This window comes from Apodemus sylvaticus, chromosome 19 (assembly GCF_947179515.1).
Source record: "Apodemus sylvaticus chromosome 19, mApoSyl1.1, whole genome shotgun sequence".
Classification (NCBI taxonomy): Eukaryota; Metazoa; Chordata; class Mammalia; order Rodentia; family Muridae; genus Apodemus; species Apodemus sylvaticus.
In genome coordinates, this window is record NC_067490.1 from 59,614,762 (window position 1) to 59,686,850 (window position 72,089).

General features: G+C 37.5%; 2 protein-coding genes and 2 pseudogenes across 2 annotated transcripts; 1 reads left to right on the top strand and 3 right to left on the bottom strand.

Annotated features, from left to right (window-relative positions):
- Window positions 1–20,599: 20,599 nt before the first annotated feature.
- On the bottom strand, window positions 20,600–21,659 carry LOC127669354 (src kinase-associated phosphoprotein 2-like; annotated as a pseudogene).
- A 3,982-nt stretch (window positions 21,660–25,641) lies between these two features.
- On the bottom strand, window positions 25,642–26,577 carry LOC127669373 (olfactory receptor 2B11-like). The gene has a single exon (XM_052163181.1). It carries the CDS (start codon window positions 26,575–26,577, stop codon window positions 25,642–25,644), a length of 936 nt encoding a protein of 311 aa, XP_052019141.1.
- Window positions 26,578–46,653: 20,076 nt separating this feature from the next.
- Window positions 46,654–47,616, top strand: LOC127669307 (olfactory receptor 2H2-like). Its single transcript, XM_052163137.1, has one exon. The coding sequence runs from the start codon at window positions 46,654–46,656 to the stop codon at window positions 47,614–47,616; it is 963 nt and encodes a 320-aa protein (XP_052019097.1).
- A 2,261-nt stretch (window positions 47,617–49,877) lies between these two features.
- Window positions 49,878–56,769, bottom strand: LOC127669308 (tyrosine-protein phosphatase non-receptor type 2-like; annotated as a pseudogene).
- Between the last annotated feature and the right edge of the window lie 15,320 nt (window positions 56,770–72,089).

The following is a 72,089-nucleotide window of genomic DNA, read 5'->3' on the forward strand; positions in this document are numbered from 1 at the left end:
GTTAAACCAGCCAATCTATGAGCATGGGAGATCTTTCCATCTTCTGAGATCTTCTTTGATTTCTTTCTTAAGAGACTTGAAGTTCTTGTCAAACAGATCTTTCACTTGTTTAGTTAGAGTTACACCAAGGTATTTTATATTATTTGTGACTATTGTGAAGGGTGTTGTTTCTCTAATTTCTTTCTCAGTGTGTTTTTCCTTTGAGTAGAGGAAGGCTACTGATTTGTTTGAGTTAATTTTATATCCAGCCACTTTGCTGAAGTTGTTTATCATGTTTTGGAATTCTCTGGTGGAATTTTGGGGGTCACATTATTATATTATGGTATCTGCACATAATGATATTCTTACTTCTTCCTTTCCAATTTTTATCCCTTTGACCTCCTTTTGTTGTCTAATTGCTCTAGCTAGGACTTTGAGTACTATATTGAACAGGTACAGAGAGAGTGGAGGGCCTTGTCTAATCCTTGATTTCAGAGGGGTTTCTTTCTGTTTCTTTCCATTTAATTTGAGGTTGGCTACTGGTTTGCTGTATATTGCTTTTACTATGTTTAGATATGAGCCTTGAATTCTGATCTTTCAAAGACGTTTATCGTGAAGGGGTGTTGCATTTTGTTCAATGATTTTTCAGCATCTAATGAGATGATCATGTGGTCTTTTTTCTTTTAGTTTGTTTATGTATTGGATTATGTTGATGGTTTTCCTTATATTGAACCATCCCTGCATCCCAAGTCTACTTGATCATGATGGATGATCGTTTTGATGTGTTCTTGGATTTGGTTTACAAGAATTTTATTGAGTATATTTCCATCGATATTCATAAGTGATATTGGTCTGACATTCTCCTTTGTAGAATCTTTGTGTGGGTTAGGTATCTGAGTAATTGTGGCTTCCTAGAACAAATTTGGTAGTGTTCCTTATGTTTCTATTTTGTGGAATAGTTTGAAGAGTATTGGTGTTACTCCTTTTTCGAAAGTCTGATAGAATCCTCCACTAAACCCATCTGGTCCTGGGCTTTTCTTGGTTGGGAGAGTATTGATGACTGCTTCCATTTCATTAGGGGTTATTGATATATTTAGATGGTTTATCAGATTCTGATCTAACTTTGGTACCTGGTATCTGTCTAGGAAATTGTCTAGTTCATCCAGATTTTTCAGTTTTTCTGAATAAAGGCTTTTGTAGTAGGATCTGATGATTTTTTTTTTTTTTATTTCCTTGGTTTCTGTTATTATGCCTCCCTTTTCCTTTCTGATTTTGTTTATTTGGGTACTGTCTCTGTGCCCCCTGGTTAGTCTGTCTAAATGTTTATCTATTTTCTCAAATAACCAGCTCATGGTTTGGTTGATTCTTTGTATAGTTCTCTTTGTTTCTACTTGGTTGATTTCAACCCTGATTTTAATTATTTCCTGCCATCTACTCCTCTTGGGTTTTGTTTCAGATGTGCTGTCAAGCTGCTAGTGTATGCTCTCTCTGGTTTCTTTTGGAGGCACTCAGAGCTATGAGTTTTCCTCTTAGGACTGCTTTCCTTGTCTCCCATAGGTTTGGGTAGGCTGTGGTTTCATTCTCATTAAATTATAAAAAGTCTTTTTTTTTAATTCGATATACTTTATTTACATTTCAAATGATTTCCCCTTTTCTAGCCCCCCCACTCCCCAAAAGTCCCGTAAGCCCCCTTCTCTTCCCCTGTCCTCCCACCCACCCCTTCCCACTTCCCCGTTCTGGTTTTGCTGAATACTGTTTCACTGAGTCTTTCCAGAACCAGGGGCCACTCCTCCTTTCTTCTTGTACCTCATTTGATGTGTGGATTATGTTTTGGGTATTCCAGTTTTCTAGGTTAATATCCACTTATTAGTGAGTGCATACCATGATTCACCTTTTGAGTCTGGGTTACCTCACTGAGTATGATATTCTCTAGCTCCATCCATTTGCCTAAGAATTTCATGAATTCATTGTTTCTAATGGCTGAATAGTACTCCATTGTGTAGATATACCACATTTTTTGCATCCACTCTTCTGTTGAGGGATACCTGGGTTCTTTCCAGCATCTGGCAATTATAAATAGGGCTGCTATGAACATAGTAGAACATGTATCCTTATTACATGGTGGGGAGTCTTCTGGGTATATGCCCAGGAGTGGTATAGCAGGATCTTCTAGAAGTGAGGTGCCCAGTTTTCGAAGGAACCGCCAGACTGCTTTCCAGAGTGGTTGTACCAATTTGCAACCCCACCAGCAGTGGAGGAGTGTTCCTCTTTCTCCACACCCTCTCCAATACCTGCTGTCTCCTGACTTTTTAATCTTAGCCATTCTGACTGGTGTAAGATGAAATCTTAGGGTTGTTTTGATTTGCATTTCCCTAATGACTAATGAAGTTGAGCATTTTTTAAGATGCTTCTCCGCCATCCGAAGTTCTTCAGGTGAGAATTCTTTGTTTAACTCTGTACCCCATTTTTTAATAGGGTTGTTTGGTTTTCTGGAGTCTAACTTCTTGAGTTCTTTATATATATTGGATATTAGCCCTCTATCTGATGTAGGATTGGTGAAGATCTTTTCCCAATTTGTTGGTTGCCGATTTGTCCTCTTGATGGTGTCCTTTGCCTTACAGAAACTTTGTAATTTTATGAGGTCCCATTTGTCAATTCTTGCTCTTAGAGCATACGCTATTGGTGTTCTGTTCAGAAACTTTCTCCCTGTACCGATGTCCTCAAGGGTCTTCCCCAGTTTCTTTTCTATTAGCTTCAGAGTGTCTGGCTTTATGTGGAGGTCCTTGATCCATTTGGATTTGAGCTTAGTACAAGGAGACAAGGATGGATCAATTCGCATTCTTCTGCATGCTGACCTCCAGTTGAACCAGCACCATTTGTTGAAAAGGCTATCTTTTTTCCATTGGATGTTTTCAGCCTCTTTGTCGAGGATCAAGTGGCCATAGGTGTGTGGGTTCATTTCTGGATCTTCAATCCTGTTCCATTGATCCTCCTGCCTGTCACTGTACCAATACCATGCAGTTTTTAACACTATTGCTCTGTAGTATTGCTTGAGGTCAGGGATACTGATTCCCCCAGATTTTCTTTTGTTGCTGAGAATAGTTTTAGCTATCCTGGGTTTTTTGTTATTCCAGATGAATTTGATAATTGCTCTTTCTAACTCTGTGAAGAATTGAGTTGGGATTTTGATGGGTATTGCATTGAATCTGTATAGTGCTTTAAGCAAAATGGCCATTTTAACTGTATTGATTCTACCGATCCATGAGCATGGGAGGTTTTCCCATTTTTTGAGGTCTTCTTCCATTTCCTTCTAGTGTTGTTCAGCTTCCATGTGTATGTGGGCTTCCTATTGTTTTTTTATGTTATTGAAGATCAACTTTAATCTATGATGATCTGATGGGATGCATTGGATTATTTCAATCTTCTTGTATTTGTTGAGGCCTGCTTTGTGATGTATTATATGGTCAATTTTGGAGAAGGCACCATGAGTTGCTGAGAAAAAGGTATATTCTTTTGTTTTAGATTAAAATGTTCTATAGATAACCTGTTAAATCTATTTGGTTCATAGCTTCTGTTAGTTTCACTGTTTCTCTGTTAAGGTTCTGTTTTCTATGATTTGTCCATTGATGAGAGCTGGGTGTTGAAGTCTCCCACTACTATTGTGTGAGATACAATGTGTGCTTTGAGCTTTAGCAAAGTTTCTTTTATGAATGTGAGTGTCCTTGCATTTGGAGCATAGATTTTCTGGATTGAGAGTTCCTCTTGTTATATTTTTCCTCTGATGAGTATGAAGTATCTTTCCTTATCCTTTTTGATGACTTTAGGTTAAAAGTCAATTTTATTCGATATTAGAATGGCTACCACAGATTGTTTCTTGGGATCATTTGCTTGGAAAATTGTATTCCAGCCTTTTACTTTGAGGTAGTGTTTGTTTTTGTCACTGAGGTGGGTTTCTTATATGCAGCAAAATGTTGGGTCCTGTTTAAGTATCCAGTCCATTAGCCTATGTCTTTTTATTCGGGAATTGAGTCCATTGATATTAAGAGATATTAAGGAAAAGTAATTGTTGCTTCCTGGTATTATTGTTGTTGAAGGTGGAGCTATGTTTATATGACTGTCTTCTTATTGGGTTGTTAATGGATAATTACTTTCCCGCTTTATCTAGAGTGTAGTTTCCCTCCTCAAGTTGGAGTTTTCCATTTATTATCTTTGAAGGGCTGGATTTGTGGAAAGATATTGTGTAAATTTGGTTTTTTCATGCATTATCTTCATTTCACCATCTATGGTAACTGAAAGTTTTGCTGGGTATAGTAACCTGGGCTGGCATTTGTGTTCTCTTAGGGTCTGTATGACATCTGCCCAGGATCTTCCAGCTTTCATAGTCTTTGGTAAAAAGTCTTGTGTAATTCTGGTAGGTCTGCCTTTATATGTTATTCAACCTTTTTCCCTTACTGCTTTTAGTATTCATTCTTTGATTTGTGCATTTAATATTTTGATGATTATGTAAATTTCTTTTCTTGGCCATTCTATTTGGAGTTCTGTAGGTTTCTTTTATGTCCATGAGTATCTCTTTCTTTAGGTTAGGGAAGTTTTCTTCTGTAATTTTGTTGAAAATATTTACGGGCCATTTAAGTTGGGAGTCTTCCTTCTCTTCTATCCCTATTATTCTTAGGTTTGGTCTTCTCATTTTGTCCTGGATTTCCTGGATGTTTGGGGTCAGAAGCTTTTCACATTTTGCATTTTCTTTCACTGTTTTGTATTCTATAGTGACTTCTGCAGCTGAGATTCTCTTTGCTATTTCTTGTATTCTGTTGGCGATGCTTGCATCTATGACTCCTAATTTCTTTCCTAGGTTTTCTATTTCCAGGGCTGTCTCCCTTTGTGATTTATTTATTGTCTCAGCTTTCATTTTTGGATCCTGGATGGTTTTGTTCAATTCCTGCATCTGTTTGGTTGTGTATTCAATGTAATTCTTTAAGGGATTTTTTGTGTTTCCTCTTTAAGGGCTTCTACCTGTTTACATGTGTTCTCCTGTATTTCTTTAAGTGAGTTATTTATGTCCTTATTAAAGTCCCCTATTGGCATCATGAGATGCAATTTTAAATGTGTATTGAGCATTTTGTGGCTGTGTTGCTATCCTAGTTCACAAAAAGCCTTTCCTCATTTAAAACGATGGCCAGTTCAGACTCCTTATCCTCCATTAATAGAAGTTTTTGCAAAGGTAACCCTCATAGGTTCCAGGAAGTTTCCTTTGCCATAGGTTTCCAGCATGCCCTTTAAACACTGCCTATTCTGGTCATCTTTCCTTGTACTTTTCTTTGTTCTTCCCTCACCCATTTGATCCCTCCCATTCCCATCCCTACCCACCACAAGTCCACCCACAAAGTGCATTTTATTTCTCTTTCCACTAAGAGCCAAGCACATTTCCCCACCCCCAAACCTGTCTTGTTACATAGAATTTCTGAATCTGTGGATTATATGTTGATTATTTTTAATTTAACAGTTAATATCCACTTTAAGTGAGTATTTATTGTATTTGTCTTTCTGGGTCTGTGTTCTCTCACTTAGGACAAATATTTTTCTAGTTTTAACTCATTGTCTACATATATTATTTTTTCTAATTCCTGAATAATCCTTCATTTTGTAAATATACCATATTTTCTTTATCCATTCCTGGGTTGAGAAACACATAGGTTGTTTTCAGTTTTTGTCTATTATGAATAAAGCCTCTCTGAACAAGTTTGAACCTGTCCTGGTGACTGAATGGAACATCTTTTGGTATATATGCCTAAGACTGGTATACATGGATCTTGAAGTATGCAAATTCCCAATTTTCTGAGAAATTGCCTTGTTGACTTCCATATCCATGAGTTTTGCATTACCATCAGCAATGGAGGAGTATTCCTTTTGCTTGACAATCTTCATCAATATGAAGTGTCATTTGTGTGTCATAGTCCTGAAAGAAGCTCTTCCATTTACTGAGGTCCCATTTATTAATTGTTAATTTTAGTGCCTGAGCTATTGGTGTTCTTTCCAGAAATTTGTGTGTTGTACCAATGCATTTAGGGTTATTCCTTAGTTTCTCTATTCTTGCATTCAGTGTGTCCTGTTTTATGTTGAGGTCTTTCATACACTTGGACTTTAGTTTCATGCAGGGTGCTAAATATGAGTTCATTTGCAGTCTTCTCCATGCTTATGTTCAGTTAGACCAGCACTATTTGTTAAAGGTGCTTTCTTTTTTCCATTGTGTATTTCTGGCTTCTTTATAAAATATTACAAAAGTTAATAAAAATAAATAAATCAGGCATCCATCGATGTGTGAATTTATGTTTGATCTTCAATTTAATATGACTGATGAGAATGTCTTCTTACATGACAACATGGTGCACTTTTTATTTTAATATCTTTGTAGTACATCTTGGTATCAGACACAGTGACACCTCTGGATGTTCTTTCATTGTTCAGGATTATTTTTCCTATCTTGAGCTTTTATGTTTTGCCACATGAAATAGAGTATTGCCCTTTCAAGGTCTCTAAATAATTGTTTTGAAATTTTGTAGTGACAATTTGGAATTTCGGTTTCTTTAAAAAACAGAAATATTAAAAGAATTTTTTTTGTTTTGTATTGTTTTGTTGTTTTTTTGTCAATCCCAGTCATAGGCATAGGGATTTGGGGGTGCTTCAGACTCACCAACACATCAGATAGTGATTTGCGTAGTACTCTAGCAAAGGCATGGTTTTGCCAGCTGTAGATTGTTTTTGTGAATGTGTGAGGTTTGGAATTCTCTGAAATTTTTTGAGGGTCTATAAATACTAGGGCTCCAAAAGGTAAGTGTGGGATATTGTTTGTCATTTAGGGTGCTTTTTTTTTTTTTTTTTTTTTTTTACTAGCTATGATCAAAGAAGAAACAAATGAGAAATTAGAGTCAGGATTTTTCCTAATAATTCTCTCCCATATATTCCTAGTTACTCTCTTTTCTAGTGTTAGGGATAAAATCATGAGTGATAAAAGGTAGTGATAAGAAGAACCAACAAAATAGCAAAACTAGAAAGAAGTGGTGCATGAAACATGAGGATAAAAGTGGGGAACTTGATTTCAAAAACCATATAGAAAATGGCAGGGATTGGAAGAATGGATTCTTTTTCAAGTTGCCAGTAGAAAATGTATTGTGGCTGTAACACCTGGGATACTCCAAGCTTTGCTCAAAGAGGAGAATTTCTATTTTTTCTTTCTTTCCCCCCCCCTATATTTTGTTATGAAAAATGTTGTAAGAATGGTTGAGCAGTTGGAAAAATTGCAGGTAGAAATGGGGGTGCTTAAGAAACAAACAAAATGGCTGAAACAGGAAAACTAAAGTGGTCACTCTACTCTCTTCTGAAAGGGTTGCAGAGTCGGCTGTGCAACTTGATCGTTTCCACGTGGAGATAGAAGTACTTGAGAGGCAAGGAGCACTGGGAAAGGTGGAACAAAATGTGTCAGCAGCAGCAACTGGGCAAGAGAATGGGGGTTTGCCACAGGAGGAAAGAAGGAACAAAACTGGCCAGGAGGGAGGTTGGGTTAGAGAAAAGCATAAAAATTGGAAACACAGAGTGATAAACATCTGTTTCAAGAAAGGGGGTTAATTGTGAATCAGTGTCCCACCAGAATTAGAGGAGGGGAAGCCTGGTGTTGTGAGATCATCATCAGCTTTTCTAGTAGTCATATAGCATATGCCTGGTAATGGTGTGGAATAAAATTATGACAAGACAAGGGAGTGTCCTATAGAAATAATAGATCTAAGGCAGTTTAAAGAAGTCATTTGGGTTGCACTAGCCTTATCTGAAATAAATTATAAATAACTGGACTACTCAAAATAGAATTATTTCCCAAGACTGGGGATACTATTGGCTGGTCCCCATTTGCAATAGGTAATAAGGTGGAGGGAACAAGCCACAAATATTGAACAGTAAAGTAGATTGAAGGGAATGAATCTAAGAAAAGACCAGTTGCTAGGTGAATGGTGGTACTCTGATAAATAGAACAGATTCAATTTGTAGATGCTACCATAGAATAATTTCACGTAGGGACTTTAAGATCTTGGGGCAAAGTTGAGGAAGCCAGGAAAATAGTCCACCTCATTTACAAAGATTATATAAGGCTCTAGAGAAGTCATTACTAAAATTTTACAAAGATTAGCCTCAGCTGTGAACAAAGCCAAATTAGATCCTCACACAAGTCAAGTGTTGTTAGAGACCTTGGTGTTTGAAAATTCAAATACCGAAAGACAAAAGTTGTTAGATCATTATAGCTGCAGGCATGTCAGTGGATGTGTGAATAAGGGATATGACCAATATTGGTTCTAACATGTACCATGCTAATGTAATAGGTTAAGCTTTGCGGGTTTCCTTGCTTTTGGAGTTTGGTGTGTGATATACTATATGAGGGCACGGGGAGTAGAGATGTAGAACAGGAGATTCAGAAGTCCAATAAATACATATAGTGAATGACCACATACAGATACCTTGTCAGTAGGTGCATCAATTTTATTGAGGATAATTAAAGGCTTATAAAGTTTTGGGGGACTGAAGACAGGGACATCTAGAAAGGGCAAAAGTCATTACTTTGGGGTTTCAGCTATGTGGCATACCTCATTTGCATAGGGAAGCTAATTTCTTGAATCAGGTGCTGGCTGAATAGGTTTTTAGAGAAGGAAGAAAATCCTATAAACTAGTTGAGTCTATATGACATTCCTCAGGTAGAGGTGAGTATGGGGCCTTAGAATATCCCAGACAAGGTCAGTGAAGGAGAAACTCTATTAAGGAACTGAGTTCTCTATTATGTGAAGAGCCCCAGAAAGCTATCCAGGAAATCATAGACTTTGACTTTAATTAACAGAGTTTCCCCTCAAAGCTATATTTAAAAGTATCTGATGTCAAAATGTCTAGTGCTTTAATTGCAGGAAATAAAGTAATTTGCAACAGGACTGTAACCAACCCACCAAAGGTCTCAGATCTCAACATACCTGGTGCTTTAACTGTGGAAAATGTGATTATTGGCAACAAAATTGTGAACAATCCATTTGTAAGGGCAATGGTTTTTCTAATACAAACCAAAATGAAGGCCTAGGTTTCCAGGGTTGTACAGGTGATGAGGCAGGGTTGCCAGTTGGCAAATGGATGAAAGTCCAAAAGAAGACATTTAAGGTAAACTCTTCTGTCAGGAAATGGCCTTGGGTGCCTGGCTCAGGGCAATGCAGCAAAAATTATGAGCTATTGCTGCCAAGGAGTTACGTGCAAACCAAAAAGCCTCCATTTGGCATTCATGATTTAATACATGTTACTGCAAGCAGCAGAACTCTTGACTTGGCCACAGGTAAACACCTCTTTCAATTGCCAAAAATTCAATATCTGATTGTTAAAAAACATATCTGATTGTTTATGATCTTTTGCCCTCCAGTACTAGAAAGATGATCCTGGAAGGAGTGGATTGACTTTGCAAGGATGCATTGCGCACCCAGGAAGTATAGGTGAAGATTTCAGAGGAGAAATTAAAATTATAACCTATGTAAAAAGAGAGTTGCAATTTAATGCAGGTGATATGTTTTCTCAATTTTTACCGTTTTCTAACCTCAAGGGTAAAACTACTTATGAATAGAGAATATGGTGCTTGGAAGTACTAGAAACTGTGTGTTCTGACAAACCATTGTTAATGATCAGAGGCCAAAATTAAAATTGCAAGTAAATGGTATTGAAATAGAAGATTTGGTGGATATGGGAGCTGATCTGTCAGCAAATTTAAGAGCAGTGAATAGAGTAATCCAACCAGTGGGTCTGTTACAGCCTAGAATTTCTTTACCTTCTTCATTACTTAAGGAATGGCCTATGATCATAATTTTATTACTCTTCATTTGCATTAGCAAGATAAGGAAAGGTTTGCTTTCACAGAACCTACTCACAGTAGTGCTCAATCCATAAAAAGATATCAGTGAGGCATTTTAGAGTGGGAGTATATTCTGGCAGTTGTTTGAAATGAAGCAGATTTAATGCCTTACACAAAGCTATTATGCTTACTGTATACAAAGTTTTATATTCTGAAACAAATGGTATTATCTTTATTTGCTAGATTTTCTTAGTCATTTTTGAGGACTTTCACAGTTGCTGCTAGTATTTTGATAGTGTTCCACCAGTATTTAGTTTTTACATCATTATAGTGTATAGTTTCTGATCTCACTAGACAATCCTAATTCCACTACATTTTTTTTGGCTCCAACATTACACTTAGCTTGACTAGCCTACTTTTAACATATGATTGTTGGAGGTTACCAATGTTACTTGTACAATGCTGTCACCATATTACATCCATATGGATTTTGGTGTATATCACATTGCATTCAATCAGCTGTGATTATGCTTAGAAATAATATAGCAACTAGATGCAGTGTGGACCTTTTCCATTAACAGTAAGTCAGTGGCTTAAATGTGATTATGGTCCTGCAAAGTGACACTTTGTAAAATATCTAAATATTTTTTGGTGTTGTAACTGAATCATTTTTTTTTAATTTATAAAGCCAGAAATGAACCCCACACCTATGGCCACTTGATCCTCGACAAAGGGGCTGAAAACATCCAATGGAAAAAAGATAGCCTTTTCAACAAATGGTGCTGGTTCAACTGGAGGTCAGCATGCAGAAGAATGGGAATTGATCCATCCTTGTCTCCTTGTACTAAGCTCAAATCCAAATGGATCAGGACCTCCACATAAAGCCAGATACTCTGAAGCTAATAGAAAAGAAACTGGGGAAGACCCTTGAGGACATCGGTACAGGGAGAAAGTTTATTAACAGAACACCAATAGCATATGCTCTAAGATCAAGAATTGACAAATGGGACCTCATAAAATTACAAAGTTTCTGTAAGGCAAAGGATCGGCAAGCAACAAATTGGGAAAAGATCTTCACCAATCCTATATCAGATAGAGGGCTAATATCCAATATATATAAACAACTCAAGAAGTTAGACTCCAGAAAACGAAACAACCCTATTAAAAAATGGGGTACAGAGTCAAACAAAGAATTCTCACCTGAAGAATTTCGGATGGCGGAGAAACATCTTAAAAAATGCTCAACTTCATTAGTTATTAGGGAAATGCAAATCAAAACAACCCTGAGATTTCATCTTACACCTGTCAGAATGGCTAAGATTAAAAATTCAGGAGACAGCAGGTGTTGGCGAGGATGTGGAGAAAGAGGAACACTCCTCCACTGCTAGTGGGGTTGCAAATTGGTACAACCACTCAGGAAATCAGTCTGGCGGTTCCTCCAAAAACTGGGCACCTCACTTCCAGAAGATCCTGCTATACCACTCCTGGGCATATACCCAGAGGATTCCCCACCATGTAATAAGGATACATGCTTTACTATGTTCATAGCAGCCCTATTTATAATTGCCAGATGCTGGAAAGAACCCAGGTATCCCTCAACAGAAGAGTGGATGCAAAAAGTGTGGTATATCTACACAATGGAGTACTATTCAGCCATTAGAAACAATGAATTCATGAAATTTTTAGGCAAATAGATGGAGCTGGATAACATCATACTAAGTGAGGTAACCCAGACTCAAAAGATGAATCATGGTATGCACTCACTAATAAGTGGATATTAACCTAGAAAACTGGAATACCCAAAACATAATCCACACATCAAATGAGGTACAATAAGAACGGAGGAGTGGCCCCTTGTTCTGGAAAGACTCAGTGAAGCAGTATAGAACAAAATCAGAACAGGGAAGTGGGAAGGGTTGGGTGGGAAAACAGGGGGAGGGAAGGGGACTGATGGAACTTTCGGGGAGTGGGGGTCCAGAAAAGGGGAAATCATTTGAAATGTAAATAAATATATCAATAAATTTTAAAAAAGTTGGAAGTGATGAAATGCTGTTCTTTTTCATTGTCAACAGTGGTTTGTCATTTCTTATATGTTACTAATGCTTATGGAACCCTCCCAAAATAATATTATTAGAAAGGAAAAAAAAAGATATCAGTGGAACATTCTGCCACAGGGAATGTTAAACAGTCCAAATGTGTGTGAGTATTTTGTGCAAAAATCACTACATATAATTTACATGGTATTTCCTCAATCCATTATTTGTCATTACATGGATGATATTTTGTGGACAGATTCTGACACAGATATTTTAGAAAAAAAATGTTTAAGGAAACACAAAGAATTTTTCCATGCTGGGGGCTACAGATTGCTCCTGAAAAAATGACAGGGATAAGGTTTTATGAACTGTTGGGTTTTAAAATAAGTCAACAAAAAATTCAACCACTAAAGCAACAGATCATAAGAGACCAGTTGCAAAGTCTTCATGATTACTATTTTCAAAAATTAATGGGAGATATTAATTTCCAATGACCCATGATTAATTACTCAAGAGTTAAGTACTTTGTTTCAAATGCTGCAAGGAGTTTCAGACTTAGGCAATCTAGGGCCACTAACTATTAGTGGCTTTTTAGTTGGTGTCTTACTCAGCTAGTGCCCAAATAATTGAGATTGGAACATTATATTTATTTAACATACTTTAAAGTGATAACAATTGAGCAGTATTTCTCAATTTTAATACTCTTAAACAATGTGGCTACCTCCCAGTCCAAATTCCCAAGATACTTGCTTTTTTTAAACATTAGATATATTCTTTATTTACATTTCAAATGTCCCATTTATTGCTTCCCCCCACTCCACACTGAAGATACTTGCTTTTTATGGCTTTCTGTTCTCCTGTATTCTCTTCCATTGGCTAAATCCCCATTTCCTCTCTCCTTCAGCTTCTCTTCTGGGTGGCAGGAAGTCCAGCCCCATTCTCTTTCCCTGCTCAGTCATTGGGTATTAAACTTTCTTTATTGACACATCAGGAAACAATTAAGTAGCTGGTTTTTACACAAGATTGAGAGTGGAGAATCTCTGAATAAGTACTGCATCCAGATATATGTGTACACAAAATCAAGGTTTAAATTGTCACACCGTGCACAATAACATCATGTTTACAGCTAAAACTATGAGTAGAGAAATAGTAAACTTTAGTAAAAAAGAGACTGCAAGATGCATATGTAGATCACATACATCCCAAACTTAATTGTATTTTGCTTATTTTGCCTTAAACTTGTTCTCTTCTTGGTAAGAAATATAGTGTTATGGTATGGATTTTCTTAGTACAGAAAGTAAAAAAAATTAAAGATTTACATAGAAAAAAGTTTCTGATTTCACCATAAAAGTTGGAATAAAATTACATCAATTGGTAGGAACAGACCTGGAAGAAAAGGTACTAAATGTAATAGTTTATCCTGAGATAATGCGACTATGGGTAATCCATGAAGATTGGCCAAGAATTAAATCATTCAGGTCAAGAAAGTGATGATATAGCTTATATTTTCACTCATATTTAGTTCTTTCATATGCACCATATTTAATTATTCACAAATTATTCCAATATCATAATTTTATAAGCCATCAATTTGTTTTAATGAAGTGTAGCTGATTTCATGATAAAAGATAAATTATCCCTGTTAGTACTAGAATGGTCTTAGATATCTCATGTTACGGTGTTGTATATTTTGAACATCCTTATGTAAAATTTATATATTTGTAACAATTCATATTGTAGAAATAAATAAGCAAGTTCTCTTTCAATCAAAATTACAAATTGCTAAGCCTCTTAATCCTTAAAAGGACATTCCATCTAGCTACAAGTATATTAATATAATATTTCTAGGCTGTCATTATATATTTCATTTTTCCTATTTAATTGATCAAGATATTTAAAATAAAAGTTGAAGAAAATAATGTTTTCATCTTTAATTATACTCTTTTGGGTATTTAATGATAAGTTCTTCAATTCCTCATATAGAATACTTGCATAGATATGATTAAGAAATAAAACAGGGTATTTAAAAATAACAAACACATAAATAAAGTCTATAAACTAAAAGAATACTTTATAAAAAGTAGTTCCTATTTATCAGTGTGTAGTCAGCTCTCCCACAAGAATTGGATTTGTTTCACAAGTCACAAATTAGAAAACAATTGATGAATGATTACTATGTAATTTTCATGACAATTAGCTTGGAAGGACATACTTGTATTATAAATTAAATAATTGTATTAGCACTTAATAAAGTAACTATTTGTAAATGAAACAGCACCATGAATTTTTGCATTTTTTTTCAAATCAGAGCAGAAAGGAGAGGTTACTGAGGAAGAAGTACATGGAGCTGTGAAGGCGGGGGCTAATGTGGACACCAGAATGATGGCAATGTTTCCAATCATGGCTGTGGGGTATGTTACCAGAAGAATAATAAAGAGAGGAAGTTCCAGCCAAGGACAGTCTGAAAAAATAAGTAGAATAAACTCTTCTGGATGACTTTTATTGATCAATGACATTCTCTGCAATCTGACTCTCCTATAGTAAAGAAGTATCAAGAAAGTTAGTTTTATAGGAATAGCAAAGTCTCGTGATTCATTCGTTATAACTGTAGAAACCAGGGTGGTCATTCCATATTTGAAATGTCATGTGAGATGGTTAGGAGACAACTCAGTCCATATAGAGCTCTGTACCAAAGCAAGAGGACCTGGATTTTATCTTCAGTAATAAGGTAATAATATTGGCAAGGGAAACAATAATCTATAACCTATAATTCTGTAATCTCAGTTCTAGTTGAGAGAAAACTGGTTATTTTTATGGACCCTACTGATGCAGTACTGTAGCTTAATTGATGAGCTCCGTATTTTGTGGGAGGCACAGTCTCCAAACATAAAGTAGAAATCAAATATAGAAAAAATTGGCAAGGACTCTGGATTTTGTATGCACAACACACCCACACAATAGAAACATGTATGAATATCCCATTCATACACATTCATATTCCTCCATGCACAAAAATTAGTGTGACAACTGGGAATTTCACTTATACTTCTAATACAAAATTTGAAAGGAATTTCAAATTATCTGACTGTGCATGTGGCATAATGTTTAGGAGGTAATTTTAAGAGCAGTGATGAACTCATTCCTGGAACATCATAGAAACATTTCCAGGAATCAGTCAGGAAGTTGGAAGAAATAGCTCTGAAATCTTAGTATGGAATATTGGTTGGTCCATTTTTATGTTCTCAGCTGAAAGATCAAATCTTCTGCATGTGTAGTGAATACATTTGAGATATATACAAACCTCCTTTATGTACTTGAGTTTGAGCAAGTAGTAAAAACACCGTTGACATTTTTCTTCATATTTGTACAGTTGTAAAAAAATCCCCTATTTATAAGCCAAATGAGTTAAGCCTCAATTATAGTGTTGTTCTTCTCTGTCATGTATGTGCTTTATTGTATAACTATTTAGTGGAAATTTTGATATCCAATAATTTGTGATAAATTATTATTAACTCATTTATCTTCTAGATGTATTTATTTGTCATCTGAGTTTAAGGCTCTCTTTTATTATAAAAACTGGGTCAAAAATCACAGACACATTGCATTTTTGTTATTCACATTGATATTGTAAGCATTTTTACCTCCAAGTATAATATTTTTACCATAGACTAAAGCTTTAGGTGAAACACATGAACAAGATTAATCTTATTTTAAACATGTTTTTATACAATCAAATGTCTAAATATTAATACTTTCAGGTAATCAACAACTGAGAAATATATTGCTTATAGAAACTTAAGAGTTCTTTTGGTTTCAGTGAGAGTATGAGAAAAAAAATAGTTAAATTTTAAAGTCTAGTTGTTCCTAAAGTCACTGAAATAGATATAGCCAAGGTTTGTGAAAGGCTTTTTGAAGTGGAGCTGTCTTTCCTGTGCACTAATTAGATACTGCAGCCCACACTTTCCCCCTTTCCTAGGACTGCATGTCTGTCAATAGAGGTGTCTCATCACTTACCTTATTTTGATAAATCCCCTTTATTTGATTAAAAATAGTTATAAGGGAAGATAGTTCAGTTTTTCCTTTTCAGAGGACAGAGAGATCCTAGTATAAAGGTGACAGTTTAAGATTTGTTTCAGAACTCTCAGGTTTTTAGTTCATACAAAGAATCTAAAAGGAGGGAAAGCTCAAGTTAGGAAAATAGTAATAGAGAATATCAAGAAGGCTTTTATATATTTGCTACTCCCGAGAGTCCTGTGCATTGTTTTCATAGACATCTTATTTACCCTTGTCCTCTGTGACTAGACAAACTTCCCAGGGAAATAATTCTCTGAGGACTTGCTTCTCAAGCACAGTTAATTACCTGTTATGCTGAGGATAGAAGACAATCTTTGCTGCAGTGGGAAGCATTTATAAAAATTGATCCCATTTCCCAACCCAATGAACACCCATTAAAAAGAATACATTTAAAGATGAGTTAGTTTGAATCAGTTATCCTGAGGAATTTAAATGAGAATTGTTGTGTATGTTACCTTATTCAAGCATACTATATAAGATTTTTAATTACCTTTATTATAAGAAAGAAAGGTAATTAAAACCACAAGAATAATAAACATAATATGCAATGAATTCATTCACACTATATATACATGATCTACCAATACCAAGAAAAATTCTAAATATTTAGTATTTTATCAAATTAAAAGAAAATGATAAGAAAACAATCTGCTTGCCACTTCTTGAATAGTAACTACTGTGTATTCTTACATTCTTTTGTTTTAACTAGCCCACATAGACCATGCAACAGTTTTAGAATTCTGCCTCCATGAGTTCATGCATAATCAAAGTATCTAACAACAATGACTGTACTCACTCTGTCCTGGCCAAAACATTATGAGTCCTGTGACATTTGGAATATTTTAATATGCATAACAATTTTTTAATAATTAGTCCAAATGTACATTATTTGAGAAATAAATTAAACACTTTGAATAATAGGTACAAGGAGAAGACCAACTTCTACTTTGTCTACCTATTTCATGGTCCTTCCCTTAAAGGAATTCACTGATATCTTAGTGACTCCTTTTTCACTGCACATGTGTTGTGTGTTCTGTGCTCCTTTCCTCTAGCACTCAATCCACTGGATTTTTAATATATCTGTATCACACAATGTTAATTCCAGAACAAGCATAATCTGCCTTCTTGTTGAGCATTGATGGAGGAGACCTTCAGAGAAATAGTGGACAGTGAATTTACAGCTGGTTTGGTGTGTTGCCCAAGCAAAAACTGTGGTAGCAAATGTTCACAGATTCTGCAGTAGTGGTTATGCCCATGCATTACTTTCTACAAGCTTCTATAGTTATTCTCATTTCCCCAGAATACATTGGATTGCACACACTTTCCTTTGTTACTTCAGTCTGAGTCTTACTGTCCCCTCTCTCTCCTTTACTCCCTCCTTCTATCTCTCCCCTTTACCTTTCTTTCCTTCCCTCTGTGTATGTTGCATATGTGTACATATATATGTGCCAGTATGAACTTGAGTCTCTTTTTATCTGTCTTTTTACCTTGACACATGGTCTGTCTTATGATCCTAGGGTTCATTGCCACACAGCACCCTGACATATACACTTGCACACACAAAGATTTAAGGACAACAATCCCCCCCAACACACACACACACCCTGATCCTCCTATTGTCAACTGACCCCTGGCACTGAAATATCAAGCCTAGGAAACCACATCCAATTTTTATATGGACAACGCAGATTCAATGTAGGTCCTTTGCTTTCACAGCAAGTACTCTTCCCCAACAAGCCACGTTCCCAGGACCAAATTAAAGTTTATTATGAAAAGAAGTATACCACTAAGTAAAGATGATCTCTTAAAATATACTAAAATTGGAGAAACAATACAAACATTAATTTATTGCAAAGGCTAGAAATCCATATATCCACACAGTATTGTTAGTACATTTGGACTGTGAGTTTTAATCTAGCCTACAATTAATTGTTACATGTTATTTTACTACTTTATTTTCACTCTATATGTGTGGACATATGTATGTTCTTATGAATCAAATTATGAGGCATAGTCTACTTCTTGCTATAAAGAATAATAAATAATTTTAATATACTGCTACAGTTTTAAAATAAAATAAGTTATGAAATCAGAACATTTGAATACAATTCAATAATAAAATAATATTATATTGCTTAAACATGCCCAAATACTCAGAGAAATCCTCAGACATATTTCTTAGAAAATTTATCAGCTTAATATTTATAACTTTACTTTCTTATGCACAATGTCTAGTGTGGGTTACATTTTTACACAAAATACAATATTTTGTTAGTTATAAATATGTTTTAAATATGTACCTTGTTGTTGTAGATTTGGTTTATTGCTTGTATTATGTTAGTTGGGTTCCCAAAATTATACAAGGCTCCCACACATAAGAAGCAGAGGGTCCCTGCTCCCAATGTGTTGTGATTAGTAAATAAAGTTGCTGGCAGACAATGGTTGAGCAAGGAGACAGAGGCAGAACTTTGGGGTTTGTGGGCAAGGGGACCAAGAGAAGAAGCAGGATCTCCATGCTCTAAAAGGAATAAGATGCAGGTTTGAGAACTGAAGAAGACAGAGTACCAATCATGTAAAAATTTGGGGAAGAATAATCCCAGATGAATCCCACCCCTGCATTTAGTCTAGGGTAGCAAAGATGGAATACATATTTTAGTAGGTGGTAATGAAGGAGTATGGGAGGTATTAACAACGTGGAAGTTTGGGAGTGGCCCAGACATTGAGCTGTTTAAGGAATATTTAAATATAAGGCCGTGTGTGTGTGTGTGTGTGTGTGTGTGTGTGTGTGTATGGTTTTCATTTGCGAATCCAGCACATTGGGGCAGGTAGCAAGGAATTTTGCCTTGGATGATGCTGGGGAGATTAGAACAGATTGATCATCTACAGCAAGAGATAGTAAAAAAAAAAAAAAAGGTCTTCAGATTATAGCCAAGTGCAAACAATAAGAATCATAATTAAAATTTCTTGCTTTCTATTTTGTTAAATTACTTAGATAATTTTATTATATTTCAAAGGTCTTTAGGATGACATTGAAGTCATCATTTTAACTCAGTGTTCTTAAGACTGAATTACATTGATGTACCACATGCCTTCCTTCTTCACTCTTTTAACAAAGGCTGTGTCTTCTGGGTTATCACAGAGGTTGCAGTAAAATAATTGTACATGATCTTTCTGGCATTCAATTTAATATTCTGCCAAGACAATTAAAGTAACTGATATTATTTCATTCCATATAGATTTTATGGTATCACAATTTTAATAATATTTTTCTGAAATATATTAAAATTTGATCCAGCATTGCTATGGAGCAATTTAATTGTTAAGTCATAGGAGTGTTTACATGACCATAAACTTTCCTATGTCCAGATTTGTAAGATGATTCCCACTACAAAATGTATTTCATGGTTAATTTTAGACATATCCTGCTGACTTAGAATAAGGTATTGGTGATGATGTTGCTGTTTTCTTATGCAGAAACTATAACATAGCTATTTCTCTGGAGTTTGTAATAAAATCAGGAGAGATTTGAATACTTTATCATCTTGCTCAAAATTTGCCTTAGATAAAAGCTTTGCCTGATTTATAGGAAAGTACAGATTTAATTACTCTAAAATCTTGTAAGATACAACAGTCTTAGCCAGTTTAGAAGCAGGCAGTTCAACTTGGGTGGGAGGTAGTTGTAGTTGTCAATGTGTGCCGGTGTGTGTGTGGAGGGTGTGTGTCTGCATCACATATAAGTTCCTGTAGAGCCCAAAGGAGGGTATCAGATCTTTAAGAATTATATTTATAGGCAGTTGTGTGTCTACCAGATGTGGCCATTTCAGTGTCTTGTTTCCCTTCTAGAGTCTGGGATTTATCATAAAATGTTTGATGAGACTCTGTGAAGTTTTGATGGTTGATTAGCTGCTTGGGTCATTAGTTGGATTTTGTTTCAGTATCTTGAGTCTATCCATGAAGCCATTAAATATGAAAGTTGATAGCCTCTCTAAATGCTATGTAAAACCTCTTATTTTCATAGCATTCCTAATGTAAATGCTTCTCAAAGTATGTTTTCTATACTAATACTATCATGATTATTATCATAATCACCACCTTAACCTTGCTACAGTTTATAATTCTTGAACTTCAGTTATATGGAATCAGAATCTCTGGGACTGATTTGCCAATGTATGTTTTTATAAGAAATTTGAGAACCACGGATGGGTTGCTTAATTTATCACACCATTTACATTTTCTTTCTTTCTTTTTTTTTCAGAAGTCCTTATTATTGACTCAAAATGTACAAAGTCTATGAAATTATATGCAGCACTCTAAAAATAACTTATACTTAGGGACTAAGAGAAACAGCAACCCTCACTGGCAGCTTCAATGACTAAGATTCACGTACAATCACAATGAATTTTCCCATACAAACCAAATGGGTAAATTAAAACTAATTATTATTTGAAAAGCAACAGGTCTTATCTCTACTGCTGTATCTAATGTAACCCATCACTACTTGCTTAATCTGACATCAGAGTGCTTTAGTGAGTGACTACATAGACTGACAGCTGAGGCAGGAATTCATCCAAAGGAGGGTGGCTCTGGGCAGGCATTCAGGCGTACCGAGTTCCAAGGCACTTGCAGATGGACATAAGACTTCTCCAGCATCTCAAATATCATATATTTCCATTAAGTAGGCTTTAGGCACCAAGCCAATGGCTCCCTTCATCTCTCCTACCCACCAGCCATATCTATTGTATTCCATGCTAAGAATGTAGATCGCATCGCCACACTTCAGAAAGAGCTCCAGTACAGTCCCACAAACCCTGGTAAAATTAGCATAATCAGTACTTTTATCTCCTGAGGGGTGATGCATGCTGTCCCACCTCCCCTTTCCTTGCTCGGTTGTCTTCACTGAAGCAGTGTCCTCTTCCTCCTCTGGAAGTTCCTCATAAATTTCAACATCTATTGGTTGGTTCTTTTGTGGGCTGCTGACCGGATCAGGATGATCAACGTCATCATATAATTCTCTTCTTTCGTCATCATCCTCAGGAATAACATCGGATCCCATGTCTTGTAAGATAAATTTCAGCTGCTGGACCCATTCCTCAGCATCTTTGGGAGAGGCTGCTGGGATACGTTTGGGATACGTTTATCGGGAGCACAAATTTCAAAACAGCAATCTTTCCATCCTTCCTAAGGGTGTTGTTCATTTTGTTGTCATAGCCATCTATTGCAAATTCACCTTTCTGCTGTTTGTCTTTATCACTCCCGTAATAGTAGAATACTGTTTTGCTGAGAGCACACCACTGCTTCTGCCATTCAAACCCCAGAAAGCTGTGATCTTTTCTGCGTTTTTCCAGGTAGCCAGCCTTTATGACAAAAGGAAGGTCCTGGGCTGCAATCGGAGGAACTTGATTTCCATCTGAGGGGCCATCATCATCTTTATCATAGTGCTCTGAGGCTAAGGAAATCATGTCTGAAGGCTCAGCAAAAGGATCATCATATTTATCCCCCTCCTCAGCATCACCTTTGTCTTGAAATTCCTGAAGATAGACAGACTTTACATCTTTTATCTTCTTAATGAGAGATTCTCTCTTTTCCTTGGCTTTCTTGGATAAATTTTCCCCTTTCAGTGTGTCTGCCACAAATGTTTCAACATCTGCCAACAGGTTCCTAATTTCTTCAGGGAGAGGGCCAGGAAAGGAGGTACTGCTGGGGTTGGGCATAGTAGTGGCTTGGACCTAGACTCGCAATAGTGAGTCTTGAGTAAGCACCGAGGGGCTACGCCTCCAGACATGGCCTGGCTGAGATTGCCAACAAGAAAGTCACTGGCTCTCCAGCCTGAGGTCTCTGGACAGACCGCAGGGCCCGGGGCCCGCCCAGTCCCGGATAATAGGGCAGGGCTCCCATTTACATTTTCTTAAAGACTTCTAGAACAAATGATAAATGCCAGCCAACTTTATTCCCATACTCCTGTGCTTTACAAAGGTTGAATGTACAACAGAAACCCATGTTTCTTGTTACACTTTTATTTCTGAAAAGAAAGTCAGCTCCCTGGAATTGGTATAAGACATACCCGGACACCAAATTCTCAGCACATATTTATTACAATGGAGAGGCAAGTGTGTGTGTGGAAGGGCTGTAAAAGTAGCAGCAGAAGCAAGCAAGAGAAGCAAGAATACAAGAGAAGCAAGAGTGTATGTTTCTGTAGGAGTGGTTTTGTTTTGTTTTCTTATTTTGTTGTTGTTTTGTTTTTTCTTTTATTTTTTAATTTTTTATTGGATATTTGCTTTATTTACATTTCAAATGTTATCCCCCTTCCTCATATTCCCTCTGAAAACCCCCATCCCATCCCCCTTCCCTGCTCACCAACCCACTCATTCCCACTTTCCTGTCCTGGCATTCCCAAAAGCTCAGAGTACCCAAGATAGAATTTACAGACCATACAAAGTTCAAAAAGGAAGATCAAAGTGTGGATACTTTGGTCCTTCTTAGAAAGGACCACCTGGGGATCCATCCCATATACAAAACACTGTTGCGGATGCCAACAAGTGCTAGCTTATAGGAGTCTGATACATCTGTCTCCTGAGAGGCTCTGCCAGTGCCTGACAAATATAGAAGTTGATGCTCACAACATGAGCACAATGGAGGAGTTAGAGGAAGGACCCAAGGAGCTAAAGAGTTTTATAGTCCCATAAGAGGAACAACAATATGAACAAACCAGTACCCCCAGAGCTCCCAGGAACTAGACCACAAACCAAAGAGTACACATGGAGGGACCCATGGTTCCAGCTACATATGTAGCAGATGATTGCCTTGTCAGACATCCGTGAGAGGAGAGGCCATTGGTCCTGTGAAGGCTTGATGCCCCAGTGTAGGAGTGGGCTTTGAAGGGCAAAGCAGGACAGATTTTTCCTATGGTAAATTGGTAAAACCTGATTGGACATATTAGTCAAATAATAAATTTTGATTGTTAGACCTTAGTGTTTTGTCTCAGAAATGATTCACTGGCCAAATAAGGAAATATGCATTGTGAACTAGTTTGGGAAATGCAATAAATTTAGTAGGGGGAGGGAAAGAGGTAAAAGGGCAAAACCTGTCTTCTATGTTTGCCATGTTTAGGTCTGTGAGAGCTCTTTCAACTTTGTCATCTAATGTCATGAGTAAGACAGATTATGGTGGTTCATGACAGGAGTTATCTTGATTATTCAGCAATGCAGAGTACTTGGTAATCTGGCTTATGTATAAATTATTTTCAGACTATTCTTCTAAAGCACGTATTTCTACATAGTTTTTCCTAGCAATCACATTTTATTTAGGTTCTACTAAAAGTAGGAATTTAGATAAAAATGTAGGTGAATTTAACTAACTTTGGCAGTGATATCAATGTCAAATATAAGAGGAAAATTAAAAGAATGAGGTAGTATTTCAGAAATGCAATATAGATTTTTGATAGGTTTTCTGGAGTGAGTATATATTTTCTTGGGACTGTCCTGAAAAATGACATGTATAACTGAAGGAGAACTGGCTACAACATTAATCTACTCGTTACCATCCTCAGTTGGAAATTTCCTGAGGTCAATATGTCTTTGTGTTTTTGAGAAACTTGCTGATATGTAAAATTGTTTCTCAGAATTTAAGACATGGGGACAGAAAGAGAAATATATACTAGGTCCTTAATGATGACTGCTCTCAGTTCATCAGCAATGTATGAGAAAGGGGAACCTGATCTGTTATTGGGAGAGGTAAAAGGACTGAAGCTCTGAGGTCCATCAGAAAGAATGGAAACAGGCAACCTCAGGAGATAGGAGGTTGAGGGAACCCTTCAGAATGCACCGGAGACCTGGTAGGTGAGAGACTCTCAGGACTCAAAGGGAGGGACCTTAGATGAAATGCCCAACAGTAGGGAGAGGGAACTTATAGAGGCCACCTCCAGCAGGAAGACAGGGCATCAAATGAGGGAGAGGGTATACAATCCACAGTCACAACTCTGACCCATAATTGTTCCTGTCTAAAAGAATTAAAGAGATGGAAATGGAGAGGAGCCTGAGGAAAGTAAGTTCCAGTAACAGACCCAAACTAAGGTCCAGCTCAAGGGGAGGTCCTAAGGCCTGACATTATTACTGAGGCTATGGAGTGATCACAAAAAGGGACCTAGCATGACCACACTCCAGAAGACCCAACAAGCAGCTGAAAAAGTCAGATGCAGATATTTGTATCTAACCAATGGACAGAAGCAGCTGACACCTGTTGTTGAATTAGGGCAGACTGAAAGAAGCTGAGAAGGGTGACCATGTGGGAGGACCAGCAGTCTCAATTAATCTGGACCCCTGAGATCTCTCAAACACTGGAACACCAAACAGGCAGCATACACCAGCTGATATGAGGCCCCCAAACACACATACAGTTGAGGACTGCTTGGGTCTGTGTTCATTCAGAGATGATGCACCTAACCCTCAAGAAACTGGAAGGTCCCAGGGAGTTTAGAGGGATGGGGACATCCATGTGGAGGCAAGGAGTTGGGAGGAGGTTTGGGATATGAAACAATTGGAGGGTGGACAGGTCATGAGGAATAAAATATGGAGTGTAAAAAAATAAAGTACAATCATTCTTTAAAAAGAAGACATTCTATCTAGCTGCAAGTATATGCATATGTTTCCAGCCTGTCATTATATATTACTTTTTTTAACTATTTAACTGATCAAAATATTTAAAATAAATGTTTCAGAAAATAATGTTTTCATCTTTTATTATACTCTTCTTGGTATTTAATGGTAAGTTCCTCAATCTCTCATATTTTGTGTGTCAACTTGACACAAGCTGGAGTTATCACAGAGAAAGATGATTCAGTTGGGGAAGTGCCTCCATGAAATCCAGCTACAAGGCATTTTCTCAATTAGTGATCAAGGGAGGAGGGCCCCTTGTGGGTGGTACCACCTCTGGGCTGGTATTCTTGGGTTCTATAAGAGAGCAGGCTGAGCAAGCCAGGGGAAGCAAGCCACTAAGTAACATCCCCTCATGGCCTCTGTATCAGCTCTTGCTTCCTGACCTGCTTGAGTTCCAGTCCTGATTTCCCTTGGTGATGGACAGCTAAATGGAAGTGTAAGCGGAATAAACCCTTTCCTCCTAACTTGCTTCTTGGTCATGATGTTTGTGCAGGAATAGAAACCCTGACTAAGACATTCTCATATAGGAAACATGCATAGTTGTGTTTGAGAAAATTAACAGGGCATTTAAAAAACATCCACATAAGTCTATAATCTAAAAGAAAAGTTTATTAAAAGTAGTTCCTATTTAACAGTGTATAGCCAGCCTTCTCACAAGAATTGGAAAAATGTTAGGATTCATTTCACAAGTCACAAATTTAAAAAATTTATGAATGTTTACTATATAATTTTCATGCCAATTATCTTGAAACATAATTGTATTATAAACTAAATGACTGTTTCAGCACTTAATAAAGTAACTATTTGTAAATGAAACAACAGCATGGATTTCTACATTTTTTTCTAAGCAGAACATTCATGTTGTTTAATACTATCCAAGATTAACCATTACCTAGCATGATTAGAAGAAACACAAGTAACAAAACATGTTTTATAAGGACATGTAAAAAAAAAAAAGAAAGAAAAATGAGTTTTGTACAGGGAATGAATTATAGGAAGAGCCTTTAATTTGTTAACTCTTTAATATAACGCCTACAAGCATTCACTTTGACATAAAAATGTTCCTAAATAGGTTAACTAATGCCCCCTTTACATCCTTATTCCTCAGGGTATAGATAAATGGGTTCAGTGTAGGAGTTACTACTCCATAGAAGAGCGCCATGAACTTGGGTTGGTCTTTTGTAATAGAGGAGGGAGGCTGAAGATACATGCTAATGGCTGGACCATAGAACAAGAGAACTACAATGAGATGAGAGGAACATGTCCCAAAGGCCTTTTTCCTTCCCTCTGAAGATTTGATTTTAAAGACAGCATGTCCAATACAAGCATAGGAGGCAAGAATTAAACACAGAGGGACAGCTAAAAGAAAAATGCAAACCACAGAGAGAGCAAGCTCATTAGTCTCTTTTTCACCACAAGCAGTTTTTATCAGAACTGGAATCTCACACACCAAATGATCCATTTTATTGTGGCCACATAGAGGCAATTGCAGTGTCACAGTGGCCTCTGAGACAGCATAGGAAATTCCAGTCAGCCATACAGTGGACACTAACAGGAGGCAGGTACGTCGATTCATTATGAGGGTGTAGTGCAGTGGTTTGCAAATGGCCATATATCGGTCAAAGGACATAAGAGCCAGGAGGACACACTCTGTACCCCCCATTGTGTGAAAGAAATAAAGCTGAACTACACACTTCATGTAGCTGATGGTCTTTATGGAGCCCCCAAGGTTGGTTAGCATCTGAGGCACAATGCTTGTGGTGTAGCACATGTCCAGAAAGGAGAGATTGCTGAGGAAGAAATACATAGGACTGTGAAGACAGGGGTCTAATGTGGACACCAGAATGATGGCAATGTTTCCAATCATGGCTGTGGGGTATGTTACCAGAAGAATAATAAAGAGAGGAAGTTCCAGCCAGGGACAGTCTGCAAAACCAAGTACAAACTCTTCTGGGTGACTTTTATTGATCAACGACATTTTCTGCAATCTGACTCTCCTATAGTAAAGAAGTATCAAGAAAGTTAGTTTTATAGGAATAGCAAAGCCTCATGATTCATTGGTTATGACTATGGAAACCAGGGTTGGCATTCCATATTTGAAATGTCATGGGTGATGGTTAGGAGACACCTCTGTCCATAGAGAGATTTGTACCAAAGCAAGAGGACCTGTGTTTTACCTTCAGCACTTGGGTAAAAATGATGGCAAGTGATACACATTTCTATAATCCCATCTCTACTTAAAAAAAAAAAAAAACTGGTTATTTTTCTGGAGCTTGCTGACCAGCTAATGTATCTGAATTGATGAACTCCAAGTTTAGTGAGAGGCATAGTCTCCAAACAAAGTAGAAAACAAATATAGAAAAATTTGACATTGACTCTGCCTTTTATATGCACAACACATCCACAGAATAGAAACATGGATACACACACATTCATACACAAATATAATCTTACAGGCACACAAAATATTGTAGCAACTGGTGATTTAACTTCAATTTCTGATACAAAATTTGAAAGGGAGTTTCAATTTATCTGACTATACTTATGGCATAAGGGTGAGGAACTAATTTAAGAGCAGTGATAAAGGCATTACTGAAACATCATAGAAATATTTCCAGGAATCAGTCAGAGAAGTTGCAAGAAAGAACTCTGAGATCTTAGTATGGAAGTTTGGCTAGTCCATTCATTTATTTATTCTTGGCTGAATTTTCAAATCTTCTGCATTTGTAATGAATACATTTGACATATATACAAACCTTCTTTATGTACTTGAGCTTGAGTACGTAGCTAAAACACTGTTGACATTTTTCTTCATATTTGTATAGTTAGCAACAACCCTCTATTCATAAGCCAAATGAGTTAAGCCTCAATTACAGTGTTGTTCTTTTCTGTCATGTATGTGCTTTATTGAATAACTATTTAGTAGAAGTTTTGACATTCAACAATTTGTAATAAATTATTAATAACTCATTCATCATCATCATCATCAATATGATAAATAGATGTATTCATCAACTGAGTTCAAGGCTCTCTTTCATTACAAAAATTGGGTCAACAAAGAAATATTGTTTTTCTTGTTAGTCACATTGATATTATAAGTATATTTTACCTCCAAGTATCTTTTGTCTACAGATATGTGAATTCAGACAGTGTGACATTCAAATACTACAAATTTTATATTTCCTGGTTGTATGCCAGTATTTCATAGTTATAGTAAATGCTGATATAATAAGATTAAGGAACAGAATAAAAAATGTTTTGAAAGCTATAAAGGTTTACTTATATATTTTATTCATGAGTGTTTCATACAAACTCATATCTAACATAAAATGAATATTTAAATGTGATGTTAAGATAACACTCCATTGCACAAATCTGAGTTACTTCTCTAGCCAATCAGCAGCTTTATAGCAGACTATTTTCTAGCAAGTAGAAGCAGATCTCAGTCTTATGGTCATTGAAACCTCAGGGCCATCTTGTGAGTCTCCAAAAGAGCCACTCAGACCAAGATATGAATCATGTTCTATGACTATACATTATGTAAGATGCATAAATTTAAAAAACCAGGAAAGAAAAAATCCTGTATGTTAGAAAATTAATAATTCCCACAGCTTATTTTAAATACAATTTTTAAACCTCATCTTACTACTATGGGTGTTTTGCTTCCATATATGCATGTGTACCACATGTGTGTCTGGTGCCCACAGAGGCCAGAAAATGGCAAAGGATACCTAGAACTGAAATTAATGATGATTGTGAGCCTCCATGTGAATGCTGGAGATAGAACCCAGTTCCTCTAGAATAGCAGGCAATATTATTAATTGCTAGGCCATCTATCCAATCCCTCAAACAACTTCCTATTGAGTTATTTTTTGTGTGTAATAAGCGCTCTAACAAGATTTTCCCACTCTTAAAATCCTTTAGCACTTGTTCCCAAAGAAGAAAATCTTATTTACGTATTTTAAGATATATAAACTCCTCTTCTTTCCCTCCTCCCAATTCCTCACACACACACTTTCACTTTCCCCCATATCCAATCCTATTTCCTTTCAAAAAAGAGCAAGCCTTCCAGTGATATCAATGACCACTGAGAACGAGATGCAATAAGACTAGGCACAAACCTTAACGTCTCCACCCAGTAGGAGAAACAGGGGTCCTACAGGCAGGCAAAGAGTCAGAGATACCCTACTCCTACTATTAGGAGTCCAACAAAAAGTGGATGGAGGTGGGAAAAAATCATCCCAAGAAAGGAAACCCAGACCCAAAAAGACAAACATGATATGTACTCACTTATAAGTGGATATTAACCGTTAAGTAAAGAATAATCACACTTAACAATCCACAGATCCAAAGTTAAATAAAGAGGAGTGGTCTAAGGTGGGTACATGGATCTCCCTGGGAAAGAGAAATAGAACATATTTTGTGGGTGGACTGGAATGGTAGAAAGGAGAGAGGATTTTAATTTTCTTATTCAGTGATGTGCCACAATTTCAAAACACAGGAATCAGTGTGTAAAATCACTGATCAAATGCAGGCTGTTTGTCTTGGCATGCTGTCCATATGTCTGCTTGTATTTTCATATCAGCATATTATATTCACATTCAGTTTTATAAGACACACCACTTTGTTTATATTTACAGTTCTTTGGCTTTGTAGGTTGTAAAAGGCTGAATACCCTTCATTAAATAATATTTTTATCATAGACTAAAGCTTTAAATGAAACACATAAACAAGATTAATCTTGAATGTGTTTTTTAAACGTGTTTTAAACATGTTTTTATAAGATCAAATGACTAAACATGAATACTTCACTCAGGTAATCAACATTTGAGAAATATAGTGATTACAGAAACTTAAGTGCTTCTAAGTTTGGTTTCAGTGATAGACTGAGAAAGAAATTAGTTGTTCTTAAAGCCATTAAAATAGATTTAGCCAAAACTTATGTCTTTTTGAAATGAAAGTTGTCTTACCTATGCACTAATTAGATATTGTAGCCTACATTTTCCACCTTTCCTAGGAATGCATGCCTGTCAAACAGGTGTTTCTTCACTTACCTTATTTTGATAAACCCCCTTTGATTTAAAAATAGTTATAAAGGAAGATATTTGAGTTTTTCCTTTTCAGAGGACAGAGAGATTCTGGTATGAAAGTAAGAGTTTAGGATTTGCTTCAGAATGCTCAGGTTTTTAGTTCATACAAAGAAGCCAAAGGAGGGAAAGCTCTAGTTAGGAAGACATTAATAGAAAATATCAAGATGGCTTTTATGTCATCATGTTTCTTTGCTATTCTCGAGAGTCCTGTGCATTGTTTTCATAGACAACTCATTTACCCTTGTCTTTCGTGACTAGAGAGAGAAAGTTCCCTGGGAAAGAGTTCTCTGAGGACATGCTTCTCATGTATAGTTAGTTACCTGCTGTGCTGAGGATAGAAGACAATCTTTGCTGCAGTAGGAAGCATTTGAAATAAATTGATTCCATTTCCTGACACTTTGAACACCCACTAAAAAGTACATAATTAAATACAAGTTAGTTTGAATCAGTTATCCTGAGGAACTTAAATGAGAATTGTTTTGTATGTTACTTTTTGCAAGGATATCATGTAATATTTTAAGACTGTAATTATCTCTAGTATAAGAAAGAAGGATAATTAAAACCACGAGAGTAATAAAAATAATATGCAATGAATTCATAACCACTGTAAATACTCTACTAATACCAAGAAAAATTGTAAGTATTTAGTATTTTATCACAATTAAAAGGCAATAATATAAAAACAATCTCCTTGCTACTTACTGAATAATAAATACTGTGTATTCTTCCATTCTGTTGTCACCACTTCCTCACATAGGCTATGTAACAGTTTTAGGATTCTGACTCCATGAATTCATGCATAATCAATGCATCTAACAACAATGATTATACTCACTCTGTCCTGGCCACAACATTATGAGACCCATGGAACTTGGAATATTTCAATATGCATGACAAGCTTTTAATAATCCAATTGTACATTAATTTGAGAAGTAAATTAAACACTTTGAATAATAAGTACAAGGAGAAGTCCACCATCAACTTTGTCCACGGATTTCATGGTCCTCTTTTGAAGGAATTAACTGATATCTTAGTGACCTGTTTTTTATTGCACATGTGTTAGGTATTCTATGCTCCTTTCTGCTAGTACCCAATCCACTGGTATGTTTTTAACATATCTGTACCACTAAATATTAATTCCAGAACAAGCATGATCTGCTTTCTTGTTGAGCATAGATGGAGGAGACCTTCAGAGAAGAGTAGACAATGAAATTATAGCTGGTTTGGAGTTGTGCCCAAGCAGAACTGTAGAGGCATATGTTCACAGATTCTGTAGTAGTGGTGATGCCCATGCATTACTTTCTACAACCTTCGATATGAATTCTTGTTTCTATAGAGTACATTTGGATTGCACACACTTTCCTTTGTTACTTTAGACTTTGTGTTATAAATGGCCTTTCAGTTAGTGCTTGCCTTATGATAATTAACACATAACAAAGACATATAAATTGCTTTTTAAAAAAATCTTTCCCCGCATCAATTAAAATACTTCCTTTGCTAAATTTCCTCTGCTGTCCCATTTGACATACCCCATCTATGGCCAATAGTTCGTGTGGAAATCCACTAAAAAGAGACCAAAACAAATTAGAGAGATATTTATTACTATCAAGGATTATGTGCTACTATTTCTCCCGCAGATTTATCATGCCATACTGCCAGGAGCCATCCTCATTTAGATCTCAATGCCAAGAGCTCTCAGTACCAGGAGCCATCCCTACCTATATCTCGATGCCAGTAGATCTCGATACCAGGAGTCATTCTCACTTAGATCTCCATGCCAGGAGCCATTCTTAAGTAGATCTCAAAACCCCCTCTTTTTGAAGCTCATCTATGGATAGGTTACTATAGCAACCCCTTTCCACTTCACCTCCTCATGATCCCCGTTTTATCATGCCAAGGTTCCAGCAGCAATAACTAGCCTTTCCCAGAAATTCTGAGAAATTGTTTCTTAGAGATGATGCCAGCCCCCTGAGATTGTTCCCCCTTAACCCCTCCCTACACCTATACCTTTCCCTTTAAATTGGCTTGTGTAAAAAATCAAATTTGACAGCTTAATCGGAATACTGACTTGCTGTCTGTCTTCTCATGTCTCTTGTCTCTCACCTTTCTCTTAGGTAGTTCTGGGGACCCTATTGACTGTCTTGAGGGTCAGGACACTCTGGTGCCCAACAGTGAGGTATCTGTGGAGTGATTTAGAGGAAGGAGGCTGTAGGGAAAAAAGGGGGGAAGAGCTCTTTGTGTACAGCTCCCGGAGCAGATTAGGTCAAGGCCCAGTTGACCCACCTTCGCTTGGCCAGGGAAAATCTCCATGGCAACAACGTCTCAGAAGGTGAGACCCCATGGGACAAGAATTTATTTAGCCTGTTTTAAGGCTAAATCTCTCAAGACACGAGGGGCTGGGTTAAGAAAAGGAGATCTTAGGTACTTCTTTGAGAAGCACTTAGGGTCTTGAGTATTATGTTGGACAAATTGTCCCTGGTTCCCAGAGGAAGGAACCATAGATAAGAAAACATGGGCTAGAGTAAGTAACTGTTTTCAAGATTACTATGCAACTTTTGGTCTTGGGGGGTGGGTTCCGGTTACTGCCTTTAACTACTGGTCTCTGATTAATGACATTATTCAGAATTCCTCCTGCTTTCAGTATCTAGTTCTCTGAAAAAGCGTTCATCCAGACACTGTCTCTGTGCTCTCTTATCCCTCCTGCCTCTGATAGATATGGAGGAGGGACATTTAAAACAGTCTCTGTCTATGTCTGCTCTTTTCCCTAATTTCTCAAAAAGACCAAAGTCTATCCTTCTCTACAAAATCTAGTCATAATTCAGGTGCTGACACTCTATCACCTGGGGAAGAAGCCAAATTGGAGAAGAAAGCTGCCAGCAAAAGAGGCACTGAAAAAAATTTCTTTCCTCTGCCAAATGATAGCCGCAAGGAGCAAGTAGATCTCTTAAAGGAGCTAGGAGAGTTATAGGGACAAATGATCACTCTAACTTCAGGATTTATTTCAAAAACAAATACCTAGAAAAAGCCAGAGCCAAAACAAGTCCCTTAACTTTAAAATTTTACAAAAATTAAAGTCCGCAGTCACAACCTATGGGCAATGCTCCCTTCATTTTGGCACTTACAATCTTCCACTGACGATTGGCTCACACCTGAGGAATTTATCCATCTTGCTTGAGCTGAGCTCTCTGGGGGAAAATTTGTTCTTTGGAAGTCAGAGGCAGCTGAAGTGGCTGGAGAAATCAAAAGTAAAAACCGCTCACAGGCAGAATGTAAGTCCTAGATTGCAAAGAAATTCCTGGGCTCTCCTCCCCTCCCACCTCTCTCCACATAGTCATGGCCAGTCTCTACTTATATATACACACTCTCTCTCTCTGCCTTTCTCTGCCTCCACTACCCCATTAATTTTCACCCTCCATCCTGAGTAAACTTTATTCTATACCATGTCTGTGTGTGTTTGCCTAGGCACCCCCCCCTTCCCCACACTGCCATATATTACATTCTCCAAACCTCTTTCTCTTTTTGTGAATCCAACAGAGATTAAAAAAGCAGGACACTGGGGAGTAACTATCAATGACTGCCACTGTGCCTCCCTCCCTTCTCTGGCAGAATTCCCAGAAAAACAGAAGACAAGGGGTTAAATCTTAAACAAGAGAGAGAAAAAACAGGTTTCAGAAAAGCAGTTTTTCCACATGCAGGACGTGGTATCAAAAAAAAAATGGTTAAAAGCTATTTCACAACTCTCCTGGGGAGGAGAGGAAAGCCAGAGACATCCTGCTTCCTTCTCAAATCCTATTGGAAATATTCTTAGTTCTGGTTAAGATATGTGGATCTCTTTGGAACATCAAGTTCCCTCTCTGTCTGTTGTCTGTCTTTGGTGCACCAAAACCTGTCCATATGTGTGCCAATTTATGTTTGTCTATTGTTTTAATTGGCTGAATGATTGCTATTTTTATGTTTTATGTTGAAAAGAAAAAAATGGTAAAAAATAATGTTATCTTCTGGCAGTCCTGCCAGTTGCAGTTTACACAGAGGAGGCTGATTTAAGGTGCCTCACATTCTTAACTAGGAGTCAAACACAACTGGAGAAAAAGCTACTTCTTAAAGAGCCAGCAGCCTCAAGCTCTAGGACAAGTGGAAACGGTTAATTCTCCTAGAAAAATTTCTACCATGGTGATGATTGGATTCAAAGAGCTTTATTCCCCTGAAATTACAGCTGGAGAAAAATTTTTTGTTTGGTTTAAAATTATGAGATTCGTGTAATTGCTTCATCTTTATTTCTAATTGGTCTTAAAGATATAAATGTTTTACATGTCTTGATTATAGAATATTGTACATGATTTAAAAGGTATAATGATGGTAACAAAAGGTAAGTTTAAAACTGAAAATTCAGGGTTAGAACTATCTTAGGCAACACGTGGCATGACACAGTCCAAGATAAACAGGTCTCTAAGATATTTCTAAATTGACATAATGTTTTATGTGGTTCTTATCCTAGATATCAGACTTATAAAAATAAGATTTAAAATAATGTCTCTTCAATAAGTTACACTGTCATACATTCAAACATACAAGCTGATGGACATACTTTGCAATATGAAAGTGATGTGTTTGCTCTTAATTTTAAGGAGAAAAGATTGTTTAAAACTGGGTTTTGCTTTCAAAAATTGTAGTTATGCTTTGATATTAGAGGTTCCTTTTTTTATTTGACCTTCATACAATGGGGTCTGATTATAGGCTACTTCTTGCAGGACCTGTGGGTGTAGGTCTGGTCTTAGAGATAATAGACTCAGATCAAAAGATTTACATTTGAGTTAATACAAAGCTCCGAGTTGCCTCAGCAGAGGCTTGAGAGACACAGCTTTCATCTTGCAGGCCTCACCTAGAGAGTTTCTTACCAAAAGAACATTTTTAACGTATTTATACAGATATGGTTCAAAATACAGTTCAAACTTAGATCTGTGAAAGATTAATGAGGCTATATAGAAATTATAAAGGCATTAAAATTTGGCCTGCCTACTATATACAAAATCATTATAGATTTAAATTGTTTTTTTTTCTTTATGGATACTGATAATTATAAAAGCATTTACTTCTAACTTTAAAAGAGCATAAGATAACTTTAAAAAAAACAATAAAATAATTTCGTTAGAAAGTTCTTCAAGAAATGGCTTGCTCTTAACAATGGGCTTTTAAATTTTTTAAGTAAATAATTAAAAATAATGTTAAGATAAATTATTTGGCAAAGACACTGCTTTAAGTTTGTCATAAGAGGATTTAAGCCTCTGCTGTTCTCAAGATAGATGGCAAAATAAATATTGAGAGATATAACTTGGAGAAAGTTACTGTAAGTATTTGTCAACAGTTTATGATATACTTCCATTCCTTAAAAAAGAGAACATTAATGTAAAATCTCTCCAAATAAAGTTTTAACATCCCCAATAAAGATTTGGTGTAATAATAAAGTGTTGCAAGATAAAATCATAGAAATATTTTTAAAAGGAATGTTTTAAGAGCATGATGAAATGTTTGTTCCTTATTTTAATCAGCAATTAAATTGATTATTATTAATTGTTAGTCTATTACATGGCAAGCCTTTTTTGACAAGATTAATAATTGTTATCTAAATTGTTAAAAATTTGCCTCATGGTTCCTCAGAAAACTGGGCATGTCACTTCCTGAGGACCCTGTTATACCACTACTGGGCATATATCCAGAGGATTCTTCTGCATGCAATAAGGACACATGCTCAACTATGTTCATAGCAGCCCTATTTGTAGTAGCCAGAAGCTGGAAAGAACCTAGGTGTCCTTCAACGGAGGAATGGATACAAAAAATGTGGTATATTTACACACAATGGAGTACTATTCAGCCATTAGAAACAATGAATTCATGAAATTCTTAGACAAATGGATGGAGCTGGAGAATATCATACTAAGTGAGGTAATCTGGTCTCAAAAGATCAGTCATGGTATGCACTCACTGATAAGTGGATATTAGACTAGAAAATTTGAATACCGAGGACATAATCCACAAATTAAATGATGTCCAAAAAGAATGGAGGAGTGGCCCCTGGTTCTGGAAAGACTCAGTGCAAGAGTATAGGGGAATTCCAGAACAGGGAAGTGGGAAGGGGTAGAGGGAAGAATAGGGGGACGGAAGAAGGCTTATGGGACTTGCGGGGAGTGGGGACCCAGAAAAGGGGAAATCATTTGCAATGTAAATAAAAAAATAAATAAATTAAGATTTGTTAAAGAGGAAAAAATTTGCCTCATACATGTTTTTATATTTTTATAGATTTATACATGCATCCTATAAAAATGCATCTACTGTGGGAGTAAAGCTCATATAATTTGACCACATGTTTATTCTTTTGAGTTTCCCCTTGCTTCAGCACAGATAATTGAATTGGGTGCAGTAGCTGCTCTTTTTAAAATGTTAAAAATCAAATTTTTGATTTCTATAGTGATAATATATACATATAGCTCATGGCTTACATTGCTTAAAATTGTTTCTTTTCTAAATTCTACCTATTCTTAAATTTTACAATTATTTATACAAATACAATTCTAAAAATATGCATATGACTATTAACAGCTTTTCAAGCTTTTTAGTTATAGCTGTTTTAACAGAAGAAACAACAACAAAAAATAAAATTAGTCATTACATATGTTATTTTTCTATACTGAATGTTCCAAATCAGATTATGACAAATATTATAACTGACTATTACAGTCAGTCATTTGAGATGTTTTATTAACAATTTTATATTAGTCATATTATTGAGATTCCTCATAATTCTCAAAGACAAGATATTGTGGAACAGGCCCATAAAACTTTACAACAATATTTTTATAATAAAAGGGAAAAATCACATCCTTATATACCACAAAAATTTTAAAATTTTAATGCCAGGGATCTCTCTGAGTGTAGATAAGAGGGCATATTTGTGTTTTTTCTGCAGGATGCTGAAGAACCATCCTAGCTGCCAGAGTATGCTAATGCTGAGACAAAGAATGATGCTGATTATAATCACTGAAAATGGCCACAGTTCTCAGCACCTTTGGATGCCTCCTACTCATGCTGACACCACAGACATTTACAGACTCAACACCCCTCTTTGCATGGCAATTTTATTTAGCTAAAAATTAAACAAATTATAAACAGATTAAAGTGGAGATGTTGGCAACTGCTGATTGCCCCACTTCAGGTTGTCAAAAGGCCATATATTTACATTTTACAGATTTCAAGTGGAGACTTGAACACATAGAACATGGCCTGCCATTTATTTTCTTTAAGACATCCACAGGATTTACTTTGGTTGTTTGGGACCCTTGGGAGAGCCTCTGGACTTCTCCTCATGGGATTTCATCCAAGTAAAACATAATTTTACACCCATGTGTAGCTTTCTAACAGATGATGAATCCTGCAAGGCCTATAATCCCTCTACAAAGGGATGTTGCACACTTTTACGAATTACGTTTGCCACCCATGCAAAATCTCCCAATCTACATTAGCAAATAGGCTATGAATGGGGTCTTCACCTCTATGTACTTGGCTTAGATGCAGGTATTATTTTTTCTATTAAGCTCCTTAAAGAGCCTTTATATCATGCCTAGCAAGTCCCAATGGGACCAAATCCTGTGTTGGTACTTCGTCCTGTTCCTCCTAGAGGAATTGATCAGGACACCACCCATGCTCCTTCTCTTAAGGGCACCTCCCTACTTTCTGTATTTCCCCTCTGACCACCAGCTAAGCCATCAGCCACTACACTGCCTGCCTGTACAGCCAGCTGCCACTAAGAATCTTGTACTTTCTTTAGTTAATCAGACTTTTCTCACCTTAAATGAAACTTCCCCTGAACTTGTTGAAGATTGCTTGTTGTGCTACCATTCTCAACTACCCTTTTATGAAGGAATTGCCGTTCTTCATAACCCACCTCATGCTGATGATCCATTGCACTGCCATTAACAAAAGGGTGCTTGGCCAGGTCTTTCATTAACCCAAATATCTGGCCTGGGATTTTGTGTGATCTCTAGTGGAACAAATGCCTCCTCAGTTTATGCTCACTTATGCAATGAAACTTATTTTCCTCCTCCTGGCAATTATTTTATTCTCTCCCCCCAAGGAGGGAACCTGGTGTGAGTGCCTTGATGGCCTTACACCTTGCCTCTCTGCCTTAGTTTTTCAAAATCAAAAAGATGGAGAGAGCCCTGAGTTTTACATCCTTATTAAGATGATTCCTCATTTAATTTATTATCGCTCTGAAGAATTTTTTCACCTGTGGAATCAATATACATCCACTGGAGACTGCACTTCTTTGAGCCACCCTCGCAGAAAACCTATCTCTGCTGTTACTATCTCTGTCCTACTTGGCCTTGGAGCTATGGGAGCAGGGGCAGGTATTTCTTCCTTTGTTCTTTCTAACTCTAGGTACACAGAGGTAAATGCCACCATTGATCAAGACATGCAATGACTTCAGCAGGGGATAATTGATCTTTCCCACTCTGTTGACTCCCTAGCTGAGATTGTCCTCTAAAATAGGTGGGGACTTGATCTCCTGTCGCTCCAACAGGGTGGACTTTGTACAGCTTTAAAAGAAGAGTGCTGTTTTTATGCTAGTAAGATAGGAGTTGTAAAAAACAGCATGAAAATAGTCAGATAAAGACTAGAAAAATGTAAGAGAGGAAGAGAACAGAAAGAAAGTTGGTATGAAAATTGGCTTTCCACCTCTCCATGGCTCACTACACTTTTACACAGTATCATAGGACCCTTTGTAGGTCTATTATTGTTATATTCTTTTGGACCATGGGCTTTTAAAAGCCTCACCACCCTAATTAAGAAGCAGGTGGATGACTTGGCAGCCAAGCCCATTTAGGTACATTACCATCGTTTGGCTATGGAGGATTGAGAGATGGCTACCTAAACCCCCAGGGCAAAACAGCCCAAACAGCACACTCGAGTACCCTAACAGAGAGAGCATTCCTGTCTCAGCCATTCCAGCTGGGACTCCAGAAGGAGCCCCACAAGCTGAAGGCACCAATAACAATAAACTTGCTGAGCAGTTAGCCAACGCCAGGCAAGTTTCCAGGGCCATTCCCACCTAAGACAGGAGTTTCTGGAGGCTGGCAGAGACGTCCAAATGGGACCGGGATGATGGATGACCGGGTTGATTCCTAAGACAAGCGCTGCCCCATTATCTTGGTGCCTCATCTGCTTTCCATCAATGGCTATCTGACCTCTGCTCTCTACTATACAGAGAAGGGAGAGATGCCAGGAGCCATCCTCACTTAGATCTCAATGCCAAGAGCTCTCAATACCAGGAGCCATCCCCACCTAGATCTCGCTGCCAGGAGATCTTGATACCAGGAGTCATTCTCACTTAGATCTCCATGCCAGGAGCCATTCTTAAGTAGATCTCAAAACCCCTCCTTTTGAAGCTCATCTGTGAATAGGTTACTATAGCAACCACCTTCCACTTTACCTCCTCATGACCCCCTTTTTATCATGCCAAGGTTCCAGCAGCAATAACTAGCCTTTCACAGAAATTCTGAGAAACTGTTTCTTAGAAATGATGCCAGCCCCCTGAGATTGTTCCCTCTTAACCCCTCCCTACACCTATACATTTCCCTTTAAATTAGATTGCTGTCTGTCTTCTCATGTCTCTTGTCTCTCGCCTTTCTCTTAGGTAGTTCTGGGGACCCTGTTGACTGTCCTGCGGGTCAAGACACCATACCGGTGGCTGTTGGGATTCATAAATATCATAGAGAGATCTGCAAGTGGTTGTTTCCTCCCTTGGAAGATTGCATGGAACCTTCTGGTACATTGGAATTTGGCTCTCAGAGTAATGGCTTTCAAATCTGCCTTTCAGTGACTGTATTGCATGTTGTCTTCAGCAATAGGGACTGGTGTAATCAAGGGCAATAGCAATAGCCTATAATAGTTGGGGTGTGTCTTGGGAAACTCCAATGAACCACTCAAGAGGAAGCTTTTCATTCTTGGTGTAGAATTCTTCTTTAATAGTCTGTGGCTCTTATGGGGGCAATTGTCAACCCAGATAAGAAGATTCCATTTAAATTATATGTGTGTGTACACCCCCCCCCCAAACAAAATGAAACCAAAAAGAAAACATATTCTATGTTTACATTCCAAATGATTTTCCCTTTCCTGGTTCTCCCCTCCCCATAAGTTCCCTAAGCCCTCTTCCCTCTCCCCATCCTCCTATCAACCCCCTCCTACTTCTCTGTCCTGGCACTCCCCTACAGTGCTGGAACAAGCCTTTTCAGGATCTGGGACCTCTGCTTCCTTCTTCGTGGGAGTCATTTGATATGTGAATTGTCTCTTGGGTATTCAGAGTTTCTGAGTTAATATCCACTTATCAGTGACTGGGTTACCTCACTTAGGATGATATTTTCCAGATCCAACCATTTGCTTAAGAATTTCATGAATTCATTCTTTTTAATTGCTGAGTAGTATTCCATTGTGTAAATATACCACATTTTCTATATCCATTCCTCCATTGAGGGACATCTGGCTTCTTTCCAGCTTCTGGCTATTATAAATAAGGCTGCTATAAACATAGTGGAGCATGTGTCCTTATTGCATGCTGGGGAATCCTCTGGGTATATGCCCAGTAGTGGTATGGCAGGGTCCTCCGGAAGTGTTATGCCCAGTTTTCTGAGGAACAGCCAGACTGATTTCCAGAGTGGTTGTACCAACTTGCATTCCTACCAGCAGTGGAGGACTGTTCCTCTTTCTCCACATCCTCGCCAACACCTGCTATCTCCTGAGTTTTTAATCTTAGCCATTCTGACTGGTGTAAAGTGAAATCTCAGGTTGTTTTGATTTGCATTTCTGTAATGACTAGTGATGTTGAACATTTCTTAGAGTTAGAAAGAGCAATACTCAAATTCATCTGGAATAACAAAAAAAAAACAGGATAGCTAAAACTATTCTCAGCAGTAAAAGAACTTCCAGGGAATCATTATACCGTACCTCAAGCAGTACTACAGAACAATAGTGTTAAAAACTGCATGGTATTGGTACAGTGAGAGGCAGGTAGATCAATGCAATAGGATTGAAGACCCAGAAATGAACACACACACCTATGGTCACTTGATCTTTGACAGAGGATCTGAAAACATCCAGTGGAAAAAAGATAGCCTTTTCAACAAATGGTGCTGGTTCAACTGGAGGTCAGCTTGAAGAAGATTGTGAATTGATCCATTCTTATCTCCTTGTACTAAGCTCAACTCCAAGTGTATCAAGGACCTCCACATAAAACCAGACACACTGAAACTAATAAAAAAGAAACTGGGGAAGACCCTTGAGGACATGGGCACAGGGGAAATGTTTCTGAACAGATCACCAATAGCTTATGCTCTAAGATCAAGAACTGACAAATGGGACCTCATAAAATTACAATTTCTGTAAGGCAAAAAACACTGTCAAGCAGACAAAACGGCAACCAATAAATTGGGAAAGAATCTTCACCAACCCTAAATCTGATAGAGGGCTAATATCCAATATATACAAAGAATTTAAGAAGCTAGATGCCAGAGAGCCAAATAACCCTATTAAAAAATGGGGTACAGAGCTAAACAAAGAATTTTCACATGAAGAACTTCGAATGGCTGAGAAGCTCCTTAAGAAATGTTCAACATCACTTTTTTCCTTAATAAAGGGTCTTTGTTATGAACCTGGGGTTCATCACCACACAGCACTCTAACATACACCTGCCCACACAAAGGTTGGAAGGCCAGCAATGCTCCCAATCTTCCTATTGCCAACTCACCCTTCGCACTGAAATTTCAAGCCTATGAAACCATATCCAATTTTTACATGGACAATGCAGATACAACACAGGCCCTTATGCTTTCACAGGAAGTACTCTTCCCTAGCAAACTATTCTCCAAGACCAAATTAAAGTTGATTTTGAAAATAAGTGTACCATTAGGTAATGATGATCTCTTAAAATATACTAAAATTTGAGAAATGAGGCAAACATTAATTTATTGCAAAGGGTAAATGTGTAAGGCTGCATATTCACACATTATAGTAGTACATTTGGACTATGATTTGTAATCCATCCTACAATAAATTGTTACATGATAATTGATTAATTTCTTTTTACTCTAAATGTGTGAACAAATGTGCATTCGTATGAATCAAATTATGAGGCATAGTCCACTTATTGCTACAAAGAAAAATAAAAAAATTGAAAATACTAGTACAGTTTTAAAATGCTATGAAATCAAAACATTTGAATACAATTGGATACTAAGCTAATATTATACTGCTTAGACATGCCCAAATACTCAGAACAATATTTCTTAGAATATGTATTAGTCTAATATTTATAACCATACTTCCTTATACACAATATCTAATGCTAGACCTTAACTCAAACTACAATATTACATTGGTTTAAAATATGTGTATGGTAAACAAAATTTCTCCAGATTGTATTCAAGTACCAACAGTGTTTTCATCTATGAGGAATCAGATGAATTAAATTTTCTTGCTTTGTATTTTGTTAAATTATTTAGATCATTTGTCTATTCCTTCAAAGGTCTTCAGGATTAAATTATCTCAGTGTCCCTAGAACTGAATTATATTGATGCACTACCATGCCTTCCTTTTTTTTTTTTTTTAACAAAGGCTGTGATATCACAGAGGTTGCAGTAAAACGATAGGTGCTCTGTTTGTATATTATCTTTCTATTCTAGGGTTCTTAAGGGGAAACAATGAGAGTCTGTGTTAGGGTGAGTTGGTAAATACTGATAGGACATACTCAAATAATAAACTTTAAATTTTGGAACTTGGTGTGAAGTAGAAACTTAAGGGTTCTTTGTAAAGTCAGTTGTGTTGGCAGATGGCATTTTGCTGGGGTAAACACATGAAGGAGTATTTTTCCTGAAACAGGTACAAGTGAAAGAATGCTTTGTTAAAGCAGACACCTGAAGGAATGTTTTCCTGAAGCAGACACAGATGAAAGGATGTTTTGCTAAAGCAAACACATGAAAAGGGACTTGATGAAGGGTTCTTTGGTAATGACATACATGTATTGTTTCACTTTACATGGATTGTTGAGCTCCATTTGTCATGACTCCATAGAGAGAAACACGTTTTTAAAAAAGACCTTCTGGTGTTGTGCTGGCAGCATCTTGCCACTTCCTTAGACCTGGGCCTCTTAGCAGAGTGGGGTCAACTGATACAGACTCATGTGCTCATGTGGAGTTTTGCTAAGACAAACATGCTGAGCCAAAACACATGGTGAGGCAAGACCTGTGGATACCACATGATGTTTGAAGGGAGTTATAATTAGGTCTCAATAGACTATGAGAAGGGCTTGCTTGTAGAGCTTGCTTTGTAACACTTCTTGGTCTCTTTGTTGATCTTCACTTTGTTGAGAGAGGCACAGCTGAGAACTTCTCCTGGCATCCCTTGTGGTCTTGGTCCCTTCTGTTGACTTGACTGAGGCCTGGATGTTCCTACTAGGTTGTGCCAGAGCTGCTGTTATCCCAACACAACTGAACTGGACTGCTGGTATATCTGGGAAGTGATTGTAAGTGGATTGAGCTGCTGCTGATGACTGGTGAACTGAAGTGTGGATTACTTGACAACTCAGATGGGGTTTGCTCCAAAGAAACATTTCTAAACAGGTACATATCTCCCTTGTCTTAATAACCTTTATTTTCTACTACCTCTGATGGGTGACAGGCTAGAAGGTAAATTAAAGCATTTAGAAACCAATATTAAAAGTAGAATTAAAAAACAAACAAACAAAAAAACAAAAACAAAACAAAAAGGTAGAATTAGGGGAGGGGAACATGTCTACATTTGGCATTTGGTATCAGAAATGAATCAGTGTCCAAATAAGGCAATGGATCTTGGGGGCTAGTTTTTAAAATATAACTTTTTTAGTAAGGGAGAGGAAGAAGGCAAAACCTATTTGCTATGTTTGCCATGCTTGGGTTTATATTTTTCATGATCAGGCCTGCTAGACCCCTTCAACTTCCTCATCTAATGCTACAAATAAGACAGATTATGAATGATGGTTATGTTGGTGCATGCTAGGGGTTACCATGATTAATTAACAGTGCAGGGTACTTGGTAATCTGAATTATGCATAATTTATTTCCAGACTATTCTTCTAAGGCACTTACTTCTAAGTGGATTTACAGCAATGACTTTTTTATTTAGGTTCTCCTTAAAGCACAAATTTAGATGGAGAAGGAGGTGTAGTTATCTAACATAGGCAAATATAAGAGGGAAAACAGAATGAGATAGTAAGTAGGAAATACAATATAGGGTTTTGATATTGGCTTTATGGAATGAATATATATAATTTTGGGGTCATCCTAAGAAAGGGAATGTGTACCTGAAGGAAGACTGGCTAAAACATTAATCTACTTGCCACCATCTTCACTTGAAGATTTCATTTGAGTCATTATGTCTCTGTGACTTGCTGATACACAAAATGGTTTCTCAACCTTTGAGATCTCAGGACACAGAGAAGAGTATACATACTGGGTTCTTAAAGCAGAGTGATATTAATTTATCTGCAATACATGTGAGTTCGCAGAGGACTGTGTGTTGTAGTTCTTCTGAAATAAGAACTGGTCTTAAGAATGAGATACTTCTGAACCAGAGACAACAGCTTTAAGAGAAACATACAAATGCTGCCTTTTTCTTTTGTAACCCTAAGGGTCAAAGGGGCACCAGGTGCTTTTAAGAACCCTTTGAAGAACGCTTACAAGACTAAAAATAATGAGTTGAAACAACAATCAAATGATAATTGATATTGTCTAGAAAATAACAATCTGAACAGGAATTCTTAAATTTTGCATAATGAAATCAGTTAGACTAAGACCTCCCCTACCCAGTAAAAAGCAGTGTATAAACAGCTGATCCAGGGAAAGTATATCTCTTGAAATAATTCGTAGTTAATTGCTGGGTGGTGGTGGCACACACCTGTAATCCCAGCACTCTGGGAGGCAGAGGCAGGCGAATTTCTGAGTTTGAGGCCAGCCTGGTCTACAGAGTGAGTTCCAGGACAGCCAGGGCTATACAGAGAAACCCTGTCTCAAAAAAAAAAAAAAAAAAACAAATCCAAAAAAAAAACCCAAAAGAATTTTAGTAGTTAATTAAGAAATGGGAGATAAGCTTATATAGAGAATCTGAACAGAAATAGAGACATTGCTACTCTACAGAGGAAACAAAGAGAGAGTGTGGAAAACAGAGACTACTAGAGAGGGACTATAAGAAATGACAGAACTCAAAGAATAGAATGAGGTTGTAGATTTGGACACAGGAAACAAAGTTCCTCAAAACATCAATTATCCCTCTGTGAGTACATTATACTCATATTCATGACAAAGGTAGGAATATCACTACAGTTCAAAATTTTAGAGAATATAAAGGATGAATAGGACTGAAAAATCACAGTCACAAAGACAGTGTATAAACTTTCTAGAATGCCTAGTACAGTAAAAAGATGAATAAAGTAAATAAAGATGGTAAAATTTTAATTATTCATCTAAGTGCTCTGCAAAAAATCTTGTTCTGCAGTTATCCTGTACTTCAATAAATTCCTTAATTATAATAAGTACTAATGGTGCAATCCTCAGCTAAATCTGCTTCTAGTATATGAGTAAAATAAAAATATGAATATAACACTTTAAATATTAATTCACACACTTGTTCCCAGAATCAAGTTTAAAGTCTTATATATGGCCCTTAATTATTTGTACTGATTTTGGTTTTACTGATTTGAAATATTTTAGGACTAATTCTAAGTTTTTTGTTTATTCAGTTCTTTTTGTTATCATGCTTCATCATCTCTTCTTAAAAATATATGAATACTTTGCTATATAAAATTTACAACAATATGAACCAACCAGTAACCCCAAAGCTCCCAGGCACTTAACCACCAAACAAAGATTGCACATGGAGGGACCCATGGCTCTAGCCACATGGGTAGCAGATGATGGCCTGGTTGGACATCAGTGAGAGGAGAGGCCCTTGGACCTGTGAAGGCTCATTGCCCCAGGGTAGGAGAATGCCAGGTCAGGAAAGTGGGAGTCAGTGGATTAGTGAGCAGGGGGAGGGGAATGGGTTAGGGGGTTTATAGAGGGGACCTGAGGAAAGGGGATAGCATTTGAAATGTAAATAAAGAAAATATCTAATAAAAATAATTAAAAATAAATAAATAAAATTTAGGCATTACCATTCCAGTGTTAAACTTGTCCCCACATAGAGAATGTGGAATTCTTATATGAATGATCAAGTATTATTCTTCATTAGAAGAAAAACACATTAAATAAAGGTGTGTCTATTTATATAATAAACACTTAGAATTTACTTGGAGTAGGAGTGAGTTCATTTATTTTAAGGTTTATTTTTGCCCTAAGACAATTAGAAACATAAGAAGCAGAAGATTAATCTATTCACAAAATCATACAGCATAAAAATGCCTAAGTGATGATTCAAGATCAGAAATTGAAAGATAGAGCAAAAATTGAAAGCAGAAGACAATAGCTTGATGAAAGGAGATGCACAGAAATAAAAAGAGCAAGAGAAAGTAAAAAGGATGATAAGCATTGAACAATCTGTATATTCAGTTAGTGTAGTAAATGCTAAATCTTAAATAACAAATATGCAACATATTTATATTTTGCAATGTGGTTTTATTAAAAAATTAGTGTATTTTACACAGTTTACCTTGCAGAGCTATAAATAGATATAAAGCATCAGAAAAAGGAAAAGAATGAGTGGCAGAATTCAAATATTAAACTACTTCACTCAAGAATTTTTCCATAAATATTACAGGTTAACATCATACTCTTAAGTAAAAAGGAATCAAACAAGCTGCACAGCCTTGGTTCCTGCTAACTACGATCTTCACAGACTTTTTAGCAACTGCTTTCATGTCATCTCCTCAAGAAGCAATTTTCCCAGAGAGCATGGGCACAGTTTGCAATGACACCCATGGTAATTTCATCCTCCGTGGCTTCTCTGACAAGCCATGTTTAGAGAAGGTACTTTTTGGGGTAATTTTGGTCTTTTATTGTTTGACTCTTGCTGGAAATACAATCATAATTTTTGTTTCCTTGAAGGACCCAAAACTGCAGATCCCAATGTACTTCTTCCTTTCCAACCTTTCCTTATTAGATATTTGTTTCACAAGCAGCTGTGTTCCTCAGATGTTGGTTAATTTGAGAAGTCCAAAGAAAACTATCACCTATAGTGGCTGTGCCACTCAGCTCTACATCTTCCTGTGGCTTGGTGCCACTGAATGTGTCCTTCTTGTTGTCATGGCTGTGGACCGCTATGTGGCAGTGTGCCATCCTCTGAGATACGTAACTGTCATGCACCCTAAAGTCTGTCTGCAGCTGGCTGTCCTTGCTTGGGGTTCTGGCTTGGTTCAGTCTCTGATCCAATCTACTGCTACCCTCAAGTTGCCCTTTTGCTCTCAGAGGGTAGTAGATGACATTGTGTGTGAAGTTCCAGCCCTGATTCAGCTCTCCAGTGCAGATACTACCTACAATGAAGTGCAGATGTCCATATCCAGTGTTATCCTCCTAGTGTTACCCTTGGCCATCATTCTTTCCTCCTATGGTGCTATTGTGAAATCTGTGCTGAAGATAAAGTTACCTGCAGGGCAGAGAAAAGCATTTGGCACCTGTACTTCTCACCTTCTTGTAGTTTCCCTGTTCTATGGTACTGTCACAGGTGTCTATCTTCAACCTAAGACTCACTATGCTCATGAATGGGGCAAGTTTCTCACTCTTTTCTACACTGTAATAACTCCAACTCTTAACCCTCTCATTTATACATTGAAGAACAAGGAAGTAAAAGAAGCAGTGATAAGACTGTGGTGGAAGACTTGGATTTCCACAAAGATAACTAAAGATGCTGGCATATGAGTTTCTGTTTCTTTACTTGAAAAGGCAGAGCCATCTTATCTCAAAAACCTTGAGGTTGGCCTCCACAAAATCAAGAATAGCTTCATGTGGATTGGGGTGAAATGTTAGCTTCATTCATTAGGTATTGATTAGACCATCTATTTCTTCAAAGTGGTGATTGAAGTACAATGTGGTAGTTAAATTATTTTGGTAGTCATTTTCTTAAGAAATATGATACAGTTGATTTGTAATGAAGAACTACAATACTTGCAAATTAAACACTAAGCATTGCTTCATACCTTTCTACTGTTTCTATTTACTTCAGAATGTCCTGGGAGTTTAAAACAGAGCAAACTACAAATTAAACACTTTTTGAACTACAACACAGGCCTGTTTTTATTTACTTTAAAACATAAAATACTTATTTTATTTGTGTGAATACATCTGTCTGAATACATGCCATGAGAGTACAGGTTCTTGAAGGTGTCAGAAAAGAAGTTTAAATTCCCTGAGCCTGAAATTACAGAATAATCTGAGTGCTAAAATGTTACCTCAGGTCCTTAGAAAAATAGCAAGCATTCTGATCACTGAGCCGTCTCTTGCTCCTTCTTTTTATTTTAAGACACCCCAAACTGGCAAATGTCCTAACAAAAACTCACACAAACTCATGCAGGTTCCATGATTTCCACTTCAGACTCTATGAGCCTATATGAGCTATGCTTAGGTCGTTCTGTAGGCTCTTGTCTTGTGTTCTTGACCCCTCTGAAAGTTACAATCCTTCCTGTCCCTATTCTGCATGGTTTTCTGAGCTCTGTCTAATGTTTGGCTGTGGGTGTCTGTGATGAATCCCATCAGCTGTCAGAGGAAGCCTTTCTGTATGCTTCAATCTATGAGAATAACATAATATCATTAAGAATTATTTTTTGTCAGTTGTGTTTGATTCTTCCATAGGTATATGGCCTCACCCATTTGATCCATCCTATTCCCATCACCAACTACCCCAAGTCTAACAACAAAACCAATTCTATTTCCCCTTCCCAGTGAGATCCTAGTGCTCCCACAAGCCAGTCTTTTTTTAGAATATCTCTGTGTCTGTGTATTATTGCTTAATTATCTTATATTTAACATTTAATATCCATTTCTAAGTGAGTATATATCTGATTTGTCTTTCTGGGTCTGTGTTCTGTCATTTAGTTTTCTTATAATTCCATCTATTTGCCTGCAAAATTCTGATATATTTTTCTAATGCCTGAATAATACTCCATTGTGGAAATACAAAAGATTTTTTTAAACGAATTCTTGGGTGGAGAAACACCAAGGGTGTGTCCAAATTCTGGCTATTGTGAATAAAGCCTCTGTGAACAAAAGTGAGCAAGTATCCTGTGTTAGGATGGATTATCTTTTGGTATATCTGGGATCTTGAAGTATGTCAGTCCCCTATTTTATGAGAAACTGCTATATTGATTTCCATAGTCATGAGATTTGCATTCCCATCAGCAATGGAGGAGCTCCCCTTGCTCCACCAGTATGAGTTGTCACTTCTGTGTCATTTAATTTACAGAAGCTTTTCAGTTTTGTGAGGTCCCATTTATTAACTGTTGAATTTAGTGCCTGAGCTATTGGTGTTCTTTCCAGAACACCTGTGCCAATGTATTCTAGGTTATTCCCATCTTTCTCTCTTTCTTTTTTTTAACAACTGAGTCAACACACAATTTATTTTTCTATGGTAACCGACTTTCAAATTGAACCTTCAAAAAGTAAATTTAACTACAAAAGTAAGATTAAATAGGTACTTATAAAATATATTTACCCTAAAATAGTTATGGATATAAAGTTGTAATGCCCATTTCAACAGTAAATTACACATTACATACATTGTTTAAAGGATATTTTCTTTCCATTAAGAATGTAGAAAAAACCCACAATGTTTATTGCTTATATCAAGTGCTGGTTAAAATCCACAAGACCTCCAAAAGCCAATCCTTGTGATAAAGGATTTCTCAATATACTGTTGTGAACACAGCCGTAAGATGTAACAGTTTTCAACAAGCATGCTTGTCTTTATTTTGAGCCATTGACAGTTTGGGTCTCAGAGGAGCCTGCAGTGCTGAGTTCTGAGATGCTGGGCTTGTGAGTGTGAATACCCCTTATCTGGTTGATGTCTACTCTACCACAATGTTTCTGGGGTATGAGGCATCTACTAACCAACCCTTGAAATTAATGCACCACTGTCAGCTACTAGTGCAGAAAGGTGCTGGGTAAAACTTAATTTATAGAACATTTTATTGAAAAAGCAGTGCCCAGCCAACCAAAGTGCCAACCAAAATGACTGACACAAACCCCATTTTAGTGAGAATAGGTTGCCAATAGCCACCTTTTTTTTTTTTTTTTTTTGGTTTGGTTTTTTTGGATTTGGTTTTATTCGAGACAGCGTTTCTCTGTATAATGCTGGCTGGAACTCATTCTGTAGACCAGGCTGGCCTCAAACTCAAGAAATCTGCCTGCCTCTGCCTCCCAGAGTGCTGGGATTACAGGCGTGCACCACCACCACCCGGCTTACCTTTTTCTTTTTCGTTCAGTTTCATTTAGCCTCTGTTTCATCTGCTGCACCTTCTGAGCCATCATAGCCTTTCTATTTATTCTCTCGAATGCATTTCCGTAGAATGTTATCACTGCTCTCTTCCACAGTATCTTGCACGTTAGAAAGAAGTCCTGTTAACTTTTCATCTTCTGAACCTATTCTCTTCTCATTGTATTTCTTAGTCATTGTTCTGTTTTGTGAATGGTCACAAATAGAAGATAATCTTCTTTAGAAAGTTCTTTCCACCAGTTCTGCATATTTGGATCTCCTTTTGTGTACTTTGCTCCTTCTATTATGGCCATGTAGGAGAATCTGAGCTGGTCTGGTGTCTGAATAAGTCCCATTCGATACTTTCTCATGTTCAGTAATAATTGTTCCACATTAACATCCTCTCCTTTTTCCATCAGAACAAGGCAGGTGTCCACGAGGGAGAAGGTGCCAGAATGCCGGATGCCCACACTGCAATGGATCACTGCAGGGCTGTGGTCGGAGCTCAAGGAACCAGATTCTCTAAACAAGAAATTTAGGAATGAAGCTGGTGACTCCGGAACTCCAAAATCTGGCCAGGTGGTAAAATGAAAGTGAGATATGGTTCTGGTTTCACCACTATTGATATTTTCTAACTGTAGTAGATGTACTGTATAACATGATTTTACATATTCCGATAAGAGCTTCACACTGAATACTGTTTCCTTAAACATCATCTCTCGGTCATCCGTTGGCCAGTACTGGGCACATTTAACCGATTCTTTTTCTACAGTTCAGTTTAGAATGGCAACTGCTTTGGTCTTTTGCTGCCACACCGTGAGCCAGAAGTGACAGCATGTGTTAGGAAGTGTGCCATGGGCTTACATCTCTGTATCTGTTTCGATTTCTGTTTTCTGGAAACTTGGCCACTCTATGAGGATAGTCATTGGATTCATTTTGAATTTCCAAGTATAACGGCTGCCAGTGCCACTGAGTATCCAGTTCCTCAAACTCCTGCTGGATGGTAGCCGATGGTGGGGGCAGCGGTAGTGCGAGGGGAACCACCACAGACAACAGCTCTGGCCCTGCTCTATCCCCGGAGCGTGCTGGCACTTTGGCGCATGCGCGATCTGTGCCCCCCGCCCCTGCCCGCCCTCCATCTTTCTCTTTAGTTGTGTTGTGTGTCTGGTTTTAAGCTGAGGTCTTTGATCCATTTGGACTTGTGTTTTGTGCAGGGTGATAAATATGGATGTATTTGCACTCTTCTCCATGCTGAAAGTGCTTTCTTTTTTCCATTGTGTATTTCTGGATTCTTTATTAAAAAAAAAAAAATCAGGTGTCTGTAGGTATGTGGATCTTTGTTTGGTCTTCAATTGAATACCATTGACAACGTCTTTTTTTTTTTTTTTAAATGCCGACAACATTCAGTTTTGATATATCTCTGTAGGACAGCATGAAATTAGTGATAGTGATACCTCTGGAAGTTCTTTTATTCTTCAGGATTGTTTAGTTATCTTTAAATCATGATTTTTGTTTTTCATATGAAATTGAATATTGTCCTTTTAAGGTTTATAAAGAATTGTGTTGAAATTTTGTAGTGACAATTTTGGAATTTTGGATTTTTTTTTTAAAAAAGAAATATTACAAGAATGTGGTTTTGTTTTAATACCAAGTGTAGAGATATAGGGCTACTTTGGACTGACCACAGCAGCTGATTATGATTTGTCTTGAACTCCATCCAAGTCATAGTTTTGCCAGCTGAAGACAGTTTCTGTGATTGTATGACATTTGAAATTCTAGGAAACTTTCAGAAAGGATGTAAATCTTAGGGCCCCAAGAGGTAGGCCTGGTGATTATTGTTCACTTAGGGAAGTTGTTTGCAGCCTATTACTAGCTATGCTCAAAGAAGAAACACAAGGAAAAAAATTAGATTCAGGGATTTTCCTAATTCCCCTCTCCTTCTACTCGTCTTTCTCTCTTCTCTAGTTTTAGGAGTGAAACCCGAGGGGATAAAGCGTCAGCAAGGAAAAAAAAAACCCACAAAATAGCAAGATGAGCTACAAATGGTGCATAAAAGTAAGGATAAATAGGGAAGTTTGGTTCCAAAAGCCATATAGCAAATGGCATGTGATGAAGAAATGGATTGCTTTTCAGGATGCCAGCAAAAAATTTATTGTGGCTGCAACCACTGGGATATCCTAGCTTTGAACCCAAGAGGATTTTTTGTTTTATTGTTTTTGTTTCTTTGGATTTTTTTTTTTTTTTTTTTGCTTCTTTGTTTGCTCGCTTTTTGTTGGATTCCATAGCTGCCTGCAGCTATTACGAAGTGGGTAGCTGGAACAGAAGCTGAGGGATGAATAGGGAAGGTGCGAAAAGAAATAAGGGCCAGGACAATGTTTTACTGATCGAGGCCGGAAACTTTAATAGCGCAAAACCTTTTAACAGTTTGGGCAAACCCTTCCCCCCAGACTCTGGGCTGAGTTCCGGTGGAAGTTGTCTAGCTTCTCTTGGAGGTCCTCGTCTTGACTGCTCTGGCAGCTGGGTGGGTCACCTGCTTAATTCAGGAATTCCTAGACCAGGAGGAACCACGAACTTAACCTTCACTGAGCTTCTCCACCCTAGGATAAAAATTCCTTCTTTAACCTACTTCCCTATTATGTCCTAATGGCAGATTCCTGGCCGAAGCCAGGGATTATCCTTGACCAAAGTCAAACTCAGACCAAGTGCATGACTGCCCCAATATGGCTCTGTACAGCTTTTCTTCTTCCTACACTCTGTTTCAAAAAATGTTGGAAGAATGGCTGCACAGTTGAAAAATTGTAGATGGAAACGGAAGTGCTTAAGAAATGATAAGTTGCTGAAATGGGGAAAAAAGTGGTCACTCTGGTCTCTTTTCTGAAAGAGTTGCAGACTTGTCTGTGCAACTAAAAAGATTGCAGGTGGAGATGGAAGCACTTGTGAGACAAAGAACACTGGAAAGAGAACAAAAAGGCTCAGCCCTAGTGAGCAAGAGAATGGGAGCTTCCTACAGAAGAAAAGAGGAAATAGAATTGGACAGGAGGGAGGTGGGTTCAGAGAAAAGCTGAAAAATTGAGAGGACGGTGTGATGAATTAGCAGTTTTGAGAGAAAGGCTCAAATTTAAACCAACTTTACCACCAGAGTTAGAGCAGGGGATGCCTGAGGTTATGTGATTATCATCAGCTTCTCCAGTAGTTAAAGAGGATATGTCTGCTATTGGTGTGGAACAAGCTTATTACAAAAGAGGATGATGTCCTAGAGAAATGATAGATCTAAGGCTATTTAAAGAGCCTATGGTTTCATGCAAGATGCACTTGGTTTATCTAAAACAAATTCTAAATAACTGGGCTACCCAAAATAGAATTAATCCCCAGTACTGGAAGGGATTGGTAAATCATACTAGAAGCTGTTCCCCAACTGCAATGGATAACATAGTAGAGAAAAGGGGCCACAAATATTGAACAGCGAAGTAGACTGAGGGGGATGAATATAGGAAAAGACCAGTTGCTGGATGAACGGTGGTACTCTGATATACAAGGACAAATTTAATTTGATGATTCTACTATAGAACAATATCACTTAATAATTTTAAGAGTTTGGGGCAAAGTTAAGGACCCCGGGGGAAAAGTTACCACATTTATACCTATTACACAGCATTATGGATAGCCCTTCTTTGATATTTTTATAAAGATTATTTTCAGCTGTGAACAAAGCCAAATCAGATCCTGATACAAAGCAGGTGTTAATAGAGGTATGGTGTGTGAAAAATCTAATACCAAATGTAAACCATTTATTAAACCATTAAAGCATCCAGTACTGCCTATGGATGATTAGATAAGGGATAAACTGATATTGTTTCTATAATATACCATGCTAATACAATAGGTCAAGTTATAGTTAGAGGTCTCAGATCTCAAAATACCTGTTGCTTTAATTGTGGGAAATAAGGTAATTTGCAACAAAATTGCAAGTAAGACATCTCTACAAGCAATAGTTTTTCAAAATATAAACCACAAAGAAGGACTAGGTTTCCAGGGGTTTGCAGGTAATATGGCAGTGTTGCCATTGGACCAATAAGTATAGGTCCAAAAGAGATATTCAAGGTAATTTCTTATTGTCAGGAAATGTCCTTAGGGGCATGGCTCGAGGCCCCACAGAAAAAATAATAAGCCATTTCAGTGTGACCAGGAGACCAAAAAGCCTCCACTTAACATTGGAAATATAATTCAGGCTATCACAGGGAGCAGAGCTCTGAACTTGGCCACAGCTAAACATCTTATTGTATCCCCCAAAATTCAATGTTATGAAATAACTACTGGAGTTATGAACTTAGGAAGGAGTGGATTGACTTCCTCAAGGACTCATTGTATGTTCAGGAATTATAGACAAAGATTTCAGAGGAGAAATTAAAAGTATAGCTTATGTAAAAAGAGAGATGCAATTTAATGCAGGTGATATGATTACTCATCTTAAAACGTTTCTTTGAATCAAGGGTAAGTCCATTCATGTTGAAATGATAAAATGGTTTAGATGTACTAGAAAATGTGTGATCTGGCAATGTTATTAATGATCAGAGGCCAAAAGTAAAATTACAAGTACATGGCATTGAAATAGAAAATTTGGGAGATATGAGAGCTGATGTAACTATCATTTTGCAAAATGATTGAAATTCAGAATGGCCACTTCAGAAGGTTTATACATGGATTCTAGGAATAGAAAAGTTATCTTAGATAAACAAAGTCTGAGATTTGTTAAATGCATGCAATTGCATGGTCAAATAGGAAAGTTAATGCCTTATGTGGCTGATATATCCATAAATTTTATGGGGAAAGGATCTTCTATAGCAGTGGTTTACTTGAATTAACATTCCTGCCATTTCAAAGATAGTCCATGATGAAATAAAGGGTGAAATGGTACAGGAGGTAGAGGGTGGTAGGGACTTGAGAGGAAAGGGTGTGGAGGGGAGATGATTAGGTATGAAAGGAGACAGGGATGATATATAGAGGGTCAGGAATTTGAACAGAAGTATGTAATAATGGGAGATGGGGAAGTGGGGATAGCCACAAGCAAGTCCCAGATGCCAGGAAAGCAAGAGACTCCCAGGACCCAAAAGGATGAGATTAGCTGAAATGCCCAACAAAGGGGAGGGATATGTAGAGACCATATCCAGAGGCTAGGCAAGGCTCCTGTTGGGGGACGAGCTACCCACTGATCTCCAAATTCTTAACCCAGAATTGCTCCTGTCTAAAGGAAATATGGGGACAAAGTGTAGAGCAGAGACTGAAGGAAAGGCCATCCAGAGACTGCCCCACCTAGGGATCCATCCCATCTACAGACTCCAAACCCAGACACTATTGTGGATGCTAAGAAGTGCTTGCTGACAGAAGCCCGTTATAGCTGTCTTCCGAAAGGCTCTACCAGAGCCTGAAAAATACAGAGGAGGATTGGTCTTAGCATAGGGCTCCAAATGGAGGAATTAGAGAAAGGAATGAAGGAACTGAAGGGGTTTGCAACCCCAAAGGAAGAACAACAATATCAACCAACCAGAACCCTCAGAGCTCCATGGGAATAAGCCACCAACCAAAGAGTAAACATGGAGGGTCCCAGAGCTCCAGCTACATATGTAGTGAAGGATGGCATTGTCTGCCATCAATAGGAGGAGAAGCCTTTGGTCCTGTAAAGGCTTGATTCCCCAAGGTTTGGGAATTGGGGAATGCCTGGGTGGTGAGGTGGGAGTCGGTGGAAAGAAGGGGGACCCTTCTCATAGAAACAGGGGGAGGGCTGAGGTGTGACAGAGATTCCAAAGGGGAAAGTGGGAAAGGGTATAACATATGAAATGTAAATGCATAAAATATTCAATAAAAAAGAACAAACAAAGAAAAAATAAAGGTGAAATGGTAAATTCTCTTGGTGAAGATAGTGATATATGTCATCAAAAGCAAACCCAGACTGTGCCAATTATCCAAACACAGGACATAACTGACATTGAGTTTCCAAACTTATAAGGGAGAAGGGCACTGCTGAAATACCAATGTCTCTACTGTTAAAATGGTCTACCGACAAGCCTGTGTGGGTATATCTATCATCCATAACTAAGGAAAAATTACAAGCACCTGAGCAGGTAATAAAAAAGCAGCTGGAGACTCAACACATAGAAGAGTCTACCAGCCCATGGAATTCCCTGTATTCTTTATAAAAAGTAAGAAAGAAAGAAGATAGGGAGAGGGGGGAGAGACAGACAGAGAGAGAGAGAGAGAGAGAGAGAGAGGGAGGGAGGGAGAGGGAGAAATCAGGAAAATGTAGAATGTCAAAAGATTTAAGAGCAGTGCACAGAGTAATCCAACAGTAGGTCAATTATAGCCTGGACTTTCTTTACCTTATTACCTAAGACTTAGTCTGTGATAATAACTGATTGAAAGGATTGCCTTTTTTACTATCCACTTGCGTGAGCAAGATAGGGAAAGGTTTGCTTTCATAGTGCCTACTCATAATAGTGCTCAACTTGCAAAACAATACCAATGTAATTTTCTGCCACAGGGAATGTTGACCAGCCCAACTTCGTGCCAGTATTTTGTGCAAAAACCACTAGAAATAATTCACAGGCCATTTCCCCAATTCATTATTTATCATGGGTGATGTTTTTGCTGGCTGATTCTGACACATATACTTTAGAGAAAATATTTAAGGACACACAAAGAATTAAACCATGCCAGGAGTTACATATTGCTCCTGAAAAATGACAGGGAGGAGGTTCTATTAACTATTTGGATTATAAAATAAGTCAACAAAATTCAGCTACAAAAGGTGTGGATCAGAAGAGGTTAGTTGCAAACCCTTGGTGATTTTTAAAAATTAATGGGGGATATTAATTTGCTATGGTCCTTGTATCTCCTCCTGTGGGTATTTTGTTCCCCCTTCTAAGAAGGACCAACGTATCCATACTTTTTTCTTCCTCCTTTTTGGGCATCATTTGATATGTGAAATGTGTCTTGGGTATTCAAAGCTTCTGGGCAAATATCCACTTATCAGTGAGTGCATACCATGTGTGTTCTTTTGTGATTGGGTTACCTCACTCAGGATGATATTTTTCAGTTCCACCCATTTGCCTAAGAATTTCATGAATTCATTGTTTTTAATAGCTGAATAGTATTCCATTGTATAAATATACCACATTTTCGATTTCCATTCCTCTGTTGAGGGGCATCTGGGTTCTTTCCAGCTTCTGCCTATTATAAATAAGGCTGCTATGAACATAATGGACCATGGATCTTTATTGTATGCCGGGGAATCCTCTGGGTATATGGCCAGGGGTGATATAACAGGATCCTCTTGTAGTATTATGCCCAATTTTCTGAGGTACTGCGAAATTGATTTCCAGATTGGTTCATAATCAGAGTCTGCTCCACCAAGGGTTCCATCCCATATACAGTTACAAAAACCCAGCCACTATTGTGGATGCCCACAAGTACTTGCTGACTAGAGCCAAATATAGCTGTCACCTGGGAGGCTCTGATAGTGCATAACAAACACAGAGGGATACACTTTCAGTCAGCCATTGAACTGAGCACAGGGTCCCCAATGGAGGAGCTAGAGAAATGACCCAAGGAGCTGAAGGAGTTTGCAGTGCCATAGAAGGAACAACAATATGAGCTACCCAATACCCCCAGAGTTCCCAGGGACTAAACCATCAACCAAAAGTTCACATGGAAGGGCCTATGGGCTCCAGAAATATAGGCAGCAGAGGATGGCATTGTTGGACATCAAAGGGAGAAGAGGTCCTTGGTCCTGGGAAGGCCTGATGCCACAGTGTAGGGGAATACCAGGACAGAGAAGCGGGAATGGGTTGATTGGTGAACAGGGGAGGGGAGATGGGTTAGGGGATTTTTGGAGGGGAAACCAGGACAGGGGACAACATTTTAAATGTAAATAAAGAATATATATAATAAAAAATAAAAAAAAAATTGCTGTGGTCCACCACTGGATTAACTACTCAAGAGTTAAGTAATTTGTTTCAAATATTACAGGGAAATTCAGACTTAGACAGTCGAAGACAGCTGTCAATAGCTTTTTAATCAATGTTTTACCCAGCTATCTCTCAAATAATTAATATTGGACCATTATATTTCTTTAACAAACTTTAAAGGTACAACATCTGAGCAGTATTTATTTTAATATTCTAAGATAATCAGGCTACTACCCACAAAATTTCACAAGATAGTTGCATTTTATGGCCTTTTCTACTCAAGCTGTTTTCTCGTGGTCTCTCCTGACCTCTTTCCCCATGTCTAAGCCCCAATTTCCTTTCTCCATCACCCACTTTCCCAGCTGGCAGGAAGTTTAGCCCTTTTCTCTGCCCTGCTCAGTCAGTGACTGTTCATATTTCTTTATTGATACTTCAGGAAACAATTGGATGACTGCTGTTTACACAAGATTGAGACATTAGAATCTCTGAATACAGATTGTAACCATAAATATAAGGGAGACAGAAATCAACATTTGAATCTTCACACAGTGTACACTAATATTATGCCTGCAATTAATAAAGGAATCAAATAAAGTCAACTTTAGTAGAAAAGAGAAGATGCATATGTGGATCACATAGGTCCCAAACTTGATTGTATTTTGGTTATTTTGCTTTCAATTCATTCTCCTATTGAGCTCATTATGTAAAGGAAATGGTATGATGGAATGGATTTTCTTAGCACACAAAGTAAAATATTAAAGATTTGCAATGAAATAAATTTTTGACATAATCATAAAATAAGGTAGTATATGACTATGTCATAGTACCTTATACTAATGCTGAGATCATGTCATTATGGATAATCAGTGAAGACTAGCAAAGAGTATTAAGCAACTATTTGGAGATATTAACAACAAATATCCTAAAAGCAAGCACCTTCATTTTATGAGAAAAAAAACTAATTGGATTCTCTCGTGTATTGTTAAAAAAAAAAAAAAAAAAAAAAGAATCCTAATGTGCCTATGTTCTACACTGATGAAAATGAGCTGGGAATGGCAGGCTATAAGTCAGACAACCAAAGTAATTCAAAGCCCTCCTACTTCAGTTCAAAAACCATAGCCATATGCAATTCTTATGGTATTATTAGATTTTCTTGAAACTCTTAATATAGTTACTTAATCTCACTATGCAGAAAGAGTTGTTTTGTGTGTAGAAATTGCTCAACTTTTTCCAGCTAATTCAGGAATGAACCTTGCTATTTATACAGCTACAACAGGCAATAAGAAATAGAAACTATCCATTATATATCACCCATATTCAGCTTACCAGGTCAATTAGCACATAGAAATGTGACCAATTATTAATAGGAAATGTTTTAGAAATCCTAAAATTTCATTAGAAATATGATGTTAACAGTAAAGGCTTTTTGCTTGTTTGGTTGGTTGGTTTTTGGTTTTTCGAGACAGTGTTTCTCTGTGTAGTCCTGGCTGTCTTGGAACTCAATGTGTAGACCAGGCTGACCTCAAACTCAGAAATCTGCCTACCTCTGCCTCCTAATGCTTGGGTTAAAGGTATGAGCCACCATTGCCTGCCAACAATAAAAGTTTAAAGAAAAAATTTCTATCACATGGTAACAATCCAAGGAAAATATAAGAAACTGTCATACTTTGTCTTTATGGAACAAAACTTCATTAACCACTAGAATTAACCCTAGGTGTACTAGCAGTAAGGAAATCTGATAGATGGATATGTTTCATTTTGCTGAATTTGGAATATTAAAGTTTGTACAGCATTCAATTGATATGTATTCAGAGTTTCAATGGGCAACTGCTTTGAGTTCTGAATAGCCAGATTCTGTAAGTACACACTTACTGGAAGTAATGGCTCTTATTGGGATTGTCTTCTGGGAATCAGCACACAAACCACTCAGACATAGATCTCAGTCAACTGGGAATGGTTTGTTAAATATCACACCCCAAGACTGAAAGATCTGAGACAGGATTCAGGTGTGGGAGCTGAACTGTGGCTCTGAGTTAAGATCTACAGGGCTTTTAAGACTAGATCTACAAACATGTGTCCCAAGTTACTCCACCAATCAAGATTTAGGGATTGGGAGATTTCCTTAGGAATACGTCTTTGTTGTACACTTATCCTGCTTCCATTTGTTGAGGGATTCAACTGTGGCAGGGGACTTACCTGTTCTAACATTCATGTCTTAACTTGCCACCCTGGATGTCAATTGCCCAAGTATGTGTCTCTCTGCTCAGTATGATGTTGGTTCCCAGGGAGGTCTTGGAAACATAAACTTTACTTGACCACTAATGAAAATGAAAGTCTTAATCCAAATATTTTTTACATTGATGCATATGTCTCTCTTATGTTGAGATTCATTCATACGGCAGCTTAGAAAAGCAAATGCCAGAAAAGCACATACACTGTTGGGTGGTTGGTTCAGTTCTAAGCTTATTGTGGGTAATTATGCAAAGCAATGTCACTGATTACTATTGTGACTGGTTTCCAAGGACAGAAGACATAACGGGCTATGTAATCAGGCACAAGAAAGTTTCCTAGTAACAACATAAATAACACATGAGAAAGTTTCTTTATAATGTTACCAACCATTCAAAATGGCAGACTAGCCAAATAACAATTACTAGGTCTTAACATTTTACCTAGGCCTAAACATTCCATTAATACCTTAATATTTTACTAGGCCTTAACAGGGATATGTGTACAAATAGGGACTGACAATTCCCCTTTATATGTCTCAAGTAAGAAGAAGAAATTCTTTGTATATTAAAATATAAAGCATATTGTAGGTACCACACAATCATAAGGACAAACAGTTGTAGGAAGTTCTAATCTTACCTTAAAAGAATTTATTGTAAAATAAAAAGGAAGAATAAAGACCCCCCCAGTGATGAACTAAATTATACTCTATTAACTTTAAATTGTTGTTAATGAGAAAGGAACAGCAGCTTAGTGACACTGTGTTATAAAAAAAAGGAATTAAATCATTGAACATACTATAAAGATGTTTTAACATCAGAATGGAATCCAGTTGCCGGGCAGCGGTGGCACATGCCTTTAATCCCAGCACTTGGGAGGCAGAGGCAGGCAGAGTTCTGAATTCAAGGCCAGCCTGGTCTGCAGAGTGAGTTCCAGGACAGCCAGGGCTATACAGAGAAACCCTGTCTCAAACAAACAAACAAACAAACAAACAAACAAACAAACAAAAACCAGAATGGAATCCAGTTAATGTTTTGTATTGCAATGCAGATTTGTTTATATATACACAGGAAATAAAAAGCTGTAGATACCATCAAAAGTGATAAAGAATAGAATTGATCAGGAGAGCTCTTTTGAAAACCTTGGCTACTGAGCTGAAACGCACTTATCTCATTATAAATGCCTCTGTTCCTAATTTCCAACTATACATGGCACAATTAATGGCTTAAAAGAGAAGTGGGGAAATGTAGTGACAATTGTAGAATTTTGGTTTTTTTTTTATAAAACACAAAATTGTTTTAAGAATGTGTTTTCTATTTTAATCCCAGGTGTAGGGATATAAGGCAGCTTTGGACTGACTGCAGCAGCTGACTATAGTTTGGCTTGTGCTCCAGCCAAGCCATAGTTTTGCCAACTGTACACAGTTTCTGTGATTGTGTGATACTTGAAATTCTGAGAAAATTTCAAAAAGATTATAAATACTAAGGCCCCAAGAGGTGGGGCTCAGAGATTATTGGTCATTTAGAGAGGTTGGTTGCATTCTGTTACTGTCCGTGGTCAAAGAAGAAACAAAAGGAAAGAAATTAAACCAGGTATTTTCCTAATTTGTGTTTTTCATATTCTTATTTCTTTCTACTCTAGTGTTAAGGGGTGATACCAGGGGTATGAAGGGTGGGAAAAACAAGAACCCACGAAATAGCATAATCAGCTACAGAATTTGATGGGATTGTGTTGAATTTCTAGATTGCTTTTTGCAAGAGGGTCATTTTTACTGTTAATTCTATTGATCTATGCACATATGAGATCTTTTCATTTTCTGATATCTTCTATTGCTTTCATCAAAGACTTCACATTTTATCATACAAGTCTTTCACTTGGGAGGTTAGAGCTACCTCAAGATATTTTATATTGTTTATAGCTATTATGTAGAGTGTCCGTTTCCCAGATTTCTTTCTCTGTTCTTTTGTTATTTGTATATATAGAAGGGATACTGAATTTTTTTGAGTTAACCTTGTAACCATCCACAGTGATGAAGATGTTTATCAGCTAGAATAGAATTTTTTGGAGTTACTTATAAACTGCAAATGCAATATTTTGACTTCTTTTCCAATTCGGATCCACTTGTTCTCTGATGCAAGATATTTCCTATCCATTCACACTGAGGCAGTGAGAGGCCAGTGATTGGTGGGGAGAGAGGAGGAGCTAAGAGAAGGAGAAGCAGAGAGAAAGGGAGCCTGGGAGCTGCACAAAGGAGAGGAGGAGGAGACATACACAGATCCAGATGGCATCAGATGTGTTTCTAGTGTGCTAAGAGGGTAGTAATACTGGGATAAAAATTAATAATTGTAAATTGCCATTATGTAATTGGGAGGTTCATATACATAAATATATTTAGTTAACTATTCAAGTTTAAGTGTCATGCTTTGCCAGATACTTGGAAGGAGTAGGTGCTGGGCAGCAGAGAGAGACCCACTGGGACTTGGAGCAGAGGCCTGACAAGGCAGTACTACATTTTAATCATTTCCCACTGCAGTTCTCTGTTTTCTTATTGTTATAGTTAAAACTTAAAGTACTATATTGAATAATTATCGAGAGAGTAGACAGCCTTGTCTTGTTCTTGATTTTAGTGTAATTGCTTTGAATTTCTATTTATTTTGATGTTGGCATTCAGCTTGCTGTATATTGCCTTTATTGTATTTATGTATGTGTATTGAATCACTAATTCCTCCAAGACTTCTATCATGAAGGTGTGTTGGATTTATTTTTCTTTTTCTATTTAATATTTTTAATTTCTATATTCTTTGTTTACATTCCAAATGACTTCCCCTTTCCCAGATCCCCTCCTCCCCATATGTCCCATAAACCTTCTCTCCATCCATTCTCCAATTTCTCCCTCCTTTTTCTCTGTCCTTATATTCCCTTCCAATGCTAGATCAATCCTTTCCAGGATCAGGACCCTCTCCATATTTCTTCATGGGAGTCATTTCTTATGCAATTTGTGCCTTGGGTATTCAGGGCTTCTGGGCTAATTAATATCCACTTATCAGAGATTGCATTCCATGTGTATTCTTTTGTGATTGGGTTACCTCACTTAGGATGATATTTTTCCAGATCAAACCATTTGCCTAAAAATTTTGTGAATTAATTGTTTCTAATTGCTGAGTAGTATTCCATTGTGTAAATATACCACATTTTCTGTATCCATTCCTCCTTTGAGGGGCATCTGGGTTCTTTACAGCTTCTGGCTATTATAAATAAGGCTGCTATGAACATAATGGAGCATGTGTCTTTATTGCATGCCAGGGAATCCTTTGGGTATATGTCCAGGAGAGGTATAGCAGGGTCCTCCGGAAGGGTCATGTTCAGTTTTCTGAGGAACCACCAGACTGATTTCCAAAGTAGTGGTACCATCTTACAGCCCCACCAGCAGTGGAGGAGTGTTCCTCTTTCTCCACATCCTCGCCAACACCTGCTGTCTCCTGAGTTTTTGACCTTAGCCATTCTGACTGGTGTGAGGTGAAATCTCAGGGTTGTTTTGATTTGCATTTCCCTAATGACTAATGATGTTGAGTACTTCTTAAGGCGCCTCTCCGCCATCTGAATTTCTTCAGGTGAAAATTCTTTATTTAGATCTGTACACCATTTTTTAATAGGGTTATTTGGTTCCCTGGGGTCTAACGTCTTGAGTTCTTTGTATATATTGGATATTAGCCCTCTATCAGATGTAGGGTTGGTGAGTATCCTTTCCCAATTTGATGGCTGCCATTTTGTCCTTTTAACAGTGTCCTTTGCCTTACAGAAACTTTGTAATTTTATGAGGTCCCATTTGTCAATTCTTGATCTAAGAGCATAAGCTATTAGAGTTCTGTTCAGGAACTTTTCCCCCATGCCCATGGCCTCAAGGGTCTTCCCCAGTTTCTTTTCTATTAGTTTCAGTGTGTCTGGTTTTACATGGAGGTCCTTGATCCACTTGGAGTGAAGTTTAGTACATGGAGATAAGAATGGATCAATTCGCATTCATCTGCATGCTGACCTCCAATTGAACCAGCACCATTTGTTGAAAAGGCTATCTTTTTTCCACTGGATGTTTTCGGCTGCTTTGTCGAAGATCAAGTGACCATAGGTGTGTGGATTCATTTCTGGATCTTCAGTTCTATTCCATTGGTCCACTTGTCTGTCACTGTGCCAATACCATGCAGTTTTTAACACTATTGCTCTGTAGTATTGCTTGAAGTCAGGAATACTGATTCCCCCAGAATTTCTTTTGTTGTTGAGAATAGTTTTAGCTATCCTGGGTTTTTTGTTATTCCAGATGAATTTTAGAATTGCTTTTTCTAACTCTGTGAAGAACTGAGTTGGGATTTTGATGGGGATTGCCTTGAATCTGTAGATCGCTTTTGACAAGATGGCCATTTTAACTATATTAATCCTGCCAATCCACGAGCATGGCAGATTTTTCCATTTTCTGAGGTCTTCTTCGATTTCCTTCTTCAGAGACCTGAAGTTCTTGTCATTTAGATCTTTCACTTGTTTGGTTAGAGTCACACCAAGATACTTTATATTGTTTGTGGCTATTGTGAAGGGTGTCATTTCCCTAACTTCTTTCTCAGCCTGCTTATGCTTTGAGTATAGGAAGGCAAATGATTTGCTTGAGTTGATTTTATAACCAGCCACTTTGCTGAAGTTGTTTCTCAGCTGTAGGAGTTCTCTGGTGGAGGTTTTCAGGTCACTTAAGTAGACTATCATATCATCTGCAAATAGTGATAATTTGACTTCTTCATTTCCAATTTGTATCCCCTTGACCTCCTTATGTTGTCTAATTGTTCTAGCTAGAACTTCAAGGACTATATTGAAAAGATATGGAGAGAGAGGACAGCCTTGTCTAGTCCCTGATTTTAGTGGGATTGCTTCAAGTTTCTCTCCATTTACTTTGATGTTGGCTACCGGTTTGCTGTATATTGCTTTAACGATGTTTAGGTATGAGCCTTGAATTCCTGTTCTTTCCAAGACTTTTAGCTTGAAAAAATGCTGAATTTTGTCAAATGCGTTTTCTGCACCTAATAAGATGATCATATGGTTTTTTTCTTTGAGTTTGTTTATGTAGTGGATTGCATTGATGGATTAATTCTAAATTAAATTCTAAAAAGTCTTTAATTTCTTTCTTTATTTCTTCCTTGACCCAGGTATCATTGAGTAGAGTATTGTTCAGTTTCCATGTGTATGTGGGATTTCTGTTGTTTTTGTTGCTATTGAACACCACTTTTACTCCATAGTGATCTGATATGAGGCATGGGATTAGTTCGATCTTCTTATATTTGTTGAGGTCTGTCTTGTGACCAATTATATGGTCGATTTTCGAGAAGGTACCAGGAGGTGCTAAGAAAAAGGTGTATTCTTTTTCTTTAGGGTGAAATGTTCTATATATATCTGTTAACTCTAATTGGTCCAAAGCTTCAATTAGTTTCACGGTGTCCCTGTTCAGTTTCTGTTTTCCTGATCAGTCCATTGAGGAAAGTGTAGTGTTGAAGTCACCCACAATTATTGTGTTAGGTGCAATGTGTGCTTTGAGCTTTAGTAAAGTTTCTTTTATGAATGAGGGTGCCCTTGCATTTGGAGCATAGATGTTCAGGATTGAGAGTTCTTCTTGTTGTATTATTCCTTTGACCAGCAAGAAGTGTCCCTCAGAGTCTCTTTTGATGACTTTGTGTTGAAAGTCAATTTTATCTGATATTAGAATGGCTACTCCAGCTTGTTTCCTGAGACCATTTGCTTGTAAAATTGTCTTCCAGCCTTTTACTCTAAGGTAGTGTTTGTCTTTGACCCTGAGGTGTGTTTCCTGTATGCAGCAAAATGTAGGGACCTGTTTACATATCCAGTCGGTTACTCTGTGTCTTTTTATTGGGGCATTGAGCCCATTGATGTTAAGAGATATTAAGGAATAGTGATTATTACTTCCTGTCATTTTTGATGTTATTTTTTAAATTTGATTGGTTAACTTCTTTTGGTTTTGATGAGAGAAGGTTACTATCTTGCTTTTTCCAGGGTGAAGTTTCCCTCCTTGTATTGCTGTTTTTCTCCTATTATTCTTTGTAGGGCTGGGTTTCTGGATAGATATTGGGTAAACTTGGTTTTGCCATGGAATATCTTAGTTTCTCCATCTATAGTGATTGAGAGTTTTGCTGGGTATAGTAGCTTTGGCTGGCATTTGTGTTCTCTTAGAGTCTGCATGAGATCTGCCCATGATCTTCTAGCTTTCATAGTCTCAGGTGAAGAGTCTGCTGTGATTCTGATAGGTCTTCCTTTATATGTTACTTGGCCTTTTTCTCTTACTGCCTTTAATATTCTTTCTTTGTTTAGTACATTTGGGGTTTTTATTATTATGTGACAGGAGGTATTTCTGTTCTGGTCCAGTCTGTTTGGAGTTCTGTAGGCTTCTTGTATATTCATGGGCATCTCTCTCTTTAGGTTAGGGAAGTTTTCTTCCATAATTTTATTGAAGATATTTGCTGGTCCTTTAAATTATAAATCTTCACTCTCATCTATGCCTATAATCCTTAGGTTTGGTCTTCTCATTGTGTCCTGGATTTCCTGGATATTTTCGGTTACAAGCTTTTTGCATTTTGCATTTTCTTTAACTGTTGAGTCCATGGTTTCTATGGTATCTTCAGCATCTGAGATTCTTTCTTTTATCTCTTGTATTCTGTTGTTGATATTTGCATCTCTGGATATTTGCATCTGGAATAACGACAATACAACTCACAGACCTTGTGAAGCTCAAGAAAAAGCAAGACCAAAGTGTGGATGCTTTAGTCCTATTTAGAAGGGGGAACAAAATAATCATGGGAGGTAGAGGACTTGGAAAGAAGAATGGAGGGGGAGAGGGAAAGGGGGTAAGATCAGGTGTGGGAAGAGATGGGGGAGATGTACAGAGGGTCAGAAAATTGAAAAGAAGTATGAAGAAAGGGAGAGAGGGAACTGGGGGGTAGTCACCCGAAAGGCCCAGATGCCAGGAAAGCAAGAGGTTCCCAGGAACCAATGGGGATGACAGTGGAAATAACCAATAAAGGGGAGAGAGAAGCTGTAGAGACCATATCCAGAGGTTAGGCATGGTTGCTGGCTGAGGGATGGGGCCAACCACCCATCTCAAAAATTTTAATCCAAAATTGCTCCTGTCTAAATGAAATACGGGCACAAAGAGCAGAGCAGAAACTGAAGGAAAGGCCATCCAGAGAGTGCCCCACCTGGGGATCCATACCATATGCAGACACCAAACCCAGACACTATTGCTGATGCCAAGAAGTGCTTGCTGACAGGAGCTTGATATAGCTGTCTGCTGAGAGGCTCTGCCAGATTGAGCATGGGGACCCAAGTGAAGGAGTTAGGGGAAGGACTGAAGGAACTGAAGGGGTTTGCAACCCCAGAAGAACAACCATATCAACCAATCAGACCTCCCAGAGCTCACAGGGACTAAACCACTAACAAAAGAGTACACGTGGAGGGACCCATGGCTCCAGCTACATATGTAGCAGAGGATGGCTTTGTTGGGCATCAATGGGAGGAGAGGCCCTTGGCCCCAGTATAGGGGAATACCAGGGTGAGGAGGCAAGAGTAAGTGGGTGGGTGAGGGAACACCCTCATAGAAGCAGGGGGAGGAAGGATGGCATATGGATTTTTTTTGGGGGGGAACCAGGAACAGGTAAAACATTTTAAATGTAAATAAAGAAAATATCCAATAAAAATTAAACAAACAAACAAATGGAATTATAAATTCCAGTCTACTGTGGAAAAAGGAAACAGGTACTGACCACATTTCAAATGTTTCTGAAGTTAGTCTTATGGGGAAAAAAGTGCTGTTCATAGATGCAATGCTGCTTCTTATAGTCTTCTCATAATATTCTAGAGAAAGCAGTTTTTCATTTTACTGTAGAACTCCTTCAGTCGTTGTCTTACTTAGAATTGATAATTTCCTAAAATATCATGAGTATTTTAGGTTTATGGTACATTATGCCTTTCAGTCATAACCACTTCCAATTAATCTCCAACAATGTTAATTAGTACCCTCCGAAGTCAGTATAATTATAAACCAAAATCCTAACATTTGTAGGTCAGGTAGCTGCTGCAAGCATTTATCATAGATACCTGCCCTTTCCTTATATAGAGACACAACATAGACAATGTGCCCATATCATCTTTCTGACTTCTATTCTACTCAATGTGATTAGAATTCAGAAAATATGACTAGTTTCTATTTAACATTGCCTTAGGGTGAATTTTATATATGTCTTCCTTTACAATATTACACAGGAGATAATCTCTCCAGTTAGATGCAACACCCATCCCTATATCAGAATCAGATGAAAAAGTCCCAAACTCTATGCCTATACCAATAATCCTTTAAACTCACCCCTCCCCCCCCCGAATGCTTTCATGGTTTAAATTCTGAACTATGGACTCCAAATTTCTCTGAATTTGGAAACACAAACATCAATCCTGTTGGAACCTATTAACTGGGTAATAAAGAAAGCTCCTTCGTCCACTACACCTTTGACAGTGGTCATTTATCTTAGTCACACCATTATCTGTTTATAAATCTTGACAAATAATATATTTTAGAATATATAAATCAAGATAAACATACCCATAACAATAAAAATCACTATTTATTTATAATGAAACACCTAAAATAATCTCTTAACGGTTTAGAAAGTAATCATGACATCTATTATTTTCTTTTTCAATCCATTCAACTTGTTAATAGCCAATTCTACCATGCTTAGATGAGTACTGTAACTGTCTTATTTATAACTGTGTCAACCTTGTCAATCTTATTTTTATTCAGAGTATTTCATAATTATATAAACATTTATGCATTCCTGTAGAGTCCCTTGGATCTCTCAATTACTACTTTTCATTCCCTTTTTAATTGAATTTGATTGGATGCTTTTATTAACATATGTAAGACATATCCCTAGAGGAAAACTGAGACAGCAAATTCAATAAAGTTTTATTCTAATACTGTTGCTCAGTTTTCAATAGGAAGATCACGTGTGGTATTCATGGAATATAAGGTCCCCTTAAACATAGCATTGTCATTCACATATGACTATTTCATGGAGACTTGTCCTAAATCCAGTTCCACATGATCTGCACACACTTATCTGGTGCTTCTTCAACTTATTTCTTTAGAGGCTTGAAGTTCTTGTCATACAGATCTTTCACTTGCTTGGTTAGGGTCACACCAAGGTATTTTATATTACTTGTGGCTATTGTGAAGGGTGTCATTTCCCTAATTTATTTCTCAGCCTCCTTATCCTTTGACTATAGGAAGTCTATTGATTTGCTTGAGTATATACAGTCACTTTGTTGAAGGTGTTTATCAGGTTTAAAATATCTCTGGTGTGGAGACAGCAGGTCTTGGTGAGGATGTGGAGAAAGAGGAACACTCCTCCACTGCTGGTGGGGTTGCAAATTGGTACAACCACTCTGGAAATCAGTCTGGCGGTTCCTCCGAAAACTGGGCACTTCACTTCCAGAAGATCCTGCTATACTACTCCTGGGCATATACCCAAAAGATTCCCCAGCATGTAATAAGGATACATGTTCTACTATGTTCATAGCAGCCCTATTTATAATTGCCAGAAGTTGGAAAGAACCCAGGTATCCCTCAACAGAATAGTGGATGCAAAAAATGTGGTATATCTACACAATGGAGTACTCTTCAGCCATTAGAAACAATGAATTCATGAAATTCTTAGGCAAATGGATGGAGCTGGAGAACATCATACTAAGTGAGGTAACCCAGACTCAAAAGATGAATCATGGTATGCACTCACTAATAAGTGGATATTAACCTACAAAACTGGAATACCCAAAACATAATCCACACATCAAATGAGGTACAAGAACGGAGGAGTGGCCCCTTGTTCTGGAAAGACTCAGTGAAGCAGTATAGAACAAAATCAGAACAGGGAAGTGGGAAGGATTGGGTGGGAAAACAGGGGGAGGGAAGGGGACTGATGGGACTTTCGGGGAGTGGGGGTCCAGAAAAGGGGAAATCATTTGAAATGTAAATAAATATATCAATAAATTAAAAAATATCTCTGGTGGAATTTTTGGGGTCACTTAAGTATGCTATCATATCATCTGCAAATGGTAATACTTTGACTTCTTCCTTTCCAATTTGAATCCCTTTGGCCTCATTTTGTTGTCTAGTTGTTCTGGCTAGGACATCCAGAACTATATTGAACAGGTCAGGAGAGAGAGTAGACAGCCTTGTCTAGTCCCTGATTTCAGTGGGATTGCTTCAAGTTTCTCTCCATTTAGTTTGATGGTGGCTACTGGTTTGCTGTATATTGCTTTTACTATGTTTAGGTTTAGGTCTTGAATTCCTGATCTTTCCAAGACTTTTATCATGAAGAGATGTTGGATTTTGTCAAATGCTTTCTCAGCATCTAATGAAATGATCATGGGTTTTTTATTTCTTTGAGTTTGTTTATATAGTAGATTACATTGATGGATATCCATATATTGAACCATCACTGCATTCCTGGGATGAAGCCTACTTGATCATGGTATCTTTGATTCAGGATCCCAGAACATTGGGATGGGTATTGATGAACTCACTCTTGCTGGATCAATTTGCATATCTAATCAGGAACTGCAAGAGCTAGAGTTCTTTTGATAATGCACCTATTCCAGACAAAATTTATTTTGGAGAGTAACATAGATATGCATATTGAAATCAAGGATCAAGAAAACTTGAATCAAGGTCATATAGTCACTTTCCCATGAGTTTCTCAACAATAATCACTCCATAACCACATAGAATGGGGGATTACAATTCCAACACATAGTAATAGGTAGAGATAGCAAGAATGTAAAATCCTGGCATCATAACTCACTGTGATCCAAGAAGCTAGTTCTAGCCTCTATTCTTAACTGTACAACAGCTTTCCTGTTCTGTGTTTAGACTAGGAAACATGAAGTAGAGTTGCCAACCATGGAGTCAACATTGAATTATTATAAATCCTTGATATTCAAACATTTTAAAATTTCTTCCATGTCTTAGTTAGGGTTTTGCCTCTGTGAATAGACACCATGTTCAAGGCAACTCTTATTAGGATATAATTAGGATATAATTGTGGCAGGCTTACAGATTCAGAGGTTCAGTCAACTATCATTAAGGTGGAAGCAGGGCAACATCCAGGAAGACATGGTTCAGGAGGAGCTGAAAGTTCTCTCACTTCATCTGAAGGACAGTAGAAGATTGGCTTCCAGGCAGCTAGGATGAAGGTCTTAAAGCCCATAACCACATTGACACATTTCCTCCAAAAAGGCCACACCTACTCCAAGGAGGCCACACCACCAAATAGTGTCAATTTCTGGGCCAAGCATATTCAAACAAGACACTTGTTAATGCTTCTTCAGATAATTTTTATTTTATTTTATTTTATTTTATTTTATTTTATTGATGTTTTGTTTTGTTTGGGTTTTCAAGATAGGGTTTCTTTGTGTAGCTCTAGCTGTCCTGGAACTCCCTCTGCAGACCATGCTGGACTCAAACTCAGAAATCCTCCTGCCTCTGCCTCCCAAGTGCTAGGATTAAAGGCATGCACTACCACTGCCTGGGTAATTTTATCATTTTTGAAGTAAATTACTCTTTAAAAGAATAGTCTCAGTGGCATGGGTTCCTTCCAGTCTGTCTGGGTCAGTGCCTGGGCAGACCGTGGGCGCAA

Coding starts and splice junctions, on each gene's coding strand:
- LOC127669307 (XM_052163137.1), top strand. CDS start 46,654: ATGGGCACAGTTTGCAATGACACCCATGGTAATTTCATCCTCCGTGGC.
- LOC127669373 (XM_052163181.1), bottom strand. CDS start 26,577: ATGTCGTTGATCAATAAAAGTCACCCAGAAGAGTTTGTACTTGGTTTT.